This window comes from Chlorocebus sabaeus, chromosome 10 (genome assembly GCF_047675955.1).
Source record: "Chlorocebus sabaeus isolate Y175 chromosome 10, mChlSab1.0.hap1, whole genome shotgun sequence".
NCBI lineage: Eukaryota > Metazoa > Chordata > Mammalia > Primates > Cercopithecidae > Chlorocebus > Chlorocebus sabaeus.
In genome coordinates this window covers 85,987,559-86,059,647 of record NC_132913.1, presented here as the reverse complement: position 1 = coordinate 86,059,647, position 72,089 = coordinate 85,987,559, and positions in this window count along the sequence as shown.

The following is a 72,089-nucleotide window of genomic DNA, read 5'->3' as shown; positions in this document are numbered from 1 at the left end:
GGTTGCAGTGAACCAAGATCATGCCATTGCACTCCAGCCTGGGGACAGAGCAAGACTCCATCTCAAAAAAAAAAAAAAAAAAAAAAAAAGGAATCTAGCACAGTACCTGGTCAGAGTTAATACCAACTGGTGCAAGTCTTCCATGTTTGATCTTCTCCCTGACGTCTTTATTCTTGATAATTCTGTCTAAAAGACTTTTCTTCTCTACTATAAACCTATAGTTTAGGAGAACATATACTACCCAATTTAATACCTAATTATATACCGTCTTTCACCAGTAGCTGATGTTCCGTATTAGCTGTGTCTCTCTAACCAGAAAGCAGGAATCATCCCTAACAATTCCACTGTGTGCCACTCAATTTTCAATACACAACAGATATTATTGAATTAGCTAATCTAAGACTTTCCCCTTGCTCTGCTCCAGATTTCTAACAAGTGATCCAGAAAATTATGAATATCGTAAGGAATTTAATATCACCTTGGTTGCCATCTCTCTGGTTTCCTTGGACTTCCATAAATACGGTTACACTCCAAAATAAAGATCTTAAGGATTGGTGCTAATTTATTAAAAATTTCCAGTCAGGTGTGGTGGCTCACGCCTGTAATCCCAGCACTTTGGTATGCTGAGGTGGGCAGATCATGGGGTCGAGAGATCGAGACCATCCTGGCCAACATGGTGAAACCCCTTCTCTACTAAAAATACAAAAATTAGCCAGGCATGGTGGCAGGTACCTGTAATCCCAGTTACTCAGGAGGCTGAGGCAGAAGAATTGCTTGAACCCGGCAGGCGGAGATTTCAATGAGCCAAGATCGCACCACTGCACTTCAGCTTGGGCGACAGAGCGAGACTCCGTCTCAAAAACAAACAACAAAAAAATTCATTCTCTAAATTTTTAGGGTCAGGTTATATACCTCATGTTTTTCACTGTTTCAACAAATTCTTTTAGAGTACAGTAAAATGTCATCCACTAACATAATGAAAAATAAAAGAAGGATTCTTTCCTTAAAGAGCTCACAGTTTAAGTAGAGTGGACAAATAGACATGCAATTCTATTAGGTTGTGGTAAATAATACCACATGGTAAAAGACTGGGTATTATAAATGTATACCCCCTAAGAAAAGCCCTTAAATCATGCTTTGGTGGTAGTGGGTGATGTGGTAATGTGAAAATGCTTCCAGAGAAAATAATTTCTAAGATAAAATCTGATTGTTCATTTCAGACAATAAAAATAGAATTACTATTATTTATGCAATTGTTTTTAAAAGATGCACATTTGCTTCTAAGTTAATTGTTTAATGTCTTCACTCTCCTGCTTCCTCCCTTTAAAAAAATACTCCCACATTCTGGACTCGTGATGCTGTAAACTAGCTTTCTAGTTATGAGATTTTGGAAAGAATAATAATTTTAGCAATCAAATATAAGAAAATATTTTAAAAAGTGGTCAATTAAAACTTCCTCTTACTCATAGAAAGTTGACAAAAAGTTTCAAACTCGATATTAGAAGCTAAGAAACTCAATTTTAAAAATGACATATAATGTACTGAAAAATATTAAAATGAAAATTCAGTTGATGCAATATCAAAATTGACATTCAAAGACTGTCAGATCCAAAGTTATGCATACATACTCATGGTTAATGTGAGGCAGAGGAGATATTTTATAACTGGAAAAGGTCACACCAAAGGGCATTTATCCTCCCTGGCTTCCTGGTGTGTAGAAAGGCTTGTGGTTACTTTCTTCACAAATGAGTTTATTCAAAGTGAAGATAACATCTCTACCTCTAAGGGTATGAGGAAGAGAACAAAGACCTTTTCTTGGGAGAAAAAAAAAACATTGTGTATTTCTTGTTAGTAACAGAATGTCTCCCAAAGGGAAAAGAACCAAATCAATGAATTTTGTGCTGTGCCCAATTTTCTGATTAGAGAGAAGGGAAAATATTCTCTTCCATTTCCCTACATATTCTGTAATAAAGTTAAAGCAAATAGAAAAGAAAATCCAGCTTATCAAAATTCTCCATTGGGAAACCAGTGGCTCCTAGTTTACTTACTATTTGTAATTAGCTTTAGGGTCTCTCACCTAATTCTTTCCTTTGAATTAATTAAAGTACATTTGAATGTGACAGACATTTCAAAATTCTCTGTAATCTTACAGGAAGAGGTTTTTTTTTTTTTTTTTTTTTCCATTCTTTTTTCCCTCCATAACTATAGAAGCACCAGGCTCTGAAGATATTACCACAATGCTGCAAGGTTGTTTACCTTCGCTCCTCCACAAAAGATAATCCAACAAATTACATTAATTATAAACCAATATGTTCCGTTCAATTCCCATATGAGCCAAACCTGGGGATGAGCATCTGCTCTTATTTTCTGAGCTTGGTTTTGAGGACAAGATTCACAACAATGCTCAATCCATAATTAACAGAAAAATGAAAGATGCAACATCCCAACATCCTGCTTTTTGAAGCAGTGTGCTTAAAAATATACATGTCTACTCCTGGCAGGCTTTCTTTCTCCCCAACTCAGAAATAGTTTATTGTTATCCCTGGCATGTTTTTGTTTGTTTAAAATATTTACATGTATGTTGGACTTAAACATGCAATTATTTTCTATAAAAAGACTGAATAATAATTTGCCATTGTGACTTTTAAAAAACTGGGGTTTCATCTTACCATAGATAATATCCTCTCTTTCTTTTCCCTTAAAAATCGTGTTTATTGTGTATTAAGCATATTGTTTCATAGTATGGGAAATGGAAATGGACAACATTTATTTAGAATATTTGGTTTTCATTTTCTCCTGCTTGGCCCATAAAAAGAAATAATAGTAAATTGTACCAGATACCCATATACAACTACATATATATTTAGCACATGCATCTTTTCTTCTATTCATGGAAATCCCAGTTAAACAGTTGGTGGTAAACAAATATTTAAAATATCTGCATTATAGATACCTAATTCATATATAGCGTCCATATGTGATTGAATATAAATAGGCACACTGTTTAAGTACACCCACACACCACACACAAAGTGAGTGGAGAGAAGGGCAGCGAATGAGCTTCTCTTTTTCTTGTTCAGATATATAGTACCTTAGTATAATGTGAACATGAGCATTCTTTACATTTTTGCTCTGAGATCCTAAGAAGAAAGGAATCATAAAATAAGCATAATTCTATGCACCTCTGAAGTGGCTTATCATTTCTCTTTACTGTGTATCCAATCAAGAAGGAAAAGTTATTGTGCTTTCATTGAACTACTTCTGCCTCGAATTATTCTCAACACCAACTAGGTGGACTTAAAAAATCTTGCCATACTGAAATGGACGTTTATAATAGAATTCGTCTTGTTGGAGAGAGATGAACATGGTACAGGATTCTTGGTTCTTTGAGTGATAGGAAGTCCAGGTGATCTTATGGTGGTCTCATGGGATGCTATGTCACAGAACACTGGCCTGGAGGCTGGATGCCTCCACTGGCCTGATTTCTATGGAAAGAGAAAGTTTATCAGTGGGGTGGGCAGGGAGGGCAGCTGGCTCTGGCTTCATATTCACAAGAGGCCTGCAATTTGTATGTTGATATTCTCTCCAAAAGAAGTTTTACATGAAATCATGAACAACATTGAAAGAAGGACATAATACTGAAGATGCTTCTAACTACAAACGAGAAAAATCCCAACTCAGTTGTTTCTCAAATTTTTAGAAGTTACTGTTTTAAATAACAAAATAGTCACAAGCTGGCCGTCTTTGTGGGTTCACAAAGTCATCAAGGATAGACACAGGCTTTCCCATCTTTTCACTCTGATATCATTAATGCTTGGGTTTGTTCTCGGTATTGTCACTTCATTATTTCAAAATGACTGCCACAACTCCAGACATCGTATCCTCACACAGCATGTTCCAAAGTAGGAAGAGCCAGAGACAGAGAAAAATCTTCACCTTCTTTAAGGCCCTCTATTTTTAGGAAGGAAAATATTTCCCAGGAACCCCCTGTTAATTTCCTGTAAGGTCTTTTTGGCTAGAATTGGGTACCATGACAAGAAACATAATACTATTAGGTTAGTGCAAAAGTAATTGCAGTTTTGGACCATGAATTTAAAATCATTATAACTAAACTCAAACCCATCTTTAATAACCAAAACAGAAACCATTACAATCAACACATTTTTGCCAACAAGAAATAAGTTTTATTCCTGTAGCGTAAAAATCCATGTTTTGGGATTTGATGAACTCTTAGAAAGCATTTTCTGCATCCTGCTGGTTGTGGAAGCATTTTCCCTGAAAAAAAGTTGTTGAGCTGCTTGAAGAAGTGATAGTCATTTGTCAAGAGGTCAGGTGAGTATGGCAGATGAGACAAAACTTCGTAGCCCAATTTGTTCAACTATCGAAGCATTGGCTGTGCAACGTGTGGTTGGGAGTTGTTGTGGAGAAGAATTGGGCCCTTTCTGTTGACCAATGCTAGCTGTGGGCATTGCAGTTTTTGGTGCATCTCATCGATTTGCTGAGCATACTTATCAGATGTAATGATTTCATTCTGATTCAGAAAGCTGTAAGGGATCAGACCGGCTGCAGACCACCAAACAGTGATGATGACTTTTTTGGTGCAAGTTTCACTTTGGGAAGTGCTTTGGAGCTTTTTCTCAGTCCAGCCACTGAGCTGGTCATCACTGATTGTCATATAAAATCCACTTTTCATCGCATGTCACAATGCAGTTGAGAAATTATTTGTTGTTGCTGCATAGACTAAGAGAAAACAACACTTCAAAACGATAATTTTTGTATTTTTGGTCAGCTCATGAGGCACCCACTTATTGAACTTTTTCACCTTTCCAATTTGCTTCAAATGCCAAACGATCCTAGGAATGGTCAACGCTGAGTTCTTCGGCAGTTTCTTGCATAGTTCTGAAGGGATGAGCTCAGATGATTGCTCTCAATTGGTTGTTGTCAATTTCCTGTGGTCGGCCATTAGGCTCCTCATTTTCAGGCTCTTGTCTCCTTTCCAAAACTTCTTGAGCCACCACTGCACTGTATGTTTGTTAGCAGTTCCTGGGTCAAATACATAGTTGATGTTGTGAGTTGTCTCTGCTGCTTTACGACTCATCTTGGACTCAAGTAAGAAAATCACTCGAATTTTCTTTTCGTCTAACATCATTTCCATAGTGTAAAATAAATATAAAATAAACAGCAAGTAATAAGTCATTAGCAAAAAAAAAAAGCAATAAATGAGCATTAAAATAATATATAACATAACTACGTTTATTTAAGAATGTATTCCAATATCAAATGGCAAATTTCAACAATGCAAAAACCACAATTACTTTTGCACCCACCTAGTATGATTAGACTACGTCAATAATAATTCATTTTCATTATTTTCTGAGACTGAGAACATTGTTGCCAATGAGAAAATTGCTGTTGCATAGATAAACGAAAGTTTACTTTCCATCATATATCTCTTGTACAGCATTGCACATGTGACCTTTACCAGGCTCTATCATCTGGAGTGCACTGTAATATAAACACACAGACACATGCACGGATACATATATTATACATATATTTCTATATAATGCCACAGAAATTATATATATGTATATATTCCTATATTTATAATGCCACAATTTTTTGCATTGGATGTTCTTACAGTATTAATAATGTTTATTGGTTACATAAAAACAATTTAAAAATATTACATGATGTTTGCCAATCTGTTTTGGAATCTCTTCTTACACATTTTTTCAAAGTATGGAATGGCATAGGCCTCTCTCAACCTCTAAGAGATACTGGTAGTAGAATTTGCCAGCCGTGTGTTTATAAACATTTGTTACTTAATTTCTCTATACTTCATTTTTTCCATGGATGAAACTGGAATAAAATTCCTAGGCTGCCTAATTGGATCCTGCTCCATGGGAAGGATCCAACGATCCAATGCATGAATTACATAATACTGCTTTGGGAACAGCATCGTCTGGTAATCTGTATTTTATCCTTTTAGTGTTTCATACTGAGCTGTAGTGCAAAGATGGGTGGGGAAGCTTATTCTCGTCCCAGGCCACAGTGCTGGTCAGCACAGGAGTTTCCAGTGAAGGAGGTGGAGGCCCACTGGTTCCACTTGCACTCCTTCCCTGCCCAGCCAACCACAACATGCCTCCAAAGGCAGAAAGTCTAACCACTGGCCCAATTGTCTTCTGGGATATTTTGACCCCATCAGGAGACACTTTCCAAACATCACATTATTCAATGTATTATTGTACAACATTTGCAAAGATTGAGTTGTCCCTGTAGAGTTTAACATAACATTTGGAAAGAGCCAGAAATTAAGGCTTTGTAAAATCCCATGTTTCTGAGATTTTATCTACTCTACCCCCTCTTCAATGAGGTTCCAAAAATGCTAGGAAAATCACTTTTAGTATTTTCACTGACACCAGTAAATAAGCTTCTTGCATCTCTTTTGGTCCAGATGTTTTCACACACAGAATACTGCTGGACTCAGACCTCTGATGTGAGTTTGGACATGTTACATTTAGCTGAGGGCTTAGCATCTCTCTCCTTTCTTCAGTTCACAATATTATTGACTGCTATCTCTGGTCTGAGTGTTCTTCAAAGGGTAGACACATAGTTAAGAAGTTCAAAATTAAGCTGAGGAGACAAAACCCACAGGTATAAGGTATACCTGAAAATTATTTTTACAGCAATTGTCATATTATGTTATAATTCTGGGTTTTTTTGTATCCCCCCAAGTCCTTGTAAGTTATTTAAGGATAGGAATGTGTCTTTTGTTTCTCTTTAAATCTCTACTGACTTGTATGGTACCTGATATGTAGCAGTTGCTCAATACATATTTACTGAATAAATAAGATTAGTAAAATATGAACAAAGAATTAAGTAAAACCAAATGTGTAAGACACTGGGCAGGTTCAGGTGAGTAATTCATGAAGGATTTCTGGAAGGATATGGAAGGTGAGGAGAGAAGACGGGATCAGATTTGGATGCATGTGGGTAAAAATAAGAGTGGGGTAGAGATGAGGGAGTGGAAAGAGTCATGTGGCAGCATTTTAAGAAGCAGAAATAACATGTGGACAGACCCAGATATGAGAAATATTATCTGAGAAACACCATCAAGCCTGTATTGAAGAAAAAGGCGTTTTCTTTTTTTTCCCTAATACTATCACCGTATTTCCAACCTTTTACTTTTACTGTATCCAGGGAGAGGCAACTAAGTACTTATAGCTATTTCCGTGTGTATAGTGTAAAAAGGACTGTCTCCTAAGATCTCTAAGGGGGCGTATGCAAAGATTTGGAAACTTGGAAATTAGGAGCCTCAAGAATTCTCCCTTCATTAAGAGACAATGTGAAGTTTTGGTGTAGGTTATTTGGCAGAGAAGGGATTGTGAGAGATCCTAAAAGCAAAATAGTTTTTCCCTAGAGAAATGGATTTCCGCCGTGTGCCTCATGAGTTTCTTGGCATTTTATTAGGAATGAATTATCCCGGCTATAGTTTCAGACACTGCAACTTCTGCTAAAATTCTCTGCTTTGAGATTTGTATTCTCCTGGGGCTTTATCACATCCTTATTCTTAAAAATCTCCTGGAAGCCAGTAAACAATCCAGTGAGTCAAGGTTCTTGGCCCTGCTTGCCTTTTCCAATTCACCTGGTGTTAGAAATGATAACACCTTACAGTAAAACTGACTGTAAGTCCAGTCAAGTAATAGGAAGGAAGAGGCTCCATCTGTGTTCCCACCATGAATTATCTTCTGGACAACAGCAGGCCCAGGTCAGGAGGGGAGGGTAAGATGGGAAAATCCTAAAAACTTCTGATTGGTTCTCATTACATCAGTAAGTCCTTACTATGCATGTAACAGTTAAAAGTCACCTTTTCCTATTAGGCAGCTTTTCTTTTTGTTTTTCTTTCTCTTTTTGTTTTCTTTCCACACCTTCCCTCTGCTCATTTAAGCAGTGAAAGAATAGGAAAATTCATTTCATGGCCAAATGTTTTAGTATGATTTTGGAAAGTGTTCACTGAATCTTAGATTCAACAAGCTGAATCTTTCTTATTTTATTATTTTATTTTGTTTTTAGTCTTGTTCCTGTCTGCCCATAGCTGAGGTGGACTTTATTTTTTCATTTTTAATTCTTGTGAGTGCATAATAGGTGTGTATATTTATGGGGTACATGAGATATTTTAATACAGGCATGCAATGCAGAATAATCACATCAATGAGAAAAGGGATATTCATCCCCTCAAGCATTTTTCCTTTGTGCCACAAACAATCCAATTATACTCTTTTAGTTATTTTAAATGTACAGTTGAATTATTTTGACTAGAGTCTCCCTGTTGTGCTATCAAATACTGGGTCTTATTTATTTTATCTATTTATTTTCTTGTACCCATTAACCATCCCCACCTTCCCCTCCCAACCCTCCCACTGCCCTTCCCAGCTTCTGGCAATCATCCGTCTACTGTCTATCTCCATGAGTTCAATTTTAGTTTGATTTTTAGATCCCACAAATAAATGAGAACTATGATGTTTGTCTCTCTGTGCCTGGCCTATTTCACCTAGTATAACAACCTCCAGTTCTATCCATGTTATTGCAAATGACAGAATCCCATTCTTTTTATGGCTAAATAGTACTCCATTGTGTATAAGGATCACATTTTCTTTATACATTCATCTGTTGATGGACACTTAGGTTGCTTCCAAATCTTGGCTACTATGAACAGAGCTGCAACAAACATGAGAGTGCAGATATCTCTTGGATACTCTGATTTCCTTTCTTTTGGGTATATACCAGTAGTGGGATTGCTTGATCATGTGATAGCTCATGTTTTCATTTTTTGGGGAACTTACAAACTGTTCTCCATAGTGATTGTACTAATTTACATTGCCACCAACAGTATATGAGGGTTCCTTTTTCTCCACATCCTTGCCAGCATTTGTTATTGGCTGCCTTTTGGATATAAGCCATTTTTATTTTTGCTGTTTATTAAAAAATTATTATTATACTTTAAGTTTTAGGGTACATGTGCACAACGTGCAGGTTTGTTGCATATGTATACTTGTGCCATGTTGGTGTGCTGCACCCATCAACTCGTCAGCACCCATCAACTCGTCATTTACATCAGGTATAACTCCCAATGCCATCCCTCCCCCCTCCCCATAATAGGCCCTGGTGTGTGATGTTTCCCTTCCAGAGTCCAAGTTATCTCATTGTTCAATTGCCACCTATGAATGAGAACATGCGGTGTTTGGTTTTCTGTTCTTGCAATAGTTTGCTGAGAATGATGGTTTCCAGCTGCATCCATGTCCCTGCAAAGGACACGAATTCACCCTTTTTTATGGCTGCATAGTATTCCATGGCGTATATGTGCCACATTTTCTTAATCCAGTCTGTTACTGATGGACATTTGGGTTGATTCCAAGTCTTTGCTATTGTGAATAGTGCCGCAATAAACATACGTGTGCATGTGTCTTTATAGCAGCATGATTTATAATCCTTTGGGTATATACCCAGTAATGGGATGGCTGGGTCATATGGTATTTCTAGTTCTAGATCCTTGAGGAATTGCCATACTGTTTTCCACAATGGTTGAACCAGTTTACAATCCCACCAACAGCATAAAAGTGTTCCTATTTCTCCACATCCTCTCCAGCACCTGTTGTTTCCTGACTTTTTAATGATTGCCATTCTAACTGGTGTGAGATGGTATCTCATTGTAGTTTTGATTTGCATTTCTCTGATGGCCAGTGATGATGAGCATTTTTTCATGTATCTATTGGCTGTATTCATTTCTTCTTTTGAGAAATGTCTGTTCATATCCTTTGCCCACTTTTTGATGGGGTTGTTTGTTTTTTTCTTGTAAATTTGTTTGAGTTCTTTGTAGGTTCTGGATATTAGCCCTTTGTCAGATGAGTAGATTGCAAAAATTTTCTCCCATTCTGTAGGTTGCCTGTTCACTCTGATGGTAGTTTCTTTTGCTGTGCAGAAGCTCTTTAGTTTAATTAGATCCCATTTGTCAATTTTGGCTTTTGTTGCCATTGCTTTTGGTGTTTTAGACATGAAGTCCTTGCCCATGCCTATGTCCTGAATGGTATTACCTAGGTTTTCTTCTAGGGTTTTTATGGTTTTAGGTCTAACATTTAAGTCTCTAATCCATCTTGAATTAATTTTCATATAAGAAGTAAGGAAAGGATCCAGTTTCAGCTTTCTACTTATGGCTAGCCAATTTTCCCAGCACCATTTATTAAATAGGCAATCCTTTCCCCATTTCTTGTTTTTGTCAGGTTTGTCAGAGATCAGATGGCTGTAGATGTGTGGTATTATTTCTGAGGGCTCTATTCTGTTCCGTTGGTCTATATCTCTGTTTTGGTACCACTACCATGCTGTTTTGATTACTGTAGCCTTGTAGTATAGTTTGAAGTCAGGTAGCATGATGCCTCCAGCTTTGTTCTTTTGACTTAAGATTGTCTTGGCAATGCGGCCTCTCTTTTGGTTCCATATGAACTTTAAAGCACTATTTTCCGATTCTGTGAAGAAAGTCATTGGTAGTTTGATGGGAATGGCATTGAATCTATAAATTACCTTGGGCAGTATGGCCATTTTCACGATATTGATTCTTCCTATCCATGAGCATGGTATGTTCTTCCGTTTGTCTGTGTCCTCTTTTATTTCACTGAGCAGTGGTTTGTAGTTCTCCTTGAAGAGGTCCTTTACATCCCTTGTAAGTTGGATTCCTAGGTATTTTATTCTCTTTGAAGCAATTGTGAATGGAAGTTCATTCATGATTTGGCTCTCTGTTTGTCTGTTACTGGTGTATAAGAATGCTTGTGATTTTTGCACATTAATTTTGTATCCTGAGACTTTGCTGAAGTTGCTTATCAGCTTAAGGAGATTTTGGGCTGAGACGATAGGGTTTTCTAAATATACAATCATGTCATCTGCAAACAGAGACATTTTGACTTCCTCTTTTCCTAACTGAATACCCTTTATTTCTTTCTCCTGCCTGATTGTCCTGGCCAGAACTTCCAATACTATGTTGAATAGGAGTGGTGAGAGGGCATCCTTGTCTCGTGTCAGTTTTCAAAGGGAAAGCTTCCAGTTTTTGCCCATTCAATATGGTATTGGCTGTGAGTTTGTCATAAATAGCTCTTATTATTTTGAGATATGTTCCATCAATACCTAGTTTATTGAGAGTTTTTAGCCTGAAGCACTGCTGAATTTTGTCGAAGATCTTTTCTGCATCTATTGAGATAATCATGTGGTTTTTGTCTTTGGTTCTGTTTATATGCTGGATTATGTTTACTGATTTGCGTACATTGAACCAGCCTTGCATCTCATGGATGAAGCCCACTTGATCATGGTGGATAAGCTTTTTGATGTGCTGCTGGATTTGGTTTGCCAGTATTTTATTGAGGATTTTTGCATCGATGTTCATCAGGGATATTGGTCTAAAATTCTCTTTTTTTGTTGTGTCTCTGCCAGGCTTTGGTATCAGGATGATATTGGCCTCATAAAATGAGTTAGTGAGGATTCCCTCTTTTTCTGTTGATTGGAATAGTTTCAGAAGGAATGGTACAGCTCCTCCTTATACCTCTGGTAGAATTTGGCTGTGAATCCGTCTGGTCCTGGACTTTTTTTGTTTGGTAGGATATAAGCCATTTTAGCTGGGGTGAAATGATGTCTCATTGTAGTTTTGATTTGCATTTCTCTGATGATCAATGATATTAAGCACCTTTTTATATGTCTGTTTGCCATATGTATGTCTTCTTTTGAGAAATGTCTGTTCAAATCTTTTGCCCATTTTTTGATTGGATTAGTAGATTTTTTTCCTATAGAGTTATTTGACCTCCTTATATATCCTGGTTATTCATCCTTTGTCAGATGGGTAGTTTACAAATATTTTCTCCTATTCTGTGGTTGTCGCTTTACTTTGTTAATTGTTTCCTTTGCTGTGCAGAAGATTTTTATAACTTCATGTGATTCCATTTGTCCATTTTTTGCTGTGATTGCCTGTGCCCTTGGGGTGTTACTCAAGAGATTTTTGCCCAGGCCACTGTCCTGGAGTTTCCCCAATATTTTTTTGTAGTAGTTTTATAGTTTGAAGTCTTATGTTTAAGTCCTTAATTCATTTTTATTTGATTTTTGTATATAATGAGAGATAGGGGACTAGTTTCATTCTTCTGCATATGTATATTCAGTTTTCCTAGCACCATTTGTTTTGTTTAGTTTTGTTTTATTATACTTTAAGTTCTAGGGTACATGTACACAACATGAAGGTTTGTTACATATGTATACTTGTGCCATGTTGGTGTGCTGCACCCATCAACTCGTCAGCACCCATCAAGTCATCATTTATATCAGGTATAACTCCCAATGCCATCCCTCCCCTCTCCCCCCTCCCCATAATAGGCCCCAGTGTGTGATGTTCCCCTTCCAGAGTCCAAGTGATCTCATTGATCAATTCCTACCTATGAATGAGAACATGCGGTGTTTGGTTTTCTGTTCTTGTGATAGTTTGCTGAGAATGATGGTTTCCAGCTGCATCTATGTCCCTACAAAGGACATGAACTCATCCGTTTTTATGGCTGCATTGTATTACATGGTGTATATGCCTAGCACCATTTGTTAAAGAGGCTGTCTTTTCCCCAGTATATGTTCTTGGCACCTTTATAAAAAATGAGTTTACTATAAGTGTGTAGATTTGTTTTGGGGTTCTCTATTCTGTTCCACTGGTCTATGTGTCTATTTTTGTACCAGTACCATGCTGTTTTGATTACTATAGTTCTGTAGTATAATTTGAAATCAGGTAATGTGATTCCTCCAGTTTTGTTGTTTTTACTTAGGATAGCTTTGGCTATTCAGTGTCTTTTGTGGTTTCATATAAATTTTAGGATTGATTTTTCTATTTTGTGAAGATTGGTATTTTTATAGGGATTCTTAAATCTGTAGATTGTTTTCCATGGTATGCACATTTTAACAATATTGATTCTTCCACTCCATGAACATGAAATGTCTTTCAATTTTTTTGTATCCTCTCGAATTTCATTCATCAGTGTTTTATAGTTTTCATTGTGGAGATCTTTGATTTCTTTGGTTAATTCCTAAGTATTTAATTTTATTTGTGGCTATTGTAAATGGAATTACTTTTTCAACTTCTTTTTCAAATTGTTCACTGTTGCTACTGATTTTTGTATGTTGATTTTGTATCCTGCAACTTTACTGAATTTATTTATCAGGTCTAAGAGTTTTTTGGTGGAGTATTTAGGTTTTTCCAAATATAAGAACATATCATCTGCAAACAAGGATAATTTGACTTCCTCCTTTCCAATTTGGATGCCCTTTCTTTCTTTCTCTTGTCTAATTGCTCTAACTAGGACTCCAGTACTATGTTGAATAATAATTGTCAAAGTGGGTATCCTTGTAATATTCCAGATCTTAGAGGAAAGGCTTTCAATTTTTCCCCATTCAGTATGATACTAGCTATGGGTCTGTCATATATTGTTTTTATTATATTGAGGTGTGTTCCTTCTATTCCCAGTTTTTTGAGGACTTTTATCATGAATGTGTGTTGAATTTTATCAAATGCTTTTTCAGCATCAATTGAAATAATCACAAGGCTTTCGCCTTTCATTCTGTTGGTATCACATTGATTGATTTGCATATGATACCTGTGATAAATCCCACTTGGTCACAATGAATGATATTTTTAATGTATTCAAGAAGCTGAATAGTTTTGCAGACACCATGCCTATCACTTATAAAAGTCTCTTTAAAGTTGTTCAGTGTCTACATGCTACTGAACTTTCTTGTTCTAATTAATAAATAATCAGTATTTTAACGAAACAATGGACTAACTGTCATAACGACTTTAAAATTGGAGGAGGAATGAAGGGGAATGCAAAGATGCCCCATTGTGTGAAAATGTCCAGTCAAAAAATAGGTACATATTTTCTTTACAAACAATACTTCTTCTCAGAGCATCAAACATACAATTCCATTTTTAAAGAACTTTAATTTCATCAACATTTACAGGACTCTGCTGGGTAACATATTTATAATTTTACAGTTTCTTGTGGAGGGAGTGTCATTTACATTAATAAAATAGGGAAGTTTCCTTCCACACACAGACACAACTGAAGGGAGGAAGCTGGGGCTGCCATGGCAGAAACCTACATTTTGATTCACAAAATTGTTGGCATATTACTAGAGCAGGGTTTCATAATCTGAGAACCACAAAGATCTTCAAAAATTATTCTCAAACTTTGTGGCCTCAAGACCCCTAAACACTCTTAAAAACAAAGACTTAGAGCTTTTCTGGGTTATCAACATAGGTATTTTCTGTATTTGAAATTAAAATGAAGATATTTTTAGAAATCTTATTAATTTATTTTAAATTAAATTAATAAACCCATTCTATATTTATATAAATAACATTTTCATTAAAAAGCTCTATTTTTCAAAGCATGAAAAAAATAGGAGAATGCCATTGTTTCACATTTTTACCTATCTCTTTATTTATTTGCCAAGTTTAAGAAAAGTCGACTGTTTTCTCATGTCTGCTTCTGTATTCAAAATGTTGCAATGTATGGTTTTCATTGAAGACAACATGGCCTCATACAGATACATAGTTGTGAAAAAAAGGAGTATTTGAATAGCCTTTTCAGGTAATTGTGAATATTCTGTTTTAATACCACAGCAAAACTGGACAAATAGTAGTTTTATTAAGGATTGTTACAATATGTGATTTAAACCATTATGAATGTACCATTTGAATTCTGTTACATTAAAACCCATTAGCTTATCTCATTTGCTTTTTTTCTTTTTTAGTGACATCTCATTGTACTTTTAATTTCTATTTTCTTTTTTAAAAATAATTTTAGCATTTATTTTAAACTCAGGGCGTACATGTGTAGGTTCGTTACAAAGGTATATTGCATGATTCTGAGGTCTGAGGTATGATTGATCCTGTCTCCCAGGTGCTGAGCATCGTACTCAATAGTTAGTTTTTCAACTTTTACCCCTCTTTCTCTCCCCACTCTAGTAGTCCCCAGTGTCCTTTATGTCTGTGAATACCCAATGTTTAATTCCCACTTACATGTGAGAACATGTGATACTTGGTTTTCTGTTTCTGTGTTAATTTACTTAGCACAATGACCTCCAGCTACATATATGTTGTCACAAACGACATAATTTATTTCTTTTTTATGGCCACATAGTATTTCATGGTGTATATGTACCACATTTTCTTTATCCAGTCCACCATTGATGGGCACTTAGGTTGATTCTATGTTTTTGGTATTGTGAATAGTGCTGTGATGAACATATTCATGCATGTGTTTTTTCGTAGACTGATTTATTTTCTTTTGGGTACATACCCAGTAATGGGATTGCTGGGTTGAATGGTAGTTCTATTTTAAGTTCTTTGAGAAATCTCTAAACCATTTTTCTTTTCTTCTTATTATTATTATGCTTTAAGTTATGGGATACATGTGCAGAATGTGCAGGTTTGTTACATAAGTATACATGTGCCATGGTGGTTTGCTGTACTCATCAATCCATCATCTAGGTTTTAAGCCCCACATGCATTAGATATTTGTCCTAATGCTACCCTTCCCCTTGCCTCCCAGCCTCTGATAGGCCCTGTGACGTTCCCCTCCCAGTGTCCATGTGTTCTCATTGTCTAAACCACTTTTCACAGTGTCTGAAGTAATTTACATTACCACCAACAGTGTATAAGTTGTTCCTTTTCTCTACAGCCTTACTAGCATCTGTTGTTTTTTGACTTTAGTAACAGCCATTCTGACTTGTGTGAGATGTTATTTCATTGTGATTTTGATTTACATTTCTCTGATCATTAGTGCTATACAGCATTTTCTCATATGTTTGTTAGCTGCTTGTATGTCTTCTTTTGTTAAGTATTTGTTCATATATTTTGCTCATTTTTAATTGGGTTAATTGTTATTTGCTTGTTCAATTGTTCAAGTTCCTTATAGATGCTGGATATTAGATCTTTGTCAGATGCATAGTCTGTGAACATTTTCTCCCATTCTGTAGGTTGTCTGTTTACTCTATTGATAGTTTATTTTGTGGTGCAGAAACTCTTCAGTTTAATTAGGTCCCACTTGTCAATTTTTTTATTGCAATTGCTTTTGAGACTTAGTCATAAATTCTTTACCAAAGCCAATGTCCAGAATGGTATTTCCTAGGTTTTCTTCTATAATTCCTATGATTTGAGGTTTTACATTTAAATCTTTAATCCATCTTGTGTTGATTTTTGTGTCAACTCAAGGTAGAAGTCCAGTTTCATTTTTCTACATATTGCTAGCCAGGTATCTCAGCACCTTTTATTGAATAGGAAGTCCTTTCCCCATTGCTTTTGTTGACTTTGTCAAAGATCAGATGGCTGTAAGTGCATGGTTTTATTTCTTAGTTCTCTATTCTGTTCCATTGTTCTATGTATCTGTTTTTGTACTAGTACCATGCTGTTTTGGTTACTGTAGCCTTATAGTATAGTTTGAAGTCAGAACATTGGGCCTATTTTATATGTGCATTAATCCCATTCAAGAAGATTCCACTTTCATGAACTAATCACCTCCCAAAGGTCTCACCTTCTAATGCCATCACCTTGGGGTTTAGGAATCCAACATATTAATTGTGAGAGGATACAAATATCTAGGCAATAGCAAGTCTGAAAGAGATTGGGAGAAAAATTCATAGTTCTAATCCTTGCTAGTTTTGATACAAATTTTACTATATTTAGTAGACATTCTTAGTATTATGTATGTGTTTGGGGCAGAGGGGTTAGTAACTATTTTTAGGTTCTTTTGAAAGATGGGTTATTTTTCATCCTTATTTTATTATTTATTTGGTTTATAAAGCTGAGTGAAATAAAAATATATTGATTCTGACATAATTTATTGAACATTCTCAATGTCTTCATATTTATCATCTTTGTCAGTTTTTATTGTATAAAATTAAGATAGATAGATAGATAGATACATAGATAGATAGATATGTAGATATATAGAGAGAGACTTATTTATTCCTAATTATGGCTTCTAGTTTGTCAATAGCCATACAACTATATCTCTGTTTATGGTTAAGGTAAATGTACTATGCCAGTGTGGCATATTGAAACATATAAATATTTAGATCTGCTTCAAATTCCAAAACTTTCATTAACTTGCTTTGTTTCTTTTTTTTAACCTTTATTTTAAGTTCAGGGTTACATATACAAGTTTGCTATATAGGTAAACTCAAGTCATGAAGGTTTGCTGTATATATTATTTCATCACGCTGGTATTAAGCCTAGTACACATTAGTTATTTTTCCTGATCCTCTCCCTCCTACTACCTTCCACCCTCCAGTAGGTCCTAGTGTCTGTTGTTTCCCTCTATGTGTCCATATGTTTCCATCATTTAGCTCCTGCCTGTAAGTGAGAACAGGCAGTATTTGGTTTTCTGTCCCTGTGTTAGTTTGCTAAGAATAATGACCTCCAGCCCCATCCATGTTACTGCAAAGGACACAATCTCATTTTCTTTTATGACTGCATAGTATTCTATGGTGTATATATACCACATTTTCTTTATCCAGTCTACCATTGATGGGCATTTAGGTTGATTTCATGTCTTTGTTATTGTAAATAATGTTGTGACAAACATACATGTGCATGTGTCTTTAAAATAGAATGATTTATTCTTCTTTGGGTATATACTCAGTAATGAGATTGCTGGGTTGAATGGTAGTTCCGATGTTAGGTTTTTGAGGAATTGCCACACTGCTTTCCACAATGTATAAGCATTCCCTTTTCTCCATAAACTCACCAGCATTATTATTGTTATTATTTTTAACTTTTTATTAATAGCCATTCTGACTGGTATGAGATAGTATCTCATTGTGGTATTGATTTACATTTCTCTAATCATCAGTGATGTTGAGCTTTTCTTCATTTGCTTATTGGCCACATACATGTCTTTTTTTTTTAAATTGTTCACATCCTTTGCCCATGTTTTAATGTGGGTGGTCGTTTTCTGGTAAATTTGTTTAAGTTCCAAATAGATGCTAGATATTAGGCCTTTGCCAGATGTATAGGTTGCAAAGATTTTCTCCCATTCTGTAGGTTGTCTGTCTACTCTGTTGATAGTTTCTTTTGCTGTACAGAAGCTATTTAGTTTAATTAGATCATATTTGTCAATTTTTGTTTTTGTTGCAATTGCTTTTGGCATCTTTGTCATAAAATACTTTCCAGTTCCTATGTCAAGAATGGGATTGCCTAGGAATGTCTTTAATTCATCTTGAGTTAATTTTTGTATATAAGGAAAGAGTCCAGTTTCATTCTTCTGCATATGGCTAGCCAATTATCCCAGCACTGCTTATTAAATGGGGAATCCTTTCCCCAATGGTTGTTTTTGTCAGCTTTGTCAAAGATCAGATGATTGTGGGTATGTGGTGTTATTTCTGGACTCTCTGTTGTGTTTCATTGGCCTATGTGTCTGTTCTTATACTAGTATCATCTATTTCGGTTACTGTAGCCCTGTAGTATAGTTTGAAGGTAGGTAGTGTAATAGCTTCAGCTTTGTTCTTTTGATTAGTATTGCCTTGGTTATTTGGACTTTTTGTTTGTTTGTTTGTTCTGTATGAACTTCAGAATAGTTTTTTTTCTAGTTCTGTCTGACTTCCATTGAATGAATCTTTACCCATGCATGATTTTATGTCACCGTGCAGTGGCCATTTGGAAAATATTGGTTTATGGAGTTATACAGATCTTCCAAATGTTGCCATATACAACATATTTTTAAAATAACTTTGTTAGTATCATCTTTGATCAATTAAAAAATGTCTTAGGGAAGCTGTCAGGCTTACAATAGTATATATGTTTTCTAAAGTTCTTTGACCTTTGGGAACAAATACTTTTAGGCCTTTTTTTTTTTTTTTTTCCTTGAAGTTATACTCTCTTTGTTTATTTGTGAGAAAATCTCTACCAAATACCCAAACTGTTGTCTGAACAACATTAGTTTGTCAGTCAGTCATTTTATCAAGTAAAAATAGTGTTCTAATAACAGAGACACAGTAAGTTCAGCTCACATCTTAACCACCAGTACCTTTCCTCAAGACAACCTTATACTTCAGGATGCAGCAGAAGCACTACATGTAGACTTTCCGTTCCATACATAGAATGTCACTCAAGGTTTGACATCCAATAAAGTTAACAATTTTATTGCATCATCAAGGAGTTGCTTAAGTGAAACTGATTTTTAAATTTGTGTTCCTTATTTTTATTTTAAGTGCATGGCATTGAAGAATACCATGATTAATAGACAATACAGTGAATACAGTGTTAGTTTACTCTTGCTGCTTTGATTCATGCTAAGGGGCCAATGGTTTTATCCATCATTACTTTTGTATTATAAGTGCAAATGTCAACGCAGAGATAAAGGGAAGTATTGTGTAAATGTAATCATGAAAATAGATTCGACCTCCTGTATGTCTGAAATGAGTCTTGGGGACCTGTAAGAGTGCACAGACCATATTTCAAGATCCTCTGCTCTTGAACACCAGTGGATAGATGTAAATTTTATCACTGGATGTGTATATATGTGGGTACTTTTCTCTTAGGTCAATGTCCAGAGCCTTCATTCTATTTTTTAGAAATGTGACGCAACCCAAAACAATTTAAGAAGTGTTGGATGTTGAGGTGCAGTCAAGTAGTAGGTGCCTTGCTATTTTTCAAATGAAGAAATGTGGCTTTAAAAAGTTTAGCCATTTGACCAAAGTTACACAGCCTGTAAAAAGGAGAGTCAGGACACCATTCCATTTTTCTTTTAGGCCTTAAAGTTCATGTTCTCAACCCCATGCTAGAACTTAGGATAAGGCATTGTGAAAATGGTACAGGAATACAAGACTAATGAGATGCAATGGGTCTTGTCATTCTTACATTCCTGTACCAGGGTGGTCTCAAGAAATTTGCAATATAGAATGAAAGATGAGGCATATAAATAAATTTTAAACAAAAATAGCACGAAAAGGATAAATAACATTCACCTAGGGTATGTTGGGGGCTTACAGACAAGGATGTCCCATCAAATTTCACAGACCAAGAAAGATGTAGTGACCTTGGAAAGAAGATGGCCTTCAGAATGATTGTTACAGGTAGAAGCAATGTCATAAACAAAGGCAGAGAGCCAAGAAATTGAGGGTTGTGGTTCAGAAGCCATGGGTAATCTAGTTCAGCTGGAGAGCCTGGGAATCATATACAAGTGAATTTAGTAAAATGTATTGAAATCAGAGGGCTATATGCTGAAAGGAAGAGCTATATAAGGCTTAGGATTCCACAGAGCCATTGAAAGATTTTTGAATAAGATTTTGGATTATCATGCTCTTTTGCCTTGGTACATTCTTGGGAAACTATTATTCATCGAGCAGTGTTTACTCAATGCCAGGACACTTTAAATGGAAAGAGTTTATGAAGGATTATTATCATTGCTATAATTTACCAGAGAAGAAAGTTATTATTTTCTTTTTATTATTATTTTTTCTTTCTCTGGTAAAATTATTATTTTCTTTCTCTGGTAAAAAGATGAATGAACAGTATTTAAAGTGTGGCTTTCCATTGATGCTTGAAAAACATATTCATTGCATAGACATTTTCTGCTTATCATTGGATCAATATAATGGAACAATTATTCATATTTCTCAAAATAGTTTCTATTCATGCTGTTTGCTCAATACCAAGGATGTGACCTGATATAACTAAAAAAAACAGTGCATCAACCAAGTGTTCTCACCAGTCTGCTTGAACTCCCATTTGAACTATTAAAAAAATGTTAAGATTCCCTTGGAAAGAAGAGAGGAAGTCTCAGTGCAAACCATAATGCAGAGAATAGTGAAAGAGTTACTGAAAACAGGAATCCTGCATTCCCACTCTGAAGAAAGACATTCTATTACTACAGGACTTCCTGGGTGTATGCTGCTAGATGGAGGCTCTGAGTCTGTTACCCCCACATTCAGGGTTGGAAGAGTTGTTTGTTTGCTTTCTTTTGGGGCCTATACAGGGCCATTAGCTGTGCAAATGATTTCTACTTCAGTTGAAAGAGGCTTATAAATATACAACTCTCTTGGAAATTCCAGGCTGTAAAGATCTACATAAATGGCATCTTTCTCCTGGAAATCAGTATTCCACTGGCTAAGTACTACTTCCACCACTACCAGCACCACCATCACTGCGACTACCATTACTGGTGGCCACGTATTGTGTACTAAGTACCATTTCTGTGCCAAACAATTTACAGGCAATCCTCTAAGGTTGGTATATTTCCTTCATTTTGTACACATAAAATTGAGAATTAGAAGAGTTAAACAAGGGAGGCCGAGACGGGCGGATCACGAGGTCAGGAGATCGAGACCATCCTGGCTAGCACGGTGAAACCCCGTCTCTACTAAAAAATACAAAAAAAAAAAAAGTAGCCGGGCGAGGTGGCGGGCGCCTGTAGTCCCAGCTACTCGGGAGGCTGAGGCAGGAGAATGGCATAAACCTGGGAGGCGGAGCTTGCAGTGAGCTGAGATCCGGCCACTGCACTCCAGCCTGGGCGACAGAGCAAGACTCCCTCTCAAAAAAAAAAAAAAAAAAAAAAAAAAAAAGAAGAGTTAAACAAATATTCTTAAAGGTATAAAGCTGGTAAAGAGGCAGTCTGTCCCTAAACCTCTCCCCTTACCTGGCTAATGCCTACTTATCCAGAAGCCTCATGTAAACAAATTTTTTTTTCCATAAGTTATTGGAGTACAGGTGGTATTGGATTACATGAGTAAGTTCTTTAGTGGTGATTTGTGAGATCCTGGTACACCCATCACCCGAGCAGTATACACTGCACTGTATTTGTTGTCTTTTGTCCCTCGCCTTCCTCCCGTTCTTCCCCCCAAGTCCCCAAAGTTCATTGTATCATTCTTATGCCTTTGTATCTTCATAGCTTAGCTCCCACATTATCAGTGAGAACATATGATGTTTGGTTTTCCATTCCTGAGTTACTTCACTTAGAATAATAGTCTCCAATCTCATCCAGGTCATTGCAAATGCTTTTAATTCATTCCTTTTTATGACTGAGTAGTATTCCATTATATATATATAATGGAATATATATATAAAGAAACTGTGCACAGTTTCTTTATCCACTCGTTGACTGATGAGTATTTGGATTGGTTCCATGATTTTGTAATTGTGAATTGTGCTGCTATAAACATGCATATGTAAGCATCTTTTTCGAATAATGACGTCTTTTCCTCCAGGTAAATACCCAGTAGTGGGATTGTTGGATCAAATGGTGGCTCTACATTTAGTTCTTTAAGGAATCTCCACATTGTTTTCCATAGCGGCTGTACTAGTTTACATTCCCACCAGCAATGTAGAAGTGTTCCCTGATCGCCACATCCACACCAACATCTACTGTTTTTTGATTCTTTGTGTATGGCTATTCTTGAAGAAGTAAGGTGATATCACACTGTGATTTTGATTTGCATTTCCCTGATCATTAGTGTTGAACATTTTTTAATATGTTTTTTGGCCATTTGTATGTCTTCTTTTGAGAATTGTTTATTCATGTTAGCCCACTTTTTGATGGAATTGTTTTTTTTTTTTTACTGGTTTGTTTGAGTTTGTTGTAGATTCTGGATATTAGTCCTTTGTCAGATGTATAGATTGTGAGGATTATCTCCCATTCTGTGGTTGTCTGCTCACTCTGACTGTTCCTTTTGCCATGCAAAAGCTCTTTAGTTTAATTAGGTCCCAGCTATTTATATTTGTTTTTATTGCATTTGCTTTTGGTTTTTGGTCATGAAATCCTTGCCTAAGCCAATGTCTAGAAGGGTTGTTCCAATGTTATCTTCTATGATTTTTATAGTTTCAGGTCTTAGATTTAAGTCCTTAATCCATCTTGAGTTGATTTTTGTACAAGGTGAGAGATGAGGATCCAGTTTCGTTCTACATGTGGTTAGCCAATTATTCCAGTATCATATGTTGAAAAGCGTGTCCTTTCCTCTCTATGTGTTTTTTGTTTGGGAGGCCTCAATTTAAATATCATTGTCTCAGAAGTCTTGCCTGATTCTGTAGTTCTGATTAAATTATCTTGCTATAAATTCTCATAGCTTTTTTTTAGTGCTAACCTTATATTACACTTATTGTTTAATGTCTGTCTTTGCTGCCAGACTCAAAGCCCAATTAGGGCAGGGACAGTATCTATCTAGCCTCCTTCAGGATTTCTTCAGTTCAAATAATGAAGTGACTTAGCCTAAATTATTTACAGTACTCATGCTATTAGGGTGCCCCTGTCAAAGTGATGATGCTATCTGCAAAGATATATTCAGACACTATTACCATTAATGTCTCATCCCTCTTATTTCTGAGACCAAGGACATGGCATGTAGGGCAGGTATATTTTGATGAATCAGAAGAGGAAATCACTGTCTCCAGAGCTCTGATCTTGGATGGGCATCAGATCTGTGGACCCCAAGCTAAAGAAATGTGTAATAAGAGTACTAAGCATCCAGGGTCAGACATCCCAAAACAGAGCAAGAAAAGTACTGATAAGACAGCAAAACATGTGTTTTTCCAATTATATTTACCTTTCCTCAGAGCTTTGCTTATATTTATCCCCCAATAGGTAAAGCTAAGACTGGAATGACCAGTGGACAGAGAAGAAATTTGAAGATTTTGTGCTTAAAACAGTCCAAGAACAGGAAACTCTCCTCTTCCCTTCTAGTTAGCAAGGTAACTAAAACACAGTCTTTGTTCATACATTTTTGTTGACTGAATGATTAAAACTTCCTGGAATCCACTGGTTGGCAAAAGCTTATTCCATATTTTTTCATAGACATTGTTACTAAATTTGATTTCTTTAGATTTAAGAAACTCTTATGAGCTTATGCCTTTTAGAAATTAGTGTACAGAACCGAAATCACAAAACGATATTTACCTTTAATGTGTAAAATAGAAACTAAGATTTCTTTCCTACACTTTTTTTTAAAAATGCTAATTTTTTAAAGAAAGACACACGTAGAATTGATTTCATGACCTATTAATGGATTGTGAAACTTTCCTTTGTAAATTTAGTTTCAAGTACACACACACACACACACACACACTTCTATATATACTGGGTCTTTATGTAAAATACATGTATTACCATTACAGGTGAACACATTTGAAAGGTGCTCTTCTAAATCAATGCTGAATTATCTTTCCCAGTTTTTCTTGAAAACATCTGGTATGCCCTGTGCTGCAAACCATCTCAGCCAGGTCCCCAAGCCCATCTGTAGCCTGGAGGCTAATCTCCCTTTTGCAGAAATGACAGGGTTTCTGCATTTATTGTTAATGGGGAGGTCTGTCTTGCTCAGAGGCATCCAGAACATTAGATGACATTTTCTTTTTCTGAAAAAATATTCAAGAGTGAAGAGTGGCAGAGGACTATTTAACTGATTTGGATGGCAAATATTTTTTTAAAATCATGGCTTATAAATGTTATTATCCTAATATTTCTCAAGTATTATGGAGCAGAAGTTAATATAGTTTCATTTTATTAACCAATTTTCCCTGTTCTTGTTCTTTTTAAAAAGTTGTACATTCACAGCCATTAAAAATGAGCGTGTAAGAACATCTTTCTCATCTGGGCCAAAAGACAACAATAACAAAAGAGGTATTTTCATCATTTAGTACAACACTGTCAATGTCCTCTAAGATCAATTACATGAAAGAAAGATAGATACAAAAAGGAGATTATGCAAGTTGTTACAAAAGCATAATTTAGGCAATGTTAAGAGTAGGTTAGTGAGGCTAGTTTACAAGAGAATTGATTAGAACAGCATCTGCAAACTGCTTCTAACCAATTATAACTTTAATTTTCTAGGGCCACACTCAAACCCCAGACAGTGAACAAACATTTTTCTTTGATTTTTTATTTTGTTTAGTTTTTATTTGGTTTTTTTGTTTGTTTGTTTGTTTTAATTTTGTTAAGCTTAGTCTGAATTTTGACATTAACTTTGTTCCTCAAGAACAAAGTTTGAATTTGATTATTTTTCTGGATAGGGCATATAATAGAATTATTTTATAACTTTTCATTCACAAGTTTTTGCATGCTGGATATGTCCAAAGTGCAAAGAGATTTGATGGGAGATTTGAAGACGGACTTGACTTTAAGGAACATCTAAAGAAGGCAAATATGTGCCTATTTAAGACCATCTGACTGGGCATTATAATCACTGAGAAACTTTTACAAAACACAGAAAGCCAAATGCTCTTCACAGAATGTGAATCTTTGAGTAGAGCTCAGGCAGCATTATTTTATAGAAGATTTCCCTATGATTTTAATCTCCAATTTTGGACTATTGAGGTACATTGGGAAATGCCATGTGAAAATGGTAGAAAGAACAAGGATTGAGAACACAGCATAGGCCTTTGAGAACTATTTCTGGCCTTCACTCACTTAGTGATGATCCTGGGCGGTTTATTAGAAAATGCTTAGCTGTGACATTCACATCTGTAAAATCTGTATTAAAATATACTTCAAAGAGTAGAATAAAGATTAAATTAAGCTATGAGTGTGAACAGACTTTTAAAAATGTAATGAGCTCTATATATGCTATCATTGCAATAACTAACTTTTTAAAAATTTTGTTGTTGAAGGAGAATGGTAAGCAAAGAACTGAAGGAAGGTAGACATAGCTGGTAGAAGACATGTGTTGCCTTTTTATTACCACCTTTCTTGTTCTATTTTGTGGTCTCTGAGCCTAGATGCCCAGTTACCTCATTAAGAATTCCCATGAACATGGTACATGGAGACTAACAATTTGGGTTCTATCTTGAAAGCAGTACGAACTCATGGAAATGATTTTAACATAGAGAGTTATATAGTCAGATCTGTATGTTGGAAGCATCACTCTGGAAGCATTGCGTTGAAGTATGAAAGTGTGAGACAAGACTGGAGGGAAAAAGACTAGTTAGGAAGTTGCAGTAGTAATCTAGGCATTCTTGGATTGACAGACTATATTACTTTTACAGAATAATGGAATGAGGAGACCATTAGATACTTCTGGTCTGGATGACTACATAGGTGATTGTACCATCCATCCAGGTAGAGAATAAGGAGAAAAAAATATATTTGGTTCAGTGGTAGTTGGGGATGGAGGAAATGAACACATAAAATGAGTTTTTGATGAGGTTGATTTGGAGATGCCAAGTGGTAATTGCCAAGAGCAAGTGAATTTATGATTCTAGTGTCCAGGGAAGAGTTCTGAGCTGAAATGTAGATTTGGGAGTCATTAGCAAAAGGATGGAAGTTCAAGCTGTGAAAGTGAATGGAATTACCTAGAGAGAGCATGAAGAAAAGAAGGCAGAGAACATAAACATTGTTAAGAGACATATAAGGAAGAACCTTCAAGAGACGAAGTATAATTGGTTGGAGGAGTAGGAAGAAACCCCTGATAGAGCAGTGTCACCTAAAGCAAGGGAAGGGAGAGTACCTATCGGGATAGACTGATTTCAAATGCTGCAAAGATGTTCATTGAAATAAGAACCGATAACCTCCCATTGGATCTAGCAACAAGAAAGTTATCAAAAACCATGGAAATAGTGCTTTTAGTGTAGTAATAATGGGAGGAGATACTATATTGAGGTGAAGTAAGTAGTGAATATGTGACAGGGAAAGAGACAATGAATACAAACTACTTTTCTCAAATATTAGCTCTGTAAGGAAGGAAAATCTAAAATGACTGTGAGGGAATCTCAGGTCAGAAAAGCACTCATTGTTTAGAAGATGGATAGTAAGAAAGTAGAGGTAAGGAATTACCCCTTTAAAGAAATTATACTGAAAAGATGGAGGGCAATTGTTGACTAACTTAAAAAAGTAATGAGATGCAACATCTGAGTATTTTTAAAAGGAAAAAGTAACAAAAGTGATTAAATACGGAGGGCCACTGAAGCGCAGGTAAGCAAACTTATAGTGATATATTGGACGTAAGAACGCGTAGAAGAAGTTGAGATTAACAGCATATAAAAATAAAGAATTGATAAAAGGGTCAGAACTTAAGGAATACTTTATATAAAAGTAGAGGTAAAGAGATTATCTATACTATATCTCATTGAAACAAAGATGTACGGTTTTCATATTTTAATGCTTCTGAAGTTGGAATATACAATCAATGTCAAAATAAATTTGCTAAGCCCAAGGATGAAAAGTTAGCTTTGCTATTATTGTTGTTTTATGTTATATGAAAACTTAGCTATGTCTACAAGTATCTGCCTCTTCAGTTTTTACATGAGTTATTTGCATTGGTAGTTCCATATAAGATTGAATTAAATTTGAATCCCTAGTAATTACTTAAAATGTCTGTTAAAGTATTGTACTTTGCAATATCTAAATGAACAGCACAAATAAAGGGTTCCCTGACATATATCAGGCAGTAAAAATGATGAAATTTCTTAGAATAGATCAAAGTATGTTGAAATTTAGTAGAAATTAATTTGAACAATTATTAAATTTGTGGGACTATTACTTCAATTCCTAATATCAATGGGTCAATGACATCTAGTTGGTGCTTAGGAGAACATTTTTAAACCTAGTTAATTCAATTAAATGTGACTACAAGTTTAGTGAAATAGAAAATACATATGTAATACCAGTATTCTTTTATATGTCTTGAAATTATTTGGTCAATCTTGGAAATTCTGCTGAGGTTAAGATAATGAGCACGATTTTGAAAAAGAAGTCTGTCACTGTGGTGAACTATATGCCTGTGGATAATCACAATTTAGAAAGATCTTTAGATTCTGTGTGAAGATGGCTCAAATCTATTCGAACTCTGCTTACCTTGAGGAACTCAATGCTATGTGGCTAATAGGTTCATGTTCATGAATGCTGTTGTGGTTTAGTATACATTTTATACAGTGACTCAACCTGTCCCCTTACGCTACATCTTTTAGTACTTATATTTTGGCCCAGCTCAAGAATAACTAACAAAATGAATGAGTTTTAATTTATTATACACCTGTCACACCTATCATCAACTCAAGAAAATGTCATGTAGGCTGGGCGCAGTGGCTCATGCCTGTAATCCCAGCATTGTGGGAGGCCGAGGTGGGAAGATTACCTGAAATCAGGTGTTCAAGACTAGACTAGCCAACATGGTGAAACCTTGTCTCTACTAAAAATACTAAAATTAGCTGGGTATAGTGGTGTGTTCCTGTAGTCCCAACTACTTGGGAGGCTGAGGCAGGAGAATCACTTGAACTCAGGAGGCGGAGGTTGCAGTGAGCCGAGATTGTGCCACTGCACTCCAGCCTGGGCAACAGAGCAAGACTCAAGAAAGAAAAAAAAAAAGAAAGAAAGAAAAAAGAAAATGTCATGTAGTCAGTGAATTGTCATCAGAATTACTTCTGCTGCTTTCTCAGTGTTAGAAATCACTCCTCCTCCCAGACCTTCCCTCAACCAGCCTATTACTAACTCACAGCCTACCAGCTTTTCAATTGGTCCTCCCCTTCCCACTGGTTCTCCATCTCTAAACTTATCAAAATTTCCCTGTCCTGTGTCCTGTTTATCTATGCCCTACTGTCTGTAGCACTAATGGATGATACATTTTTAAACTTTTTATCACTGATTTTGCTTTTAAATCCCACTTAAAAAAACAAAAACAAAAACAAAAACAAAAAACAGTCATAGTGGAAATTTCAGGCTCCAAGGTGCAAGAGCTTAAGATTAAAAGCCATTAGTTCTTTGTCCACTATAAAATGATAGAGGTAGAACTCAGTTGATGTCGGTGGAGAAAGAGGGAAAGAGAGAGACATTTGGGGAGGAGGTTTTATGTATAAATAGGTATGATAATCTTGAAATCTAATAATAGATAGTGAACTCAGCTTTCTTGAATATCTGCAGAGCATATATCTTGGTTAAATTGTTTATTTTCTTCTAAGAGTTAAGATCTGTTTTTATTTTTATACTTTGGGGCATGAAAATATAGAGAAGGAAAAATAATCCGGTATTCAAAAAATTATTTCATATACACATATATACATATGTATACACACATACATATATACAAATATGCATATTATATATGCTCGTGAGAATCCAGAAATACACCCTTGGCCGGAAGATAGATGCTGGCAGCTTAAAGAAAGAATCATCTCCATAGATGGTGTACTGGAAGCGATCTTCTTACCAAGGAGTGGCAGAAGCCAAGTGTCCCAGCACCTCATGCTCTTGCCATCCTGACCACTATGTTGAGGCAAAGAGCATCTTCCCAGGAGTCCCAAGGAAGCTGACCCAAAGCAGCAGAAACATTTACAGTGGGTACTTTCCTGTTGTAGCATCCTACCCTACTCTACTTTCTCAGAGCATGTCTAGAACACATACAGTGCTTTAAGTACGAAACAATATTAGTTTGAAAAACCTGGAAAGCAACAAGGACCAATAGGCTAGAACTCCAATATGTAAAACAAATTTCAAAAGAGCAGAAATGTTGACTGGTTCTTGAAGTGAGAAGGCAAATCAGTGTGAAATGTTCACAATGGTTCTAAAGAAAAGTCTTGAGGTTGCCATTATAGTCTTTGCTCTGTTGTTAAGCAGCTAGTTAATGTCCCTAAGCCTGCGATTTTTCACCTCCAAAAAAAAAAAAAGGATATTTGACAGTGTTTAGCTCTGAAATCCATTTCCTATAGTACAATTTATGGTAGAACATTGGACAATGTAACTTTGGAAGTTACAAAATCATTTTTTCTCGCCACTCTTCTGCATTTGCTCTGATAGATCCTGATTTGTCCTTGTTTCAGGATTTTCTTATATGCCAAGCAATTTATGTCAAGTTATGGTTTGGTTTCTGTCTGTCCAAGTGTCTCTGAACATTTTTTCCTTCGAAGTTGAATATATTAGATCCTTCTAATGCACTTAAAATAAACAGCATGGTTAGAAAAAATTATTAATTGCATCTGGAATCCTTGTCTTAGAATTATTTTCATAGCTAGAGCCTTACTGGAATTTGTACATGTGTAGAAGAGCATAATAAATTTGGAATTTACTGATGATTTTACTTTATTTGGTTTGCAAAATGCATCCTTAAGTGAGCCTGGAGCCTCATTTAATGTGGGATCCTGTTCTAAGTGAATGGAAAATGCAAGGGAAAAATTAAATAAAAGAACAATATAATCAGCTGAAACCAAAATAGATGGGAATTGGGATTGAGACTGTGAGGATAAAGAGGGGGTGAGCAACAGAGTGAGGGTAAATAAGCACCAGAAGCATTTACTAGCCCACATTATTTATTTATTTTTTCCTAGCCAATCTGCCTTTCTGTGGGGTCATGGGTAATAAAAGAAATAAAACCAGTAGGTCCTGCTTCCCAAGCAATATTTCAGAAGTGGCACAATCAGTTAATATTAGGCAGCTGTGGTTGGCACAGAGCGTAATAATAATGTAGTGAGCTGGAAGGGGCCTTAGAATGGGAGTTGTGCCCAAGATAAACCTAGACAAGCAACTGGTGACCAACAAAACTTTCGCCCACGGTTTCTGATTTAGATCCAGACTCATTTTCACCACACTTCCCAACAGAGAAAGAAAATAAATCTAACTAATTTGCAAAAGGAATAACTCAAAGCAAACAATAAAACATCATAAACAAGGGAAATAGCTCAAAACTATCATTTTATCAGTGAGATAAAATGGGCTATTTGACTGAATTCTTTCCTCAGCTCAGCTTTATTACTAATGGAATTGGAGCTGATCCTTACAATTCCCCCCCACCAAACTCTCAAAGAAAATCATATCATGTTGAACACCCTTGCTTTTGACCCAGAACATTTTGAGTCTTTCTTTCTTCTGGCTGTTTCACATTTTGTATTTCACAGTATAGGCCCTCTAACAGTAGCGGACCCATACCATCGTGCACTCCATGATAAACTTCCAGACCAGAAACTTTTCTGTAACATAACACAGTGCTGGTATCAGGATGAGCAAACAACAAGGCTTAAGTGAATTATCAGTGTCTTTCCAAGCTGACTGTTAGCTAATCCGGATTATATTACAAAACCTGATTCCTCAGACTCTTAGCTTCCTCACTCAACATTTCTAAATATCAGATTGCATTTTGAGGGAAAGGAGCTGTACTCACATTCATTGTTCTTTTTAAAAAGGCTCTATAATGAGATACAAAGATTTGACTCATATTTTGAAATGGACTAACCAGTTTTCCATGTTAAAAAACACATATTTTTTTCTTTCAGAAACAGAATCTAACATATCATACATTCCTTAGGTATCTATTCAGCCTTCAAAATCTGGGATATTCTATCTATCTATCTATCTATCTATCTATCTATCTATCTATCTATCCATCCATCCATCCATTTATCTATCCATCCATCTATTTTGAATGAAGTGAAAACTATAGGAAGCTATGACACTATTTTTAAGGATAAACTTTAGAGTTACTTTTCCTTGTAGCTAAGGAAAGCATCCAACTTTTGTGTGTGTTGACTAGTTTCTAATGGACCAAATCGTTCTTAAAGCAATCCCTTAGATGCTCAACGACGTGCTAGAAGCTGCTAAAAATGATTTCCAATTTCCAAAAAAAAATTCTTTGCATTCAGATTTAGATAGAAACATCTTGAGTGGGATTTTCTTTGCCTTGGACCAGGCTCGAGGCGAAGAAAATAATTATGCTCTTTTTTGTTCACAATTCCGAAGCTAATGCTATACTTTTTGCAGCTTGTGGGCAAGTCAGATTTCATGTTAAAATATTTCAAATTTTATAATAGGGTCCACTAACTATCATCTTTTTCCATGGAGCTAAACTGTTACATTCCACAGAATTATATTGAAACCGGAATCTATGAGTCACATTTGAATTCATCTCTTTAAAATACATGGTAACCCTTTATTATTTTTTTAATCCATCTTCTCATAAAACAGCCTGGTTAGCCACTTTAATGAGCAATTTTGTCCCTACTTTTATTTCTTAATGAACTTTTCCCCTCTGGCTGAATCCTAGTCTCGTGGTTTATTTTCATTGCTATAGTGACATCGGTCAGGGACAGCTCTGTAAAATTAATCATCACATTAGACCAGGCTTCAGCAAGAATTCTTTTTTGGAGGAAATGGAAGTCCCATAATCCCACTTGCATACCCACCTCTGGTGTTTTGTTTTGTTTTGTTTTGTTTTTTTCACCCTAAAAATTGAGTTCCATAAATCAATAGGACACAGCAAGTTTGAGACAGAGTAGAAAATAGAGCAACATTCTAACAAGCCAAAAGCATAAGATGTTTGCTTTCTTTCATGTTTATGTAATGGTTAGTTAAAACATATTATAAATTATTGCTGAATTAGGTTGCTAGGTATTTTAAAGGAAAGGATTCAAGTTAGTTATGACTTGTATAACTTCTTAAGTAAATTTATACAATAAATCAAGATGCTGATTCAAAGGCTTAATGGGGATAAGCATGTTGATTGACCACTTAGCTTCTCTTAACCAAGCTGAATCACAGATTTCAGCAGACATGACTGAAATAATCACTCTTCAGAGACTTGGACTTGAAACAGTTGTCTTTTTGAAACACTTATCAACTCTGTCCCCGAGTGCCAAGTCATTAATTCCTACTGAAATTTTTTCAGATGATTTTGAAGTGAGCTTTTAAAGTAAGAGAGTGAGAAAATCTGTTGGCTAAAAATCAAACTTGAGTGTTGAATAGTAAATTATTAAGTTAGGTGTCCAGTACTCAGTGGATTAAACAAATCCACTTTTATGGGGGAAAGTAATTTGGACAGTTAAAAAACATCATTGTCCCAATGCCCCCTCTCCCTGCCTTCATACAACTCCTATTAGTTTGATTCCTTGATTGGTTATTTTGTTCATATGCCGTAGTATCTTGTAACATTTTATTGTTGTTTTGCTAGAGACCATTGATGGAGTTATTTCCTTCTTGCATTCAATAATTCAAACTTCTAATAGGAGCCTCTTTTCTGTACACCAATCTCTGATTTATGACTCCTACCTTCCAGGGTATAAACCCTGAATTCCCTGTGCACCAAAATGTTCAAGGCCTCAAAAAATCAGAGGCTCCAAGAAATCCAGTAATTTTCTGATTTACAGCTGATTAGCTCTAGAACTTAGTTCTCTTCACTCCCAGGACAACTTTCTATGAGCTTCTTTTTATAATCTCTCTTTTGTTTATTCAATCACAGAGATATCTTGTCACATCTCCTTTTATTTGGGATACTGGGAACAATGGAACATTTGAAAATTTCCTCACATCTCTCTGAATCCTAGTCTGATCCCAAAACTGAATAGGTCACCAGACATACTTGATTCAACTGCAAAAACGAAATTTTAAAAACCTTTCACTACTCATACCTAAGCCATTTTTTACCTACTGGCATTGGATTGTGTTAAATGCCTCTGAAAAGGCATATACCCTAAGTCGTTAACCGTAATGTACATATCAGTACATAATATACATAACAGTAATGAAAAAACCTTTTTAGCTGAAGCAGGGAAGTAGGTTTTGTTAGTAGGGTACACAATTAGAGCAAAAAAACAGGAGGGAAGGATATATTAACAGTTGCTGTCAAAGATAAGTTTCTCCCCTTCTCTATCACTCTGGATCATTTAACTGTGGGGAAGCAGTATATTTTACCTTTTTATTAATTATTTTTAAAAAATAAATGTTATATATATTTAAGGTTTGCAACATGATATGCGATTCATACAGATAGTAAAATGATTACTATAGTGAAACAAATTAACATATCCATTATCTCACATAGTTACCCATTTTTTTGCTTTTGTTTTTGTGGCAAGAGGAGCTCAAATCTACTAATTTAGCAGGAATCCCAAATACAGTACAATTTTGTTACCTATAGTCTTCATGGTGTATGTTACATCTCTAGACTTGTTCATCCTACATACTGCTACTTTCCGTCTTTGGACCTAAATCTTCCCGTTTTCTCCCCCGACCCCTGCCTTTGGTGAACACTGTTTTATTCTTCATCTCTGTATATTTGACATTTTTTTTTTTTTATACTTTAAGTTCTAGGGTACATGTGCACAACGTGCAGGTTTGTTACATATGTATACTTGTGCCATGTTGGTGTGCTGCACCCATCAACTCATCAGCACCCATCAACTCGTCATTTACATCAGGAATAACTCCTAATGCCATCCCTCCCTCCTCCCCCCTCCCCATAATAGACCCCAGTGTGTGATGTTCCCCTTCCAGAGTCCAAGTGATCTCATTGTTCAGTTTCCACCTATGAGTGAGAACATGCAGTGTTTGGTTTTCTGTTCTTGCCATAGTTTGCTGAGAATGATGGTTTCCAGCTGCATCCATGTCCCTACAAAGGACATGAACTCATCCTTTTTTATGGCTGCATAGTATTCCATGGCGTATATGTGTCACATTTTCTTAATCCAGTCTGTCACTGATGGACATTTGGGTTGATTCCAAGTCTTTGCTATTGTGAATAGTGCTGCAATAAACGTATGTGTGCATGTGTCTTTATAGCAGCATGATTTATCATCCTTTGGGTGTATACCCAGTAATGGGATGGCTGGGTCATATGGTATTTCTAGTTCTAGATCCTTGAGGAATCGCCATACTGTTTTCCACAATGGTTGAACCAGTTTACAATCCCACCAACAGCGTAAAAGTGTTCCTATTTCTCCACATCCTCTCCAGCACCTGTTGTTTCCTGACTTTTTAATGATCACCATTCTAACTGGTATGAGATGGTATCTCCTTGTGGTTTTGATTTGCATTTCTCTGATGGCCAGTGATGATGAGCATTTTTCCATGTGCCTGTTGGCTGTATGCATGTCATGTAAGTTGAGATCATGCAATATTTTCTTTGTGTGTCTGGCTTATTTCACTTAGCATAATGTCCTTCAGGTTCATCCATGTTGTAGCAAATATCAAGATCTCATTCTTTTCTAAGGCTGAATAATGTTCCAATGTATGCATATTTATTCATACATCTGCATATAAATGTGCATACATATTTATGCATACATGGGAATATATATCATATGTATATAACAATTTCATTATCTGTTCATCCCTCAGCAGACACATAGGTGGTTTTCATGTCTTGGCCATTACTAATAATGCTGCAGTGAAAATAAAGGTGCAGCTATCTTTACGAGGTAGTGATTTAATTTCCTTTGGGTATATGCCCAGAAGGGAGATTTCTGGGTGATACAGTAGTTCTATTTTTGATTTCTTTAGAAACCTCCATACTGTTTTCCATAATGGCTGCACCAACGTACATTTTCACGAATACTTACAAGATTACTTTATCTCCACACTCTTGTCAACATTTGTTATCTTCTGGCTATTTGATAATAGTTATCCTAACATGTGATTTGGTATCTCATAGTGCTTTTCATTTGCATTTTCCTGATGATTAATGATGTTGAGCAACTTTTTACATACCTATAGGCCACATTTTTGTCTTCATTGTAGAAATGTCTATTCAAGTCCTTTTCCCATTTTTAAATTGAGTCATTTGTTTTTCTATTTTTGAGTTGTATTAGTTTTAAAATGAAATTTTGGATGTTCGCCCCTTATCAGATATATAGTTTGCAAATATATTTTCCCTATCCATAGGCTGCTGTTTCATTTCATTGATTGTTTCTTTTCTTTTGCAGAAGATTTTTAGCTTGGTTTATTTATTTTTGGTTTTGGTGTATCATGGGATTTTTAATGATAGCACATCATGTGTTTGCATATGCTCCTCTTTTTTTCTCCCTAAGACCATTGTTCTCACAAATAAATTGATATTCCTATCCTGACTACTTGCTTTGGCCTGGACACTTGTCAGTGCAAATAGAAAGTAGAAGAGGAGGCAGGGCGAGAAGAGAGGATAGAGAAGCATTTGCTGCTACCCCACTTGGAAATGCCTCTTGATACTCCACATCAAGATAATGATGGTCACTGTTTATTGGTGGCAGCTTTCTGTAGCATTGCTGAGCCTACTCCTACTTAACCTGCTTCTCCTGCATCAGAGTGTTTTGGGAAAGTACACTGACTTATAGTATTGGGGTATGATTTTTAGTCACCAGTTATTGCAATTAGCCAACTATAGAGAGTTGATTCTTTTAAATCCTAAAAACTTTGAAGAAAAATTTCAAACATGCAGCAACATTGGAATAATTAATTTTACAGTAAACACCCATATACCTACCTACTACATGCAATTAATGACAATTATGCTGGCTTTATTACATCTCCATCCTTCTATTAATTTCTCTATTCATTCAGTATTTCATCTTCTTTTTTATGCATTTCAAATTAAATTGCATACATCAGTTCAGTCCATCCTAAATATTTCTTTTTTAAAAAATTTATTTATTATTATTATACTTTAAGTTGTAGGGTACATGTGCATAACGTGCAGGTTTGTTACATATGTATACTTGTGCCATGTTGGTGTCCTAAATATTTCAATACACATATGATTAACAAGGGCTCAATATTTGTCAATCTCTGCCCTTAAACTCCCAGTTGAAATCACTGTTCTCATTTTTTCCTCCCTAGAGAATCATTTTCAGTTCTAGAATCTTATATTGTTGGAATCAAATAAAATGTGCTCATTTGTGTACATTTTTCTTAACGCACGTAATATTTTTGATATTCATCCATGTTGTTGCCTGTGGTACTACTTTGCTCTTTTTTGCTGCTGAATGATATTCCATTCTATGAATACACCACAGTTTACCCATTCTCCTATTGAGGAACAACTGAGCTGTTTCCAGTTTTTGGCTACTATGAATAAAGCTAAAGCTGCTGTGAGTATTCTTGTACAAGTTTCTTTGTTAATGTTTTAATTTATCTAAGGTAAATGCTTGGGAGTTAAATTGCTGGTTATAGAGTGTGTATACGTTCAGTTTTAGATTTATTTTTCCAAAGTTGCATGGGTATCATGATGTTCTACATCCTCACCATATTTGTGGGTGTCAGTTTCTGATTTAAACCATTCTGGTGGATGTGTATTGATATTTCATTGTGGTTTAGTGTGCAGTTCCCTGGTTATTAATGATGTGTAGCAGTTTTTCAAGAGCTTATGGGCCATTTGCATATCTGTTTAAATGTTTTGGCTATTTATTACTGGGTAGTTTATCTCTTTTTGTTTTGTAGTAGTTCTTTAGTTTTCCTAGATACTGTTCCTTTGTCAGATACATATTTTGTGAATATTTCCTCATGCTCTGTGGATCGACTGCTACTTTTATTGAAAGTTGATGGTGTCTTATAATGAGTGGGAGAGTTTTTAACTTTGACAAAGTCTAAATTATCAATTATTTCTCTTATAGTTACTGATTTTTGCTACTTAAGAAATCTTCACCTACCCCCAAACCCTGAATATCTACTCTTAAATTTTTCTTTAAAAGCTGTACTGTTTTAGATTTTATGTTTAGATCTGTGTTCCATGTCAAATGTATTTGTATGTATGGTATAAGGTAGGGCCTGAGGTTGCTTCCCCCCGCCCACCCCATATCAGTAACCAGTTATTTCAACACCATGTGCTAAAAATACTTTTTTTTTTTCTCTCTTTTGGACTGCTTTGGTGCCTTTGTCAAAAAGCAAATAACTGTATAACTGTGGATTTATTTCTGGGCTCTCTCTTCTGTTCCATTTGTCTATTTGTCTATCCTTATGGCAGAGCCACACTGTCTTGATTACTGCAGCTTTATAGCAGGCCTTGGAATCAGGTGGTGTAAATCCTCCAACTATGTTCTTCTTGTCAAGATTGCTTTAAATATTTTAAGTGCTTTGAATTTCATGTAAATTTTAGAACCAGTTTAATTTCTAAAAAAATGTCTATGGGATTATAAATAGTCTGCATTAAATCTATCGATCGATTTTGAGATAATTGACATTTTAAAAACATTTTATTTCGAAATATTTAAATGTTATAGGAAATTCACAAAAATATGGCAGAATTCCCACATGCCTTTTAACCCAGCTTCTCCTAATACAAACATCTTACATCACTGTATTACAATTATTAAGTCCAGGAAATTAGCATTTATATAATACTTTAAAATAAACTGTATCTTAATAATATTAATCTACCAATCCAGGAACATGGTACATATCTCCATTTGTGTTGTTTTTAAATTCCATCAGTAATATTTTATAGTTTTTAGGGTAGAAGTTCTTAAATGTCTTTTGTTAAATTTATTTCTAGCTATTTTATATTTTTGACATTATAAATGAATATATTTCATTCTTCTATTGTTTGCTGGTAGTATATACAAATACAATTGAATTTCTTTTTTAATTTTTGAAACAAGATCTCACTCTGTTGCCCAGGCTGAAGTGCAGTTGTATGATTATGGCTCACTGTGGCCTCGACCTGCTGGGCTCAAACCATCCTCACACCTCAGTCTCATGAGTAACTGGGACTACAGGTGCAGGCTAACATGCCCTGTTAATTTTTTAATTATTCTGTAGAGATGAGATATCTCTATGTTGCACAGGCTGGTCTTGAACTCCTGAGCTAAAATGATCCTTCTGCCTTGGCTTCCTGAAGTGTTGGGATTATAGAGGTGAGCCACCATATCTGGCCTGATTTTCTACATAAATAATAATATAATCTGAAAATGCAAACAGATATATTTATTTCTTACCTGTCCTTGACTTAGTTCTAATTTTTTTATTTTATTTTATTTTTTTTGCCATTAAGTATGATGCTAGCTATAGTGTTTTTTTTGTAGGTATGCTTTACAGGTTGAGGAGGGTTTCTTCTATTCATGCTTTTCATTGATTTTTTTTTTTTTTTTTAATGAATGGGTGTTGATTTTTGTCAACTGCTTTTCTGCATCTTCTGAAATGATCATATGGCCTGTCTCTTTTGTTCTCTTAATATGATTTGCATGTATTAAAACAACTTGGAAGTTCTAGGACAAACCCTACTTGATCATGATGTATTACCCTTTTTATATAGTGCTAAATTTAATTTGCTAATATTTTGTTAAGCATTGTTGGGCCTATGTTTATGAGGGATATTATTCTGTAAATTTATTTATTTGCAGTGTCTTCATTAAGTTTTTATGTTATGTTGTTCTCATAAAATAATTTGGGAAGTTTTTTTTTTTCACCTCTATTTTCTAAAAGAATTTGTATAAGATTGGTATAGTTCTTTTTCTTAAATGGAAAGAATACACTGTTGACATCAGTTAATCCTAGCATTTTCTTTGTGAGATTAAAAATATATATAATGAATGCAATGTCTTTAATACATGCAGGGCGAATTTCTTATTTCTTTTTGGGTAAGTTGTGTTTTTCATAAAATGTATACTTTTCATGTAGGTTATCATATCTGTTGCCATAAATGTGTTTCCCCAATTCTGGGTGGACATATTACCTAGAGGATTTGGGAAGAGGTAATAGGGAAAGCAGGCAAAATAGCTCTCCTCCAGCTCACCTATGAGGACAGTTTCTGGTATTGGACATTCTTGCTACTTGAGTTTGCTAGAACAAATTCTCATAGGCTCTCTTTCCCCACCCTATTTACTCTTTTCTGCACAGAATATTCTCCTACTCTGGTTCCAGATAAAGGTCAGCAAACGTAGGCAAATCTTATGGATTTTGACCAGAGAACTTTCAGCTCTGTGGGGAATATGTCATTTATGGTGTCCCATCTGCTTTTTCTCCTGAGGCTACTATCTTATTTAGCAGGTTTTATATTTATGTTCTCGTTTGTCTTTGTGATAGATCTGGATCATCACTGATCCTCATTTTCTCATCTGCTCTTTAATTAGAGAAAATACATGGTGAAATCTTATAATTTTGTATTTAGTAGTTCAGCTTCATGGAAGATGGGACTGCCTTTCTAGAACTGATATTCTGGGAATGTTATTATTTACTAAACTTCGTATTTTTCCTTCTCCTTTCTCCTTCCTAACCACTTCCTTCTCCATCCTGAATGTTCCTGGAGAAGTATAAGTAGGACTGTGTGTGTGTGTGTGTGTGTGTGTGTGTGTGTGTAATTGGAAATATGCTGTGGCACGTACTATTACTATTGACTATATCCAGTTCTTCTCTATTTCTGAGCATATGGATAGATTGTATTTCTCTATTTCTTTTGAGTTAGATAGGGCTATATGCAATAATTTGACCAGTAAAATGTTATCATGATAGATACGATGTGTGCCACTTCTGGGTAGAAGCATTTAATTGCAGGTGCCCGGTACCCATTCTCTACTCCTCCTACAGCAGTTGAGAGAGCATGTGTTGATACACGGGTTCACTTCTCACATTTACTATTTTTGTTGTTGGAATGCTACTGATAGATTGTTTGACATTATGTTTTCTTCTTTATTTTCAGGAGGGTTGTGTTTTGAAGTATGGTCCTGTGAGCAGTGTCAATATGCCGTCTTACCCCAGATGTCCCAATATTAGCACCTAAAAAAATCCAAACTGTTTCCATTTTAAAAATTGAAGAAAAATTAATTTATATTCACTAAGGAATATTTCATTTTCCTAGCACTGCTATGAATAATAGCTCATCACCTCTCTGCTATCCAGCCTAACACAACAACACAGTTTTCACACTCAACACTAAACTCATTTACACACAGCTAAAATAATGAATAAAGGAGTAAACATGTTTGTGAAAGAAGAAAATAAACTTATTTTAAACTTACCAAGTTTGAGGTGCTGTAGTACATTAGCATAAAACTATGGGTTTATATCTTAGGAAAGAGAAGATAGCTTAAAGTGCAGATTAAATAATCACAAACATAAATATGGCAGCAGAAACATGAGACAAAATGCTTTAGCTAAAATTTATAATGCGAGAGGAAAAATAAAGAAAAGAAAAGAATAAGCCCTGGAAATTACACTTATAAGGACCTACAGAGGAGTAGGAATCAGCCAAGAAGCTGCAAAACAAGGAGGTGAACCAAGAGAGAATAGAAAAAAAAGATGGGGTTTAAGATGGATGAACTAAAGCATCAATGGGGAAAATTAGTTCAATTAGAATGAGGACAAAAACTGTGCCACAAGATTTGACTATTAGTTTATAATTATGGTAACAACTATTGGAATGATGAAAGTAGAACCCACAGTTTAACTCTTGATATTACTTTAACAAGTAAACTGTAATCTGAAATCTGAAATTTTTATAAATTGTATAAACTGTAATCTGAAATTTTTATAGATGTTTATAAAGGATCTTTCACTTTGCCCAGGAACTAGCATTTTGAAGATTCTACATCTGCAATGATTATATAGTTCCAAAACAAGTATCATCCAGTTAAATGTCTTCTATGTTGCAGGTGGTGTTTCAGGCCCTGGGGTTGCAGCAATAAGTGGAATAAAGGCCCTATGATTCATGGTGCTCATCCTACTCATAGATTGGATGATGAAGAATAATCTAGCGTTGGTGGTATCGTGGTGAGCATAGTTGCCTTCCAAAGATGAAGAATAATCTAAATTATATCATTTTGAAATACTCAACAGGAAACATTGTGCCTAAAAACATACAATATAAAGAAGAAATATCTTAAAAACTGTCAAAGCACATTCATACATGCATTAAAACAATCAATTGGGTGATTTTTCCAGATGTAAATATTTCGTTTGAAAGCGTATAGTTTTTTTGTTAATTTTAAATTTGGTTATTTATTTTCATTTATTTTTTAATTTTAAGTTCTAGGGTACATGTGTAGGGTGTGCAGGTTTGTTACATAGGTAAATGTGTGCCATGGTGGTTTACTGCACCCATCAACCCATCACCTAGGTATTAAGTCCAGCATGCATTAGCTATTTTTCCTAATGCTCTCACCTTGCCACCCTCCCCCAACAGGCCCCAGAGTGTGTTGTACCCCTCCCTGCATCCATGTCTTCTCACTGTTCAGCTCCCACTTAAAAGTGAGAATCTGTGGTGTTTGGTTTTCTGTTCCTGCATTAGTTTGTTGAGGAGAATGACTTCCAGCTCTATCCATGTTTCTTCAAAGGAGATGATCTTATTCTTTTTTATGGCTGCATAGTATTCCATGGTATATATGTACCACATTTTCTTTGCCAGTCTATCCTTGATGGGTATTTGGGTTGATTCTATGTCTTTGCTGTTGTGAGTAGTGCTGCAATAAACATATATGTGCATGTATTTTTATAATAGAATGATTTATATTCCTTTTGGTATATACTCAGCAATGGGATTGCTGGGTCAAATGGTATTATCAGTTCTAAATATTTGAGGAATCACCACACTGTCTCCCACAATGGTTGAACTAATTTACATTCCCACCAACAATGTAATAGCATTTCTATTTCTCCACAACATCACCAATATCTGTTATTTTCTGACTTTTAAGTAAGGGCCATTCTGACTTGTATGACATGGTATCTCATTGTAGTTTTGATTTGCATTTCTTTAATGATCAGTGATGTCGAGCCTTTTTTTCATATGATTGTTGACCACATGTATGTCTTCTTTTGAGAAGTGTCTGTTCATATACTTGATCACTTTTTAATGGGGTTGGCGTTGTTTGTTTTGTTCTTGTAAATTTGTTTAAGTTCCTTATAGATGCTGGATATTAGACTTTTGTCAGATGAATAGTTTGCAAAATTTTTCTCTCATTCTGTAGGTTATCTGTTTACTCTGTTGATAGTTGCTTCTGCTGTGTAGAAACTCTTTAGTTTAATTGAATTTCATTTGTCAATTTTTGTTTTTGTTGCAATTGCTTTTGTTATCATTGTTATGAAATCTTTGCCTGTGCCTATGTCCTGAATGGTATTGCCTAGGTTGTCTTCCAGGAATTTTATAGTTTTGGGTTTTACATTTAAGCCTTTAATCCATCCCGAGTTAATTTTTGTATATGGTACAAGGAAGGGGTCCAGTTTCACTCTTCTGCATATGGCTAGCCAGTTCTCCCAGCATCATTTATTGAATAGGGAATCCTTTCCCCATTGCTTGTTTTTGTGAAGTTTGTCAAAGATCAGATGGTTGTAGATGTGCAGTTTTATTTCTGAAATTTCTACTTTGTTTCTTTGGTCTATGTGGCTGTTTTTGTACCAGTACCATGCTGTTTTGGTTACTGTAGCCTTGTAGTATAGTTGGAAGTCTGGTAGCATGATGCCTCCAGCTTTGTTCTTTTTGCTTAGGATTGTCCTTGTTATATGATCTCTTTTTTGGTTCCATATGATTTTTAAAATAGTTTTTTTTTTCTAATTCTGTGAAGAATGTCAATGGTAGTTTAATGGTAATAGCACTGAATCTATAAATTGCTTTGGGCAGTATTGCCATTTTCATGATGTTGATTCTTCATATCCATGAGCATGGAATGTTTTTCCATCTGTTTGTGTCCTCTCTGACCTCCTTGAGCAGTTGGAAAACACACTTCAGGAAAGCTTATGGTTTTAACTTGTATTTCCTATCTAGTTATTAGGTGAAATCAATGCTTTTCTAATGATGTTAGATTCATGTACAAAACAAATATATTAGCTGGCTTCATTATAAGCTGTTCTGACTACCTATATACCACCATAAAAAAACAAAACAAAACAAAACAAAAAACAAACAAACAAACAAACAAAAAAAAACCAAAGAAACAAAACAAAACAAAACAGAAGCTTGGAGGAGAACACCACAAAGACAAAATTCAGTACTGATTGTCAAGGTAGTACGATGCTTCCATTTCAATTATGTCCAATAAACTTCCAAAGTAATGTCTCATTCACCAATTGAGCCGTAGAGAAGAAGTTAAAGTCATTTTTCCAGAGATCAACTTCTGACCTACCCTTAACATGTTTTGGTTATCCCCTATTCATTTAGAATTGTTATATTTAAGTAGTCTTCAGTTGTTCACTTTCTTATTTACATCATCTCAAAGAATTCCATAATACATTATTATGGAAACAATTATTTTTATCAAAATAATATTTTTTTGCTAGGTCACTTGTGTCATTTAGGAAGAATCTGAAAAAATATTAAGTCAATGTATTTACCACTACATGGACTCAATGTATTTACCACTTCATGGACACTTTATGGACAATCACACTGAAGCAAAGAAAAATTTGATCATAGGTAATCTACACATTGTATGAGAAAACAGAACTTCTTTGAAAATATGTATAAAAAGCATTCACTGCTGATTCTCAAGACACATTTCACATTATGACTGTTTTTTATTCATTTGAAACATTAGCGATGCACTTAATAGAGTAAATGTACATCATGTAGTTGAATCTGTAGATCTCACGTCCTAGAAATGTCAACCTTGGTATCAGCCTCTCCTTTTGGTGCCATTTCATTCTAGTAATAAGCAACAGTTTAGGAAGACATCAGGGAGGAAATTGTTGCCACCTAAAATAATTCTGTGCACTGCTTTTAGGAAACAAATGTAAGATACCTTTAAAATGTATTTCTGAATATATATTTTTAACCTGTTGTCACTGACTTAGATCATGGAATTAGTGAGAGCAGTGCACATTTCTAAATTAAATTTCAATTTTACCTGAAATTAATGGGCATCTACTTAGGAGAACTATGGTCAGTATATCTGGTTCAAAGACGAGTAACCAGAAGCCTTCACTAAATATATTTATCGCTTAAGAGTGAGATCAATTAAATGTAAGCTATTCACCATCTGAAGGCAAGTCTAGATTTTTAAAAATACAACATGACAAATATATTTGAAGGTAAACAGAGTAGGCCCTTTACATGTGCAAAGGCTACAGGCTGAGACTTTCAAACATTGTAAATTTATGAATGCCACTAGAACACCAACTTTATTAGAAACAGTTCAGCTAGTCTTGCCCTGCTCCTGGATTTTTATTTGATTGACTAAATATAGTCAAAGAATTATTGTCTTGCACCTCAATGTCCTGGAGTTTTTATGGTAGAATAAATATAACTTAATCTCAAAGCTTGCTGTGCTCCCATCAAATACACTCCCATCCGCCCAGGGCTACCTGAAATCCTACTGGTGCCTCTGTTCTGAAAGGCCCCCGCCAACTCTTTTTTTTTTTCTTTTGCATTATAGGTCAGTTTCATTTTCTTTCAAGACATTTTCCCTACACTATTATTTCTCCTCTATGACTTTTCAGTTCCCAATAAAAATCCTTGTATAGCAATTTGGTCAGCTGATGCTGCCCCTTCTATTAACTCCATATTCATGCAAAAAAAAAAAAAAAAATAGCCAAACTTCTCAAAGTTTGAAGTTTATCAACCTGCTCTTACTTGTATTAATGATTAATTTGTAAACTGTTGACTTCATCTCGCATCGCTTCTATTTACTGATGCGTTTTAAAAAATAAAATCACATGTACAAATAGAATTGTAATCATTCTGTGCATATACTTAAGCTACAATCAACTGAAGTTGACCAAATTGTGATTAAACAAAATAAGAGTTTTTAATAAGGTGTTTGTACTGATTAAAGCAGACTCCCTATTCAATTTTTCTTTTGTGGACACATTCTTCAAAGTTGTCATGGCATTCAGCAATCTGTCCCCTGAATGGTTTATAAGTTCAGTGTTCACTCTAAATTAAAAACTAAGACAAACAAAAAACCACTTTGCTTTCTCTTTACTTCTGTCTCTAGCACTAAAACTTGTTTTAGAGAATCAGGTAATATTTTTTTCAAAGGAACATATTTTTATTAGTTCTTGATAATTTCTACCATACTTGATACCAGAGAAGAGAGACAAGGCCACTTTGAGATGCAGACGATAGTTAGCTGACTAGACTCACTCCTGCATATCAGTCTGTGAAGCATATATTACACAAGGAAAAGCAAATAATCATCTGAGAGTTGGGGTGGTTCTGTGACTGTTAAACAAAAATCTATATCAACAACTGGGGCATCCATTTTAAGCTGCTATAGGTTCATTGTTTCTACATATCTTTGATATGACTAAGAAATTTTCTACCAACTACCCAATCCATGTGAAATTAAAATATATATATATGGACAATTACCATGAGATTACAATGTGAAATAAAAATATTATCTTTGAGGCAGGGAATAGTATATGCTGACTAATGAAGTTTTCTAATAAACACCATTTGAGTAGAGCAATTATCTAGATCAAGCAAAGTAGGGCTAATGTTGTCAAAGTCGACTTTCAGGTGTACACAATTATTTCTCTCTCCATTATATATTTATGCCAACAGTGTCTTAGCAAAAATACTTCCTTAAAGTTGTAAATAAAACACTAAATGTAGCATCATATTGTAAAACAGTCTTCAAAGAAATATGTAAGTCAGATGTTTCTGAAGACACCACATTCACAAAGGTTTCTAGTAAGCAGAAAGCCTTCCATGGGGGCTTCAAGGCCCAGGGGTTCTGATGAGTGTAGGAACACCCTAGACATGGACCCTCTGGGGAACTTTTGGTCTTGTATCCTAATAATAGCCTCCATAATATGACCTTTAAGAGCCCATTAAAGGCCATGAGTCACAATAATAATTGATTAATGTTGACATTCCTCTTAAGCCAATGCTTGCATAGGCAGGTGGCAGGGGGATGGGAAGTGGTAATTATATTATTACTCTTTATTTTCAGTTCTCTCTTTTCCATATTTATTATACCTCAAAATGCAATCATTAAAGGATAAAACTTTGGATGGGAAGTAATGATTATAATAAAAACAATAGCCATCATTTATTTAATATGTAGTATACCTACAATGGCAAGCACCAAGTTCATGAGCACATTTAAACCCATCAACAACTCTTGGAACTCAGAGTAAAGAGTATCATTATAATAGGAGAAAAATCTGAGCCTTGAACTCATGAAGAAGCTTGTCAAAGTCACACAGGAACTCAACTCTTCCTATTGTCAGAGTGAAAGTTCTGAAACACTATGCTTGCTTTTATTGCTAAGATGGCCAGTTATTAAGCATGAAAACAAATACAACTCTTCTACGCAGAACTAAACAAGATATTCTTTTTCTCTTTTCCTATTCTTGCTCCAGCTTTAAGATATAGGTATGTATGTATGTATCTATCTATCTGTGTGTGTATGTCTGTGTGTGTGTGTAAAACCCTACTATAAGTATTTACTGATTTTTACTTTATTTATTTATATTCCAGTGTAATTTAGCTCAATGTCCAGACTACTCTTTTTAAAAAAACAAAACCAAACCACAGGGTACAAATTTAAATCCTCATGTTAATAAAACAACTTATTTGGCTATTTAAAAGAATAACATAAAATACTATTTTGAATAATAGCACAATAAAACATTATCATTTTGTATTATTTATGAGGGCATTTAAAATATGGTAGTGCTATGTGACTATTGCCCATCGTGTCCATTGCACATAATTATTATAATGTGATTAGGTTTTTCTTTTAATGGTTGTTTATATCCTTAATTTTCCACACACTGTACAAATCTCATTTTTATAAGGTTAATTAGAATTACTCTGTCTAGGAGACCATCATTCTTGTTATTTAGGATTTTTAATCAGATTATGATGGGCACTTCACATTATGGCTTTGAAATAACAGACGGTCCTGTATGTTTTCCACTGTCGTATTTTGAACTTAAGCTTACAAGTAATACTTAAGAAATAATCAAATAATCAGATACTGTACTCCATATTAACTCAGCAACTGGTATATCACTCAATTAGTTTCTTCAGTAGTTAGTTATATGGAAAACATATTTTAAAATCATAGCTAGGTGTACTGAAAGACAGCGGACCAAAACTTCAGTGATAAGATATACCTTTGTATTATTTTATAAAAATAAATACCTTTAAGTGATATTGAAACAACTTTGTATACATACAAAAACAGTTTTCTTTGATATCAGGATTGTAGAAATTATTTCAATAGTACATTTACACTTTAGAATTTGTATCTTCACTGGAACAGATGGCCTCTTTTATAGGTTACTAAAATAGTCTTAGAATTGGTTTCCTAACCTGTGAGCAATACCCTTACATTAATTCCACATTATACAACCAGATTAATCTCCTAAAATAGATCCCCATTCATGTCACTTTTCTCCTGCTCAATACCGTCAATAGTTCCTGACTTCCTTCCAGATGAAAGGCAGATTTCTCAACCTGGGATTCTAATGATGGTATGGCCACAACCTATCTTTCTTGCTTTGTCTCTTATCACTGTCCTACCCAAATTTACCCTGAGCAATTTGCTAATTAGTTCCAATACTTGCATTTTCTTTACTTCTGCTTATGCTGCTCCTTTACCTATGGGAGGTGAAGCCAGCTGGGCTTCTGGGTCAGGTGGGGACTTGGAGAACTTTTCTGTCTAGCTAAAGGATTGTAAACACACCAATCAGCGCTCTGTGTCTAGCTAAAGGTTTGTAAATGCACCAATCAGCACTCTGCAAAAACGCATCAATCAGCTCTCTGTGTCTAGCTAAAGGTTTGGAAATGCGCCAATCAGCACTCTGTAAAAATGGACCAATCAGTACTCTATATAATGGACCAATCTGTGCTCTCTAAAATGGACCAATCAGCAGGATGTGGGTGGGGCCAAATACGGGAATAAAAGCAGGTCACCGGGCGCTGGTAGTTGTAAACTGTTTGAGTGTCTTTTCTTAGTGTGGAGGGTGTGATCTTTTGGTTTTCACAATAAATCTTGCTGATGCTTATTCTTTGGGTTCACACTGCAACTGTGAGCTGTAATACTCACTGTGAAGGTCTGCAGCTTCACTCATGAAGTTAGTGAGACCATGAACTGGGAGGAACAGATAACTCCAGACGCACCACCTTTAAGAGATGTAACACTCACTGTGATGGTCTGTGGCTTTGCTCCTGAAGTCAAGCGAGACCACAAACCCACGAGAAAAAAGAAACTCCGGACACATCTGAACATCAGAGGGAACAAACTCTGGACACACCATGTTTAAGAACTGTAACACTCACCAGGAGGGTCTGTGGCTTCATTCTTGAAGCCAGCAAGACCAAGAACCTACTGGAAGGAACCAATTCCGGACACACCTACTTTCAGGATTAAAAACCCTATGAACTCTTTCTTTCATGTTGAGTTAAGTAGATTATATAACTTATACAAGAGGCCAGCCAAAGAGCCAGACAGTGAATGCTTTAAGCTTTGTGGGCTGCATACTCTTATCTCACAACCACCCCGCTCTGTTGAAGTGTAAAAGCAGCCACAGACAGTACCTAGATGGATGTGACTGCTGCTGTTCTAATAAAACTTGACATAGGGACACCGCAATTTGGATTTCACATACTTTTCTTATCGCAAAATAGTATTCTTTTTCTTAATCATTTAAAAATGCAAAAATCATTTTTAGCTCACAGGCAATTATAAGAACAAGCAGTGGGTAGTATTTGGCCTACACGTTCTACTTTACTGACCTCTGGTCAATACAATGGAATACCATGTAGCCGTGAAAGATGAGGAGGTAGACCTGTGTGAACTAAGATGAATTTCATTATTATTTATTAAAGCAAGGAGCAGAACTTTATTATGACATTGTAACTTTGGTAATAATAATTTTTAAGTTTTTTAAATTAACATATTGTTAACCTTCTTTTAGGAAGCTAAATAAAATCCTGTGAATGATGAGACAGTACATTGAGGAGAGAAAATTTTACGTGTGTAGTATTCATGTGTGACTGGTCGAGTTTTCCAGGTCATGTACTATTTTTGTTACAAGTATTATTTAAACCATTAAGAGAACATATCTGTGAGGTAAGATTATGGATCATTTTTAGTTTTTGTCTTTATCCTTTTCTATAGTAGAGAAAGCTGTTAATAGTGTTTTTTGTGTGTGGTTTGTTTGTTTGAGATGGAGTCTTGCTCTGTCGCCCAGGCTGGAGTGCAGTGGCACAATCTCGGCTCACTGCAAACTCCACCTCCCAGGACCAGGCCATTCTCCTGCCTCAGCCTCCTGAGTAGCTGGGACTACAGGTGCCCGCCACCACACCTGGCTAATTTCTTGTATTTTTAGTAGAGACAGGGTTTCACCATGTTAGCCAGGATGGTCTCAATCTCCTGACCTCGTGATCCGCCCGCTTTGGCCTCCCAAAGTGCTGGGATTACAGGCGTGAGCCACCGCTCCCAGCCAATAGTGTGTTTAAACTACGGATTCTTCAAGACCAAGAGGAGAAGACATTTTCCTCTCTTTCATTCCAAACTATCTTGCTCCTTCACTTCCTTAATCCCCTTGCAATATAGAATTGAAAGTCTCTTATTAATTCCGTTTGGAAGAAGTTTATTTTTCCAGCCTTAACACATGTATTTGCATATGTTATACTCTCGTGGCCACGTTAAGATAATAGGCTGCCATATTTCCGCTAGAGTACACGCTATTCCGTACTTTTCCCTTATACTCAGAAAACTATATTGGAATGCCACTGGAAACCTTGAATCCATTCTAATTCTCAAAATATAAATATTTTGGGTGAAATATTTAAAGTATTCAACAGAGAAAAAGCAGGCCACATGCAAAGAATTAGCAATCAGAATGTCATTGTACTTCTCAACACCCACATTGAGAGTTAGATCAAAATGAATCAAAGCCTCCAACATTCTGAAGGAAATTACTCTCAAACTGGAGTTTTAAAGCCACTTCTACTATTAATGAAGGGTGAAAGTAGAATAAAGACATTGTCAGACATGCAAAGTCTCAGAAGTTTTCCTAGGAAGCTACTGGAGGAAGTGCTCCACGAAAATGGGATAGTGAAGCAAGAAAGACATGGGATGCAGGAAATAGAGGATCAGAACTGGGAAAGAGAATTCTCAGGATGAGAGCGCAAGGAAATCCAAGCATAATAGCATACCAGGTATAGAAGGCAATGAGAGCAGGATGTGACAGAAAAGCCTTTTTCAGAAACATCCAATTGATGAAATATCTGACATACCTGTACATCTTTAGAAGAGAGTTACATGATTGGGGGAATGTGTTGTTTAATCAGTTATAAGAATACAGAAAATGTAGCAAGCAAACAAATACAAACATGACCATTATTAACCCAAAGGAAAAGAGCTCGTGAGAACCGAATGTGCCCTTCTATTTCAAATTTTACATTTAATGATCTGGGTAACCTGAAATTGGACAAAGCAGGAGTATTTATGCCCTGGGACTCAGCACACTGTACCAATCGGGAGTTATAAAATTATTTTGTTTTCAGAGAACCAGTTTACCAGGACACCCCCGGCACTAAAATCTGAGTTGAGTTTTATACAGTAACTATTGAATGTTGATCTAATCAAAGTTATAACTTTTTTGGGAAGAGGGGTGGGGTGATAAGGGATACATATGTGGTAGGGTCAAGGGAGTAGGAGAAGTTAAATCCTAAACTTCTTACATGGTGGGAAATCAATAGATAATGTCTAAAATAGAAATTTTTAAAAATTGAATATTTTAGAGGAAAAAACAGCCAAAACCAACAAAAAAAGTGGCAGAGAGAGAGAGAGAAAGAAAGATTGATTCCATTACTCTTTCAGAAGAAATAACTTTCTCTGAAACTTCCAGCAAACCTTTTCTTGTGTGTCATTGTTCAAAAATGAGTCATCATCTGTGCATTTCTAAACTAATTACTGGAAAGGTGATTACTGTTAGACCAGCCAGTCACTCCTTTGGAGTGGAGTTTGGGGCAGCTTCCCATGAGACAGTTTGTCTGTATGGAAGCAAAGTAGTTACCTGAACAAATGTGAAGTTCTATTGGGGAGACCTGGGTCATGGAAACTGGTTAAGTAAGGTACAGTGCAGTGTTCAATACAGATGGACAATAGGAATGCCACTCCAGGATATTTTCATATCATGCAGTCTTGTTTCCAGGTCAACTCTGTATTTTTATTATTGATTGTGATTTTTGGAAACAGATCTGCAAAATAAGTCATTAGGATGTTAATATATTACGAAGTGCCTTCCGTGATTATTGGCTGATTCACTGCCATCTGGTCAGGCAAGGGATACATTATACAAAGCAAGAAAGGAGAAGAATTAGATGAAGGAATAAAAATATTATATTAAATGAGACATATAATTTTAAAAATAGACTCAGAAGAGTTATACCAATTTTGGGGAGGGATGGTACTAAAAAGTCTGTTGTTTTATTCATTTATAGTGTGATAAATAATGCTTTACAGTAAGGATATAGATCTCTAATCACTATTTAAATCATTTTATTTCCCAGAATCCTCGACCCTTCTGCAACAATCATGTGGGTTTTATGGTTTGATAGGCCAAACTACTACTTTATAAATATTAGCCTTTTCTCAATTCCTTTTCCAATCTTTATTATTTAGTGTCTGGACCAATATCACTTTATCTAGTGAGAATATAAAACAAAGATAACTCCTGCTTGCTTAAAACTACCTTTAGAATGCCAAACCCTTAAAAATATTTTTAAAATATAAACTTCATGCACTTGAACAATCCAAGAGCTCTCACACTAAATTATTATTGTGCTGATTATTTCCTCTAAATAAATTAAGTTCTTAAATTTTCTATTGTAGACAGTCTCTTGATCTCTCACTATGGGAGAAGTGTACTGGTAAGGAATTAGCACCCTCTCTCCTCTGCACCCACCACACATGTACTCCCTTTCATCTCCCCATACCATTCTCCCAATACAGTTATACTATAATTTTGATTAGATAAATATTCAGTATTTACATTATTGTGACATATAAACTCAATTTAGAGCTGAGTGATGTGATATATATAGCAAAGTTTAGAAAAGAACTACAGATATTTTTGTGTTAGAGTATGAGTAGAACTGGTATTCTATTTCCATAGGCTCATCTCTCCCTGCCTGAAGGATTTTTACCTTTCTTAAGCTGTGTAATTCGTTAAAAAGTTTCCTTTGCCTTTTAATAAAAATTAAAGCTTTGCATGCCTTTTGACTTTGTTTGCTACCTGCTTTCCCTAAGTTCCTGATGGCGCCTCCCCATGTTTCCACCTGCCCTCACATTTGTAAATAGATTGTTTTTCATTTATTATTTGATAGATAAGGTCTGAAAGTTTTCTGTTGGCTTGCTTTTTCACACACTGGATACAATTGTGCATTATGTTTCTCTATGTTGGAAGTGGCCAAATATGATCCTGCTTTGAGCTTGACAGAATCCATGTAAAATATGCTCAGGACTTATTTTGTTCTTTTCCTATGTAGATCTTATGGCCACTTTACAAGCACTTTTGAAGTGCTGCTTGTTTGAACAAGGAATTAAATGCAATTAAGTTAGAGTCCCATGTAAGGCTAAGTCTAATATGACTACAGCCGTGCAGGTGAGCATTGTGTTGGGTGGAAAAACAGAAACACTGTGATGAGGACTTCAAGAAAACAGTTCATTAGACCCACAGAAGCCACATCAGGGTAACTCTACCACAAATAATAATTGTACATATCCAGGGAATGTACAAAGGATACAACCACTTAGTATTTACTGTATAAGCAGCTCCTAAACTACAAATACTAATATGCTGCAAAGAGTCCATATTCCCAATGTAAAAGACAAAGGATTAAAGACTTTTTCTCTCTCTACCTGTATGAATCCAAGGCTGGTTTATAATACTCCAAATTACCTACCATAACTGCCCTTTGCTGTATTTAATTACTTATAATCTCCTAAGGCTGTTATGAGATAATAGATGTGTAAATGCTTTGGAAAGTAGAAAGTGCTCAACAAATGTTATGTGTTATTAGTAATTTAACAAGTTTTCCTAATGAAAAGAGCATGTATAGCACAGAACTGGCAACTAGAAGATTCTTTTTTATTTTTTATTTTATTTTGCATTTTGGAACTTCATCTAGCCTGCATAAACAAAAACAAATTATCACTTTTCTTTGTCTCCATACCAGTTAGAACCATAAAAACTCACCTATCCATGTACTTCATCTGCTAATATTCTGGTTTTGTATCCTGAGTTAAAATGTGAGATCATTCTCCCCCAATTTAATTTTTTTGACAGTGAATATTTATACTAAATTTAAATTAAGTGTAAAAGAGCAGATTGATAAGAACACCAAAAACCTTGTAGATCAACCAATAACACCAGCTGTCCAAATTATTCTACAGCATTGCAAAGGTTCCTCTAAACTGCATATTTATTGCTGGATACATTCCATCCATATGACGTACAAATTTGAGATTTATACTTTTAAACATAATAAGATGGAGTTCTGCCATGCCTACTGGGTGATAAGTAAATGCATACACAACCAATTTGGTTTAAATCTCAGTCCATAATATTTTTGCATTAATCTTAGGCCATATGACTTTTTTTAAGATCAAATACTTATAATTGTAGAACGTACAATTTCTTTCCTATACACTTTCTTCTTAAGGTTTCATAAAACTTCAAGGGGCCTCAATATCCTGAGAAATGTGACATTTTCACTTCCGTTTTATGCATTTATAGAATCCTGATAAAACAAAGGCAGTTATTTACACTGTGGCTCTAGGTAATGCTTGATTGCCACAATGAGTCAATATTTAAAATGTATCTTTTACTATCCTTTTTATAGCCAAATATTTTGTACATAAATAAGCTATTAATTACTGAAACATGCGAGTAACCTCACAATGTGTACATTGATAACACTTTGAATAAGGGAAATCTCATTAATTCAAATAAAATGGAAAATACTGGGCAGAATTGGTAAACAAAAATCAATTAAATAATACTTTAAACAAATTTAATTTTATTTCTTTCAGATGCACACAGTAGCTGAAGTAGGCTAGAAAAAAAGTTGCATGATTTTTGCTTTCATCAATAGACAAGAATGTTTAAATAGTAAACATATTTTCACTATGTAAACGAGTACGTCTCAAGTGCTGAGAGGTAATCTGTTTGCTTGTTCTTTAAAACAACTCTCTACATAATCTCTCCTTATATACCTAAGAAGAAAGAATAAGGAAGGTAAATGTTAACCCCAATGCTGAATGGTCCCTAGTTCCAATCCTAAGAGTTTTAAGAGTTAACATTAATGAGGTTTTATTGTCCTAATAGCTCAGTGACACACAAATATTGAGAATTTTAGTTCTGAATGTTTTTTTTACATTATTAGTGTTATTGCTTGAGAACATACACTTTTTTCTCTTGATTTTTTTCAAGGATAAGCCTGTCTGATTGTCAGTGATTCTTAGGAATTTAGCTACAAAGTATGGTTTTTATCAACACACCAGGACTTTTCTATTCAGAGATTTTCAGTGCTGTCCTGTATTTGTAAGTTTAAAACATACCCTTTCATGGAATTTGCTCATCAGTAACATTTGCTAAGTTGCTGTTTTTTTCTGACTGTGACTTGCCTTCAGCCTGTTTTTATTTCTACAAAGTGGTCTACAAAGTGGGATGCTCAGAATACAAGGTGTAAATAATATAATCCTTTTTGGAAGGAAAATATTAGAATTGTACATTCTAATATTTATGTACAGTTTTTTCTAATCCTTTAAGGTTTTCTCTCTTTGTATATGGTTTTAATGTTAAATATTACATATTAGCATGGTACTATATCTTTATAATTCATAAATATATAAATTGAAATTCATTGAGGGTGACTGTTTAAGTATTTTATGTAGGCATTTAAGGATGACTGATCTAAGGGTTCTTTCAGATATTCAAACTTTCCCATTAATTCACTTTGTTATTTGTCTTTTTTGTGTGTTATTTTCTTCCCCAAAATACAGTAAAACATTCACTGCTCAGGTAAACAGATGTCATTTGCCATTCTTTTTGGCCTAATATGCTGCTTACTTTAGCAAAAAAAAAAAAATTGTTATTGTTTATGATAATAAAGTGTCATGATCTCTTTATGGCCTAAACAGTTTTTTCTTTTTTTAATCTTTCCTTAACATAGCATTGACTAATCTTCAAATCCATGACTTGAAGTTCATTTTTCAGGTTGTAAACCAGATTTTAATTTCATCTCTGAGTGCCGTATGACCTGGTGGAAGTTGAAAGGCTACTATGATTTGTTCCTTTTATTGAGTCAGCTAGTCCCCAAGTCTCCCACCCACTCTTCTGCAATGAATATGCACTGTTAATATAGCTGTAGACGATATTTGGTGTCTATTATGGTTATTGTTGTTCCTGTTGATGTCATTTTTATTGCTATAGACTTTTGACTTATAATAATAATCACAAAATGAACAGAAGCCAGAGCTGTGTAACTAGAGACGTTTTCTTTTTAACAGCTGTTGTAAACTCCGGTGTGTAATGTGTAAGGCTCAATCCTTTTCCCAAAATAACATGATAAAACTTGCTAGAGACACAATTAGGCTCAAGAAAAGTTTTCCTCCATTTGTGGTTTATAATGTAATAGCATTGTGTTTGTCGAAGGTGGGTAGGAGTAGATGTGTTTATGAGTCTGCTGTGAAATGTTGGAACTTAGTCTTTTTACCACCGTTTGATCTGTTATAGCCTGGCACACAGTAGGCACTCAATAAATAGTTAATGAATAAATGAATGAAAAATAAATGAAAATAATTTTAACAAAATTTCGTAATAAAACATTTCTAATGCTCTTTTGTATCATTCAATATTATACACTTTGAGTATTATTGAATCATGTGTGCTGAATTGCGTACTGGGAATAGAATATGTCCATGTTTGATGCCGCGTAAGACAAGCAGTAATTTGCATATAGTAATATATGTTCTGGGAAGGATTTATTAAGCCACAACGGATATAAAGGGGCTAGATAAAAATATAATTATAGCAAATTGATATAGAAGAACTAAATAAATAAAATAAACATACTGTAAACGTACATTTAAAATTCATATTTGCAATTACTCAGATGTTGACTAATTGCCTAATATGTATTGAATGGTGCCAAAGATGATGCCATTGACCCACTATCATGAAGACAAGGTAATTGTATTTCTAGTAATAGTGATGACCAACTTATATTGCTTTGACCTGCTTCCCTCTGAGACCAACCAATGGCATATCCTTGTAGATACCTTAATAGAATTAATTTTACTCTCTGCTATACCAAAACAGAGAATACGGCTACTTTTTATCTCCAAAGACCAAAATGACCCTCTGGCTTCATTGGTGCTATTCTTTAATCAATTGAACTAATCAGCTTTAGGCTCTATATTTGAACCAATAAAACATGGATTATTTTTAAAATGGGAACTATAAATTTATGACTTGCATAACTTTCTCCTCTTTTACATCCTGAAATCATCATATCATGCTGATATGTTGATACAAGTAATTGAAGGTCAAGACTGTTACTGGAAGTTTTAAGGAGTTAGATCATCACCATTTACTCATACCTTTACCCCTTATTTCTGAAATTTTAATTATGATAAATAATGTTTACTGAGTTTATTTAGATTGGTGGGTTTTTATTATTTTTCTCTGGAGGCAGGACCCTGACAAGAAGCCTAAATTTCTGGGCATTATCTTTTGAGAAATTACATGGAGAAGAAAAACTGAAGACTAAAACATGACTGCTTATCAAAGTTGGGTATTTCTGGTGCTATTATTATTATTATTATTATTATTATTACTGTTTCTTTGTAGAAGCTCTGTGAAGTTTTATTATTATTGTTGTTGTTATTGCAGAGTTTAGCCACTTTAGGACCAAAAGTGAGGGTCAGCTCAACCTTGATCTAAAGTGAAGTCTATTCAGAGGCACATCTTTACCATAAATTAGATATATAGTACCTTTGGGAATTTCAGCATCTTACAGTTAATAATTTATAATAGATTTTGATAAGGTTCACTGCTTCGTTCTAATACTAACTTTATGTACAAAAAATTTATGTAGAGTGGAGAACAGAAATGAAACTTTCTGAGAATGACTTTTCTTAGAGAAACTTGATCATATCTGAGCAATCAAAAATTGGTGTCAGAATAATGGCTTTTAAACAAAAATTTTCTGAATATGAAGTTCAATGCTTACTTTGATATTTTCAGTCATATATATTACCTAAGTTGTTTTTATTTTATTAGGTTGCATACTACAGAGCTCAGATACTATACTAAAGTCCTTATACCAATATATAACTTTTAAAAGTAAAAGGCAAACTTCATAAAAACTTAATTTGACTCTCTTCTGAAGTTCACTTTCTAATTTTCTCAAGTAAAATATTTCACTTTACTTTTTATAAAGTAAAACAAAAAATAAAATTTAAAATGCTCCTTTTGTATTGCATAAAGACATACTTAGAATATAAAAGGATTGAACCACATAAATGTAAACATGGGTTTAATTTTTTTTTAGCAAACAAAACATAAATAAGTTAAATTGGTAGTTATTTTCATAGGGTCAAGTATTAAATATATTTATTTAAAAACTGCTTATAATATTACTTTGGATATATGAAGCAATAAACACACAAATAAAAATAGAATTAGATTCTTAGTGTGAATCTATTCTTAGAGGAAATGGGTATTTTCCCAGGATTTTTAGATGTTTATAATTTGGATGTCTCCCAGTATTCATCCCTTTCCTATCCCTGGAACATCAGTCATTTTCCACATGGCACCTGGACCTGAAATGATGCTTCGAATTAATATATGTTAAAAATAAAAATTTAAAATTAAAAAAAGCTACCCAAATGCTTCTTACTTTGTAATAAGAGAGACAGAAAGAGAAAGATCCTTATGTATGATTTTTCTGTCTATATGATTTTTCTTAGTAATCTGACAGCCCTGCCAGAAAGCAGTTAAAACCATCATATTCATTGTAACTGGTGAGTTGCTCTTTTTGGTGATGTGGCTATGTGGCTTCTTACCCCTGTCTCTGATGGTGATTGTGGTTTAATTTTTCCAAAGATGCTGTTGTTTAGTAGTAAGCCCAAATTATTTAAAAATAAATCATATACTTTTATTTTCCAGTTTTAATGCAACATTTGGGCAAGCAGAATTATTTATACCCATTATCTATGCTTCATTTTTTTTAAGATCATCAATAATTTTTTCCACATGAACTTGCTCCTTTTATTTACTGGTTTAAGGGATTAACCTATGCAATAAGATTCCATCTGCTCTGATATGTAAAGGTCTTATACTTAATTTTTATATTCCTATTAAAAAGAAAAGGATGGGCATATTAAAATATGTTCACACTTCTTATTGAATCCGAGGTCTTCTGAGTTGAATCTTAGGGAGATGATCTTACAATGCTAAGATCTTACAGATGAACTCTTAATAAAAATGTTGTGCTTAGTGAAGTCGTTTTTGATCATATAGATGTTTAATATATTTAATGCTTTCCCTTTGAAGTTAGTAAAGCTAGCAATGCCTTTGTAGATAATGATTAAACTGCTATTAAAACTAATGTATATGCTTTTAGAATATGACAAGTATTAACACCAAAAGGAATCATTGACATTTATTGAGTGCTTGCCATTTGGCAATTTTTTTTTCATATATGATTTTACTTATTTTTCACAAGATTTCTTCAAAATTAATGTTAGCATCCCTGTCTTTACTTATGAGAAAACTGATAAGCAGAGAGGTTATATAATTTTTCCCAAATCACACAGCCAGGAAGCAGAAGGGCCAATATTCAAATCTTGTATTGTTTTAATACATGACTCATGCTCTTTCCATTCTACCACACTACCCCTGGATAGATTTGATTTTAGAAATCATCTAGTTTGGGCTGGGTACAGTGGCCTGTAAACTCAGCACTCTAGGAGACTGAGGCAGGCGGATCCTTTGAGCCCAGGAGTTCAAGGCCAGCCTGGGCAACATGGTGAAACCCTGTCCCTACAAAAAGTACAAAAATTAGCCGGGCATAGTGGCATGTGCCTGTAGTCCCAGCTACTCAGGAGGCTGAGGTGAGAGGATCACTTGAGTCCAGGAGGTTAAAGCTGCAGTGAGCCAAGACTGAGCCACTGCATTCCAGCCTAGGGCACAGAGTGAGACCGTGTCTTGGAAAAAAAAAAAAAAAAGAAAAAAAGGAAAAAAATTAATCTAGTTTGAACCTTTCACTTTTTTTTACATGAACCTGTGGCATAGAGCACTATTATGACTTACCCGGGGGCTGGGACTCTGAGAGCATTTTCTACTTTGCTGCCATTGGATAACTTGAATCAAACTTCAGGGACTGAATAATTGAAAGAATAAATGAACAAAGGACAATAGCGGGAGGCATACAATTGATAGAGCCCTAAACCAACAGTTAGGAAATTGGGCTCTAAGCCTATTCTGTCTTTTTTGACCCATGTGGTCTTGAACATGTTGCTTAACTCTTTCTGATTCAGTTTCTCCATTTCTATAATGGGAGTCATAGTGAATTTCCTGCCCTAGAGAATTTGTTGCAAAAATCAGATGAAGTAATATACTTTAAAATTACTTGGCAAATTGCAGAACATTTTATAATGTAAATCATTTAAAATCCATGTGCATTTAAAAGTACATAGAGTTCAAAGCACACATACTAGGCAGTAAACTTTACAATGCAAGTCATTCAGGGAAATGATATGTGACACACCAATTAGTCTTCACTGGACTGAAAAACTGTGGCTAACTTCTGCACAAGTCAAATCAAATTTGGTTACCAGACGACAGAAGGTAATGAAGGGACACTCTCTGGGTGGCTCAGGGCATCTCCAGAAGTTAAAATATCAGCCCTTGTTTGACAGCACTTGCTTTTGTCTAATACTATGAGGTTGAAATTCTAGTTTGAGGAGGGCAAGATGGGTTCCCCAGGCTCATGTCAGTTTCTGTGTGTTTGTGTAAACAGAAAGAGAATGTAAAAGCTTCTTAGCAGTGCATCTAATGATTTTTAATGTAGATCTTCCAAAGAACAATTTATCTACTTTCTTTGGGTTTCCCACCTAGAATCTTCTAAAATTCTAAAAAGAGGGGACAATGGAATGAATACACAGATACAGGGTGGGAAAAGTTAGGTGATATGACCAAGAACAACAAGTGGGACAGTTAAAGACTAACATTTAGGGAAGGATGAACAATTAAGGACTAACATATAACCTATTAACTTTTAGTTCAATGAATAATACACTAAAATTTCCTTCAAGGAACATGGAGAACTAGGAAGATAATGTTTTGGTCCCCTGAAAATTACACTTGGGCTTTGAGGATAACATTCTGCCTTAGAATAACTATTATTTCAAAGGTTTACATGTGAATTTATCTCATTTTTCTCTTCAACGCAATCCTGAGAAGCAATTAAGGCACGTTGCACCATTATAATGCCAGGACACTGGCACTCACAGAGGCTGTGCCTTCTGCCTAATATTGCTGAGGCAGCAGACGTTCTATCTTGGGGATGTTGACTCCTAACCACCATTCCATGCTGCTTTTTAAGAAGAGAATTTAAAGCTGACCTTCACATCTTTGACATGATGGTCCATATTGATAAGCATAGTAACTCCTTTGTGCATAGAAAGCTGAAGATAAAATATTAAAAAAAATAAAAACTAAATCAAAATGGTTTGAATGAGTCATTTTTTTTTTTTTTAATCTCAGATTCAAGCCACAGCCCCTTTTATATCCAAAGGAAACTTTTAGTTTAAAGGGGAAAATTGGCAGGAAAAAGCCTCATTCTTCCCAGTTCAGATTTCAAACAGTCTCTCTTCTAACCTAGTGTATCTTTATGTCCCCTCTTGTCTAGCAGGATTGTAGGGAGTGCTGTTTTTGAAGTTCCATCAATCTATTAAACATTAGACAGAAGGTTTTAGGAAACAGGCCATGTGTATTGTGACGTACAGTCCTGGAAAGAAAAATGATCAATCTGTGTATTTGCCTTTTAACTAGTTGTAGACAAGTTGGCCACATCCTTGGCACATTAATGAATTCTGTCATGTCTCATCTCCACTGCTCTCTTATTATATGAATTCAGTTCTCCGTTTGGCAATAAAAATAAAGTCGCTGATTTAAGTTTCTACTTTCAAGCTAGGGCTCATGGTCCTTAATAATCAAGAGACTGGATCCATACGGAGAACAAAAAGTTTTGTAATGTGATTTGTAATGTGTAACTTGAACTAGATATTTAAAGGGAATTTTCTGTAAGATTATTCACAGGACATATTCTTGCAAATGTTTTCTTTTAGATAGTATGTGATCCTACACCTTTATGAAACTGCTTTTTCCTTCTTCTAAAAAAAAGTGTTCCAGACATATGCAGGAACTTAGAATGTTATTGAAAATATAGAGGCTTTCACATTTATTCATGGATAGATTTAAATTACAGTTATTAAAAACTTGATCAATACCAAAACATGTGTGTTGTGCATTTGATTTTTCCCAATTTGCAGGGAAGTGATTGCAAATACAGCTTACAAGGCCCAACTATATTTTCCCCATAGTGTCTCCATTGAAGAGACCTTTCTAGAAAATAGGGCTACTTTCCTTAGCATCTGGTGTCTTTTATCTGGCACATTGATTCCTGGCTCCTTTTTATCTGGGACAGCCTATTTATAAATCAAATATAACCACTTAGATCTCTCAACTAGTGGCCCCCCTCCTGTATTTAAATCAGTCTTTAGGGTATGTTCAAGTTCTTCCTAATGACGTATGTTAAGAATTTCAAGGTCTTTTTGATTCATTGGATAATATCAAAAGAACAAACAGTTAATAGATCCTGAAAGGATAAAAATTTATCAACTCTAGACATTATCTTGAAGTGGTAAATATGTCTATACGCTGAAATATATGTTTTAATTTGAACAAAGTATTTTTCTGTATTACACAAAATGTTCTGTTTTTCTCATTTGGGACTCTGACTTTTTTATGACATTACTGTAAACAATTAGTAAGAGGAGCCCATCAATAATCCATTTTATGACTTCAGATTTATTTTCCTGTACTATGAGTTGCAAAATATTGGTTCCTTAATGGCTTTGTTTCCATTGTCATTTTCTCAGTCTGGGTCATTTTTTATTAATTCATCGATTTAAGAGGTATTCATTGGAATGCTACTATCTGTCATATAAATACTCTCCTTGTTACAGCAGACAAAGATCTTGCCCTCTAGTAGATGTTCTAGTGGAAGGGAGAGACTATAAAAAAACAAGCAGTTAAAATGCACTGTCTTTTATTGATTCCAAGATACACATTTTTTTTTCTACTTGAAGTGTATCTGAAAGTAATATATACTTTATAACTGATGACATCTAATAATCACTGGTGGCCTGGGGACAATGGTGATATAGATGTCACTGACTGCTCATGAATGAACAGAAGCACCAGCATCAAAAATTGCAGAATTAGTGTCAGTGACCACAAAAAAACTGTACGCAATAGTGGAATGGTCTTTTAACTCTTAGAAATCAAAAAGTTCTGAGGAGGAGCTGAAAGCAGTGGGGAATCAGGTTTAGCCCTGTCCTCAAAGGGGAGTTTTGAGCCTGTGCTTCTCCTAACAACATCTTTGGTGAAAGTGCTCATCCAATGGGAGAACATTTTCCCCTTTAAGATTATTCTATAGCAGTGAGGGGAAAAAAACAATAAATTAACATTTTAATACTTGATCCTATCATTCCTTTGGGCTAACAGTGCAAAGCAGGAATCCTTAGGTCCTCACACTTCTAAACTACTCCAGATATATGTATTCCTCAAAGGGAAATTTATCTTGTCAAAACATATACAACAGTATTTTTACTGAGACTATACCAGAGCATTTAGACAAAAATTATAATTTAGTCAAAAGTATAAAAACAAAATCTTCTTGCTGTATACATAAGAAACTTTCCCAAAAGATTCGACTTGTTCCCCATCTCTCTTTGCTTTGGCTTGCAGATTATTCTAAAACTTAGCAAGTTAAATTACATCATCAGATGTTGGAGAATAAACCTACTTCCCTGCACCAATTTGCAGGCAATGCAATCGCTTACACGTCTATGCAGTTCTTGTGGCACTCAAAAGTAACTTGACCAAAATCATATTTTCACATGCACTGACTTCAGACAATACATATATACTTTATTTCTAAGTGAAGCCCCAAGTTATTTTTTTCCTATATGTCTTTATGATGAGATGCTTAACATGTTACCTTTTTTTTTTTTTTTTTTTTGGAAAATTCTCTTTTAAACTCTTTGGAGGACTGGGACAGCAAGCAAGCTTTCTTCCCAGAGAAAACAAACTTTGCTACTCAAGTCATTGATGATGGCTTATTTATTTTCAGTCCTGGTATGTAATCTTATTGGCACTTAAATAATGATCCTGTCTTTGAATGTATAGTTTTCAAGTCTTTATTTTATGCTGTTGTTTTATCCTTGACATTACCACTGATTTGGTAAGGAGAACTTTCAGTATTTTTTAAAATAAAACAAACAAAATTCCACTTTCAGTAAGTTCTGTAAGTTGTCTCAACTGCCCACCATGACGTTATTAAATGACAAAACCCAGAACCTCCTGGAAAGCAGAACTTACCTTATGTAAGTATAAAACAAAACAACACACATGCACACACACACACAACAAGCCTTTAGTAATCACTTAAATGAACATAGTATAGAACCAGGGTTATGCACTCCTTGACCTTTCATTATATTGTCAACCTTTGCACAATGTCCTTGATAATAAAAGACAGTAATGAGGAGATAAATATGCATTAGCAAGTTTTAAGAGCTTACTCACCTGGTTCTTGGACCAAGTATGCTTTCATGAGAAAAATGAATAGATATCCTAAAAATCTGGCCTCCTTCATAGAATAAGATCATCATCACTGAGGAAATCTGACCAACTGGAGGGGTCAATTAAGTAATTTTTAGCAAAAACCCATGTTGACTCAACTTTTCTATACTGATTCAGTTTTCATAAGTCTAAAGACTGAACATAAATCCCCCATTCTGTAAAACTACTATGTTAAACATTTTGTTTATTATATGATAATGCAAGTCATTCTTTTTGTTTCTTACACTCTTGAGGGGGCCACATGGTGTGTGAAAATAGTGTGAATTTCAGAATCCATAAGACCTGGGTTCAAATTCTGGCTACATTATTTACCAGTTATGTGACCCTTAAAAAATTACTTATTCCCTTGGTTTATATACTGTAAAATGGTGTTAATGATGAGAATCAATAATAGTACAGATCCCAAAGGAAGTACTAACAAATGTTTCTTTCTTTTTTTTTTTTTAATCTTTTCCTCTCAGCTTTTTTCCTAATTGGATATAATGTTTGAACATCATAATCCCCATGAAAAATCAATTTTCCTCCCATCAATTGAAATAATCTGAGTAATGGAAACTTGTGCAATATAATAATCAACAGAAAATTATGACATAGGAGGAGTAAAATAAAATAAGCACATTTCAATTAGAGGAAAAAGGATTTGCAAGGACTATCAAAACCATAGTTTTGTATCAGTGCCCAATCTTCTGACAGCTAGCAGCCCCTCAATAAATTTTTCTCCAAATCTTATTTAAATACTTCCAAACACACAGAAAGTAAAGTTATATCAGTACCAAAAATGAAGACTTATGGATATGCCTTTAAAATAACTTTGAAGGGATTCCTATTAACCTGAAGACAACAGTGCTGAACTGAGGAGAGCCAGGTACTTATAAGCTTTTCATCACAGTGTAGTTCCTTCTAGCTTAAGAAGTCGAAGGAAAACATTTTCATCTATTACGCTCTCTGCCTCCAGTATGAGACATGAGACATATTGGCATATAATTGGAAATAGTTATAATCGGCCAAACATCTGAGACCAAATCAAGTACCCTATGACGAATCCACACGATGGAGCACTATATGGCTCTCAAAGTCATGTTGCTGATGAGGCAGGTGCATCGGGTTGTTAGGAGCCCAGTCTCTAGAGTTATCCCTGGATTGTATCTTTTCCTCATTACTCGTTGAACCAGATATTTGTTGTACACTGTCCTCATGTGTAAATGCCTCGAAATTGGTATTTGATCCTCTCTTGGTGGAAGGTTGGATTCTGAGATGACCAGGGTAGAGTTCTTCCACTGTTGACTTTCATGGTCAGCCTGCAATCCCCAAAACCTACAGGGATGGAAAGGGAGAAGGGAAGTGAGTACCTCTGGGACATTGGATTCCCTCCATAGTTTAAATCTGGAAAGTTGATGCAGGCACTCAAAGATCCCAGATTGAACTAACTTTAGGACCATCATTGTATGTGTGCAAATTGCATTGATTAACTATGTTGGAGAATGAGGCAGTGGCATAAAACCACTTCAGCAAAACCAAACTTCATGTTTTTAAGTGTTGGGAATTGAGCTCAAAACTGAGCAAATCAGTCAGCTCTCCACTAATAACCTGTACTTGAAGGGGATTCATTCAGCACCAGTAGAAAGTAGTGCCATGTAATCTGGAACTTTGTTTTATTTACAGCTTATTTTTTACCTAGAAGAAAGCTCGGCATATGAAAACTTCAGTATTTGTGAAATGAATGAATAAAGAGGGAGAAATGAGAAAAGAGGAATGAAGGGTAGCTCATCTATTCTGACTGTTACTAAATCAAGTCTGTGTGCATCTGGCCTCATTTAAGGATAAATAAAAAAATAAATACAGCAACAAGGGGCCTTTGAGAAATATTAGACCAAAAAAACCAAAAATCATTCAAAAGAAAAAATTACTTCCCAAATTATCTAATCTATGAATTAGAAAAAATTTGGACACCCTCAAATGTATACTATAAATCATAAGATAAGAAAAAAAGAGCTGGGGCAAAAGGGCAAGAAAAGATGAAAAGTAAATAGGAATAAACACAGTTATAATCCAACCTGAAAAGAAATGTGGATGAGATGTAGAGAAACTAAAATATAGAAATACTTTTATATTTTACATTTAAAAAAATAAAAATATAAATGCCAACTAAAAAGTGGAAACCCACAATGTTGAGAGGTGTTGACTCTGGATTATAGAATTGCCGAATATTTCACGTTCATATTTATACCTTACCATTTTTTTTTTTCTAAAATGAGCATGCATTCATTTTAAGATAAGAAAAAAAATATCACTTTAGGGAGGCTAAAGCAGGAGGATCACTTGAACCGGAAAGTTTGAGAACAGCCTGGGCAACATGAGAAAAGCCCCTCTCTACAAAAAATAAAAAATTATCTAGGCATGAAGTCCCACCTACTCAGAAGTGTGAGGTGGAAGGATAGATTGAGGCTGGGAGGTTAAAACTGCAGTGAGCTGTGATTGCACCAATGCACTTCAGCCTGGACCACATAGCAAGGCCCTGTCTCCAAAAAACAAACAAAGAAGAGAAGAAAACATCATTAAATTTTTTATATAAAAAAGAACATGCCAATTCATGTAAGAGTGTACTAAGATGGGCTTGTAATTATGAGATAAAAATGAGTGTAGTTTTCTTTTGGACTAAGCTTCACATATTTTAATTCTATCTCTTGACCTAGTAACTTTCTTTCTAAGAACCTGTTTCTCTGTCTATGATCTTAGAGTAGATTTATGTACATTGTTGGTCACTATAGCAATATTCCCAATAGTGAGTAATTTGAAACAGTATAATCAGCTAACAATTTGAGGCCAGTGAAGTAACCTATGTTACATCCAGGTAATGAAGCGTTATATATAGTTATTTAAATTATGTTGCTGATGAGACAGTTGCATTTGGTTGTTAAGAGCCCAGTCTCTCCAATTATTCCTGGGATTGTATCCCTTCCCCATTATTCTCTGAATCACTGATATACTGTCCTCATCTGTGAAAAGAGATTGAAAGCAAATGATATCATACTTTTAAGTGTTAAATAACATGATGCATAAAAAGTGCTTCTCACAGTGTGTCACAGATTAAGCCTTCTATAAATTTTAACAGTAACTATTTTTGAAATTATAGAAACTTTATGATATAAAATTAAGTAAATGAAGTAGAATACATGAATGTGTGTGCACATACACGTGTGTGTGTGCATAAAATGAGCCCGGCAATATAAAATTTACACATCACAAGTGCATATGCACACATCAGAATCTTAGTTTTTATTTTAGGCAGTAAAATTATGAGTCATTCTTCTTTGTAATTCTGTGTATTTCCAAAATTGTCTATAGCAACATGTATTACTTTTAGCATTAAGCAAAACAAATTAATACATAAAAATTTCACAGTATAGTAGTTTTTATACAAGGGTTACCTGACTCACAGTAAGCATTGAATAAATATTTGTACAATGAATAGATAAATTAATGAATGAGAGTTAGTGGCTTCTATATCCTTAAGTAACCCCTGATAATCCTCCCAAGGCATAACTTTAATTCAGAAAATCCTCAGCTCACAGAATTCCAAAGATTCACTTGAAGCCAAGAAGCGAGTCCAAGTTCTTAAGAGAATAGCAGAAAGTTCTATAGGACCTGGTTGAAAAGCACCTTTGCTTTTTTCTTCCAAGCACTTTACCTTTTCCCCCTTATGCTATGACTTGGCTAAACTACTCACCCCTTCCACACCCAATGTACCCTTGTCACCTTGACTTACTTTTCCTATCACTCAGACTCCCCTACCATTTCATCAGGCTTTGAGGCCCAGGGCCAGGGGCTTTGCCCAAATGAAGAACAGAATTAATTCCATTCTTTGTTGTGGTCCCATAAAAAATATTAACATGTTTCTTTGTTTTTAATACCACTTGTCATATCTTATCCTTAAGATTTTTGTTTAATTTTCCAGTAAATAAGAAATATTTATTTTAGTTATGTTATTTTCCTGTTTCTATCCCAAAGAAAAAAAAGAATTGTCTCCCCTTAACCTGTAGGAAAGGAGGTTGAAATGTTTCCTTATATTTTATGTATAATCTCTTCTTCATATTTTATTTTATTTCATGGAAACACATATGGTGAAAGTTTTAGAAATACAAATGGGTATAGAATAAATATTTATTGTATAACTATTATATAATATATAATTATGACATAATATAAATATATAATATATAACTATTTATATAACATATATAAAATAAAATAATATATAATAATATATAATATTTTATATACTATATATCGTATATAGTGTACTGTATATGATATATTATAATATATACATACTATATTATATTATATACCATTATATTATATAGTATATATTATTAATATATTAGATAGTATTATATAATTATATAATATGATATATTATTATTAATATATTATATAATAAAAAGATTATATATTTAAAAAGGCAGAAAATAGAATACAGGTTACCAGTGGCTGGGGGCTGAAGAGAAGTTATTGTTTAATGAGCACAGAGTTTTTGTTGGGGATAATGAAAACATTTTGTATATATAAGATAGTAGTGGTGGTTACCCAACATTATAATGTATTTAATGCCACTAAATTGTATATTTATGAATGGTTAAAATGATATATGTTATGTATGTTTTACCACAACAGAAAAGAAACCATCACCCAATCCAAGGTCACAAGTATTTATCTGTATGTTTTTTTCTAAGAATATAGTTATAACTTCTACATTTGGGTATTTCACCCATTTTTAGTTAATTTTTGTACATATGATAAGATGTATGGGTGCAACATCATCCTTTTGCTTGTGAATTTCTGATTGTACCCTAACCATTTGCTGAAAACTATTCTTTCCTCCCATTTAATTATCTTGATACCCCTATCAAAAAGCAATTGATCATAAATACGAGGGTTTTCTCACATTTCTGAACTTCTTGATTCTATTCCATTGATCTATAGGTCTACTATTATACCAGTACCACTGTCTTAGTGATAAAATCACTGTCTTAGTGCTTTTAATTTTGTAATAAGTTTTGAAATAAGACAGTGTGAGTCTTCCAACTTTGTTATTCTTTTTCAAGATTGTTCTGGCTATTCTGGGTCTCTTGCAATTCTATATGAATTTTGGATCAGGTTATCAGTTTTTTTGAAAGGAAGCCAACTGATATTACAAAAGAGATTAAGTTGAACCACGAAAATGTAATATCCATCCATTCATTTAGATCTTATTTAATTTTTAAACTATGTTTTATAGGTTTCACATTACACATTTTGAATTTTTATTAAATTTATTTCAAATTGTTTTATATTCCTTTTTAGGCTATTATAAATGGAAATGCTTCCTTAATTTCTTTTTTGGGTTGTTCATTGCAAATGTGTAGAAATGTAATGATTTTTGTATACTGTTCTTGTGTCCCTACAACTTTGCTGAACTCCTTTATTAGTTCTAATAGTTGTTTAGTAAATTACTTAAGATTTTCTCTATATAAGAACACATCATCTTTGAATAGAGATAGTTTTACCTCTTTCTTACAATCTGGATGCCTTTTATTTCATTTTTTTCCCAGGAAAATTAGACCTGGCCAAAATCTCTAGTAAAATGTTTAATTAGAACTGGTGAGAGTGAACATCACTTTCTTGTTCCTGATCTTAGGGGAAAAGTATCCAATCAAGTGTTTTTGCTATGATAAAATGCTGGATTTTGTCAAATGCATTTTCTTTTTTTAATTTTAATTTGTATTTTAAGTTCTGGGGTGCATGTGCAGGATGTGCAGGTTTATTACATAGGTAAACATGTGCCATGGCGGTTTGCTGCACTTATTAACCCATCACCTAGGTATTAACCCCAGCATGCATTAGCTATTTTTCCTAATGTTCTCCCCTCTCTGCATGCCCCAACAGGCCCCAGGGTGTGTTATTCCCATCCCTGTGTCCATGTCTTCTCACTGTTAAGCTCCCACTTATAAGAGAGAACATGCAGTGTTTGGTTTTCTGTTCCCATTAGTTTGCTAAGGAGAATGGCTTCCAGCTCCATCCATGTCCCTGCAAAGGACATGATCTTGTTTCTTTATATGGTTGCATGGTATTCCATGGTATATATGTACCACATTTTCTTTATCCAGCCTATCATTGATGGGCATTTGGGTTGATTCCATGTCTTGTCTTTGCTATTGTGAGTAGTGCTGCAATGAACATATATGTGCATGTATCTTTGAAACAAAATGATTTCTATTCCTTTGGGTATATACCCAGTAATGGGATTGCTGTGTCAAATTATATTTTTGGCTCTAGATCTTTGGGGAATCACCACACCGTCTTCCACAATGGTTGAACTAATTTACATTCCCACCAACAATGTAAAAGCATTCCTATTTCTCTGCAACCTTAGCAGCATCTGTTGTTTCTTGACTTTTTAATAATCACCAGTCTGACTGGTGTGAGATGATATCTCATTGTGGTTTTGATTGCATTTCTCTAATGATCAGCGATGTTGAGCTTTACCATCAAATGCATTTTTTTATAGCCATTGAATTTATCATGGCTTTTGTTTTGTTTTTGAGGGTTTTTTTTTTTTTTCTGTCATTCTATTAAAATGGTGAATTATATTGATCGATGTCAAACCAATCTTGCATTCCTGGGATAAATCACTCTTGGTCAGAATGTATGATCCTTTTTCACATGTTGTTAAATTCAGTTTGCTAGGATTTTGTTGGAGGATTTGGCCACTTAATTTTATAAATTGCTTTTAGGTATCTGCGAAGATAATCATGGATTTTCTCTTTGAGGTCTTAATATAGTAAGTTATATTAATAATTTTCCTAACATATAAATATATATTAGGTAGTGATGTACTATCTTTTTCATATTAGGTTGGAATCTACTTGCTAATATTTTATTTAGTATTTTTGTTTCAAAATTTATAAGTACCTGGGGTGAAAGAAAATAGTTTAAAAGAATGAATAAGACCTCGTATTTGCTAGCACAACAGGGGGAGTATAGTGAAAAATAGTTTAATTGTACATTTTAAAATAACTAAAATATTATAGTTGGATTGTTTATAATGAAAAGGATAAATGCTTATGGTGATGAATATCCCCATTTACCCGGATGTGATTATTACCCATTGCATACTTGTATCAAAATATCTCATGTAACCCATAAATATATACACCTAGAATGTACCAACAAAAATTAAAAATGAAAACATTTAATGTATAAGTAAAATTACTATTAGTATTAACATACACCTACTAGGTACCCACAAAAATTAAAAATAAAAAAATTGAATGTATAAGTAAAATTAGTATTAATATTAGCATATACCTACTATGTACCCATAAAAATAAATTTAAAAAATTAATGCATAAGTAAAAATAAAAAATTTTAATGTATAAGTAAAGAAAAATATAATCTAAAAGTAAAATTAGTTTTAGAATGCAATTAGTTTGTATTTAAGTTTTCAGGTATACTTTTATGTTTAATTATACTTCAAATTTTATTCAAAATTTGTAA